The sequence below is a fragment of the Sciurus carolinensis genome, chromosome 10 (genome assembly GCF_902686445.1).
Source record: "Sciurus carolinensis chromosome 10, mSciCar1.2, whole genome shotgun sequence".
NCBI lineage: Eukaryota > Metazoa > Chordata > Mammalia > Rodentia > Sciuridae > Sciurus > Sciurus carolinensis.
This window is the reverse complement of record NC_062222.1, coordinates 81,968,255-82,029,202: the sequence shown is the minus strand read 5'-3', so window position 1 is coordinate 82,029,202 and position 60,948 is coordinate 81,968,255. Positions and strand designations below refer to the sequence as shown.

The window sequence follows — 60,948 nt, the reverse complement described above, 5'->3', positions numbered from 1 at the left end:
ACCCTATATTTTAAATTTTTGTGCATTATAGGTCTAAGGACCTTTTTATTCTTTTAAAACTGAATTGGTCTGAATAATGAGGATAGTAAAATGTTCAAACTGTACTCATTTTCTATAGACAGAATAAGTCACATCTCTGACCACCTGGACCCACAGAACTTTCTCCCATTCCATATGGATAATCTTAGATTACCTATAAGGCAGTCTGGCTAAGCATATATGGTTTTGCCTTGATAGTTAAGTGCTTTTGTGTGCATACCTACAACTGCAATTTTTTTTTTTTTTAAATACCAGGGATTGAAACCAGGGGCGCTTAACGACTTAGCTACACTCTCGGCCCCTTTTTAAAATATTTTATTTAGAGACAGGGTCTTGCTAATTTGCTTAGGAACTCACTAAATTGCTGAGGTTGGCTTTGAACTCACGATCCTTCAGCCTCAGCCTCCCAAGCTGCTGGATTACAGGCACATAGCACTGCGCCCAGCGACAAGTGCTATTTCATTTGAACATTTTTAAGCAAGACCCTCTGCTGGTCCCAGTCTGCTTTCTCTCATAGGACTAATGATAATGTTTGTTTAAATTCACTGAATGTCAACTTGTACACTGCACTGTTGTATTGACATGTATTAACTAATTTAACCGTTATAGTCACCCTATTAATATTATCCCTAATTATCATGAGAGAAAATCAAAGTCCACAGTGTTGAAGTAAATTGTTCAATTCTACACAACTGTCAATAGTGGATTTGGTATTTGAATTTGGGAAGTCTATTTCCAAGTCTGTCCTCTTAACAAATACATAATAATATCTCATGTGGTATCTGGAACAGATACTTGAAATAGTGGAAACTATAGCATGCACTAAACATTTGAATAAACTTGGTGAATAAGCAGAAAAGAAATAAAAATGTGCAGGCACAGCTTTGTGGACTGTATGCATATTATACTCAGAAAACCTCTAGATATGACTGAGGGATGCTCATTCCCGGGAGTACTTTTTTTTTTTTTTGGTTTGCTGCCTTTACCTGGTGTATATTTGTTTCTACTATTCCAGTCATTCTGCTGCTGCTTACCCCAGCAGTGTACCATCTGTCTTCAAACAAATTCCACAGATGTCTCATCTAACCTACTTAGCTTGAAAGGTAATAATTACAACAACTAAAGCAAAAACAAATTCAAACCTAATCTTCCTAGGCAGAGCAAGACGGTGTGGGTTACAGGAATTTAGGTATTAGATTTCTAATGTCTTCTACCAGTTGTGAAGCAATAAATGAAAATAGTGTTAATAAAAATATTATAAAATAAAGTTTTGTATGACTTTTCTTGAAATAGTAAATTAGTATGAAATCTCAGATCTGTTGTGAGAATATCTGAATTTTGAAATTGTTACAGATACTTACAAAAGTTCAAATTAAATTTATTTTTAACTGATAAATAAAACATAAAATTATGCTTACTAATGGGATGTCAAATAACACAGTGATACAGGTATACATGGTGTAATGTTTAAATCTGGTTAAAGACACACACACACACACACACACACACACACACACATATATATATATATCCTCAAATGTTTATAATTTCTTTGAGGTGAAAAATTTTAAAATTCTTTCTTTTGACTTTCTAAAATGCCCAGTACATTATTGTTATCTGAGGTCATCCTATTATGCAATAGCACACCAGAACTTCCTGATCCTATCTAAACACACATTAATCAATCTCTCCCTGCCTCTCACTTCTCTCTACCCTCCCCATCCCCTTATTACTACCATTCTACTCTCATCTTTTATGAGACCAAATTTTTTAGATTCCACACATGAGTGAGATCATGCCTACTTCTGAAGAGAAACACATTCCCCTTACTATATAGATTACTTATTACATTTGTTTTGGTTTAACAAGAAGGGAATCTATGTTAACATCTAACCAAAACAGATTTGTCCTTTTGTATAAAAGAACATCTCCAATATCTCTCCTTCTCTTTTCTTGCAAACACATTTCATATGTGATGTTTCTAAGGATTATTCCCAATTTTAAGTCATAATGACAGTGAGCCAAAGAGTAACCTCTATAAGGACTGAATTAGGTTCATGTGTCTGATATTCTAATTTGGCTATCAAGAACCATTAAGAACCATAGTGAGTGGCTATGAACAAGTTTCTCTATAATGAAGGCCCTTATTTCACAGGATGGTTGAGTTACTGGAAAGATTTTCATATTTCAGTTTCTTTAGCATCCCTTTTGCTTATTAACCTAAACAGAATACAAAAGAATATAAGTGGAATTGCCACTGGGTTGGGACTTAGATTTGGGTGGGGAGAGCAAAGAAGTGCCAGTCATAAGGCATGTTGTAAGTAAGTATTGACTAATATTCTTTGCAATGAGTGTATCTGCTGGGCCAATGGGATCTATCATTAACCTGTTCAAAGAGACCCAGTATGCCTAATGCTAGAGTGTTTGGGCCTCTTCAGTTGACCATGGTGAAAATCAGAAAATCAGAGAGCTTCTGCTAACCTGTTTACCTCCATTTTATCTAACTATGCTAATACTCATTGTGTTCTGATGAGAAAAGAAAAAAGTTGCTAAGGGTCACTTGCCACATGGGCACAGTTGTCTCTTTATCAGTCAAATTAGATTGACAATAAATGAAAGTTTTAAATAGCTCTTGATCCAAGGTATGTGCTGGACTGTTAGATATAGTGAGCATGAGACATGGATTGTGCTTTCAAGGACCTTATGTTGGGGATGTAGGACACAAATTGTAGCATTTCACTTGTAAAGAAACATCAATTGAACAACCTCAGAGAGAGAGAGAGAGAGAGAGAGAGAGAGAGAGAGAGAGAGAGAGAGAGAGAGAGAATTTCTGAACAGACAAATATGCATTCCAAAGTTTATGTTCCAAAATTCAGGCTCTAAGGGATATTTACAAGAGTTAGATAATCTCTAATCTCTATCCCAGTGGGACAGGATCCGTGTAAGATCTGCAGCAGCATGGAACTATTGCTTTACTTTCCTCTCTCCACTTTTTTTTTTTTTTTTTTTTACAGGTATTTGAGTCCCTGCTTTTAGTTCTTTTTTTTTTTTTTTTATTGTAAACAAATGGGATACATGTTGTTTCTCTGTTTGTACATGGCGTAAAGGCATACCATTTGTGTAATCATAAATTTACATAGGGTAATGTTGTTTGATTCATTCTGTTATTTTTTCCCTTCCCCCCCACCCCTCCCGCCCCTCTTTTCCCTCTATACAGTCCTTCCTTCCTCCATTCTTGCTCCCCTCCCTGACCCTAACTCTAACCCTAACACTAACCCCTCCCACCCCCCATTATGTGTCATCATCCACTTACTAGCGATATCATTCTTCCTTTGGTTTTTTGAGATTGGCTTATCTCACTTAGCATGATATTCTCCAGTTTCATCCATTTGCCTGCAAATGCCATAATTTTATCATTCTTTATGGCTGAGTAATATTCCATTGTATATATATACCACATTTTCTTTATCCATTCATCAATTGAAGGACATCTGGGTTGTTTCCACAATCTGGCTATTGTGAACTGAGCAGCTATGAACATTGATGTGGCTGTATCTCTGTAATATGCTGATTTTAAGTCCTTTGGGTAAAGGCCAAGGAGTGGGATAGCTGGGTCAAATGGTGGTTCCATTCCAAGTTTTCTAAGGAGTCTCCACACTGCTTTCCAGAGTGGCTGCACTAATTTGCAGCCCCACCAGCAATGTATGAGTGTACCTTTCTCCCCACATCCTCGCCAACACCTGTTGTTGCTTGTATTCTTGATAATCGCCATTCTAATTGGGGTGAGATGGAATCTTAGGGTGGTTTTGATTTGCATTTCTCTTATTACTAGAAATGTTGAACATTTTTCCATATGTTTGTTGATTGCTTGTAGATCTTCTTCTGTGAAGTGTCTATTCATTTCCTTAGCCCATTTGTCAATTGGATTATTTGCATTCTTGGTGTAGAGTTTTTTGAGTTCTTTATAGATTCTGGAGATTAGTGCTCTATCTGAAGTATGATTGGCAAAGATTTTCTCCCACTCTGTAGGCTCTTTCTTCGCATTGCTGATAGTTTCCTTTGCTGAGAGAAAGCTTTTTAGTTTGAATCTATCCCAGTTATTAATTCTTGCTTTTATTTCTTGTGCTATGGGAGTCCTGTTGAGGAAGTCTGGTCCTAAGCTGACATGTTGAAGCTCTGGACCTACTTTTTCTTCTATAAGATGCAGGGTTTCTGGTCTGATTCCGAGGTCCTTAATCCATTTTGAGTTTAGTTTCATGCATGGTGAGAGATATGGGTTTAGTTTCATTCTGTTGCATATGGATTTCCAATTCTCCCAGCACCATTTGTTGAAGAGGCTATCTTTTCTCCATTGCATATTTTTGGCCCCTTTGTCTAGTATGAGAAAACTGTATTTATTTGGGTTTGTATCCGTGTCCTCTATTCTGTACCATTGATCCACCTTTCTATTTTGGTACCAATACCATGCCGTTTTTGTTACTATTACTTTGTAGTAGAGTTGAAGATCTGGTATTGCGATACCCCTGCTTCACTCTTTCTGCCAAGTATTGCTTTAGCTATTCTGAGTTTTTTATTCTTCCAGATGAATTTCATAATTTCTTGCTCTATTTCTGTAAGGCACATCATTGGGATTTTAATTGGAATTGCATTAAATCTGTATAGAACTTTTGGTAGTATGGCCATTTTGACAATATTAATTCTTCCTATCCAAGAACATGGGAGATCTTTGCATCTTCTAAGGTTTTCTTTAATTTCTTTCTTTAGTGTTCTGTAGTTCTCATTGTAGAGGTCTTTCACCTCTTTTGTGAGATTGATTCCCAAGTATTTTATTTTTTTTGAAGCTATTGTGAATGGGGTAGTTTTCCTAATTTCTCTTTCTGAAGATTCATCGCTTATATATAAAAATGCCTTAGATTTATGTGCATTGATCTTATATCCTGCTACTTTACTGAATTCACTGATGAGATCTAAAAGTTTTCTGGTGGAATTTCCTGGTTCCTCTAAGTATACAATCATATCATCAGCAAATAGGGATAGTTTGAGTTCTTCTTTTCCTATTCGTATCCCTTTAATTTCTAACCCTCTCTCCACTTTGTCACCTCATTGAGATGCCCTCCATTAGGAACTCACAGAGACAGTAGCAGCCCTTTCTAAAATTCCTCTACCTCAGGAAGTTTAGGTGTAGATTTGGAATCGAAATAGTGCTAAGGAAATTGGGAGTATGGTTTTGAATTAGAGAGAGACTGTCAGGTTTTGTGAAGTTTGTTTAATAAATTAATGCTCCTTAACACCTATCTGATTTTCCCCACAAGTTAAGAAATGGGGCAGAATATAGTGGGGAAGGCCATAGAAAGTCTTCTAAGCATTACATTTTAGAAAAGGGACTCTCTTGCTTTGGTAAAAAGCCAGTAGTACTCCTAAATCTCTCTAATATTTTTACTTCTTTCCATTCCTCCACCATCCATGCAATTCAAGATCTCATCCTGTTCCTACATTGTTGCATTAGTTCCCTGTACATACTCTTCCTATACATACTCTGCCCTCTTCAAGCTGTTCCTCACCTGGCAACCAGGATAACCTTTCTGAAGCATAAATGAGATTGTATCATTGAGCTAATGAATTCATTCAATGTCTCATCATTGCTTTTGAAGAAAAACCAAAATACTTATTGTAGCTAAGATGACATACAAAGTCATCTCCTACTCTTCTTCCTTTCCTCATACTATACTTTCCTCCAACTCAGTGTCTAGACTTTCTCAGTTTCTTTCATGCTGGTTTTTTTTCTCCTCAAGCATTTACACATACTGTTTCTTCTGTTTGGAAGGCTATTTTTTTCTCTCATTATTCATGTGCATTTAAAATACTCTTAGCTCAGATTCTCAGGTGCATGCTATTTTTTTTTTTTAATTTTTATTTTTACAGACTGCATTTTGATTCATTGTACACAAATGGGGTATAACTTTTCTATGGTTGCACACAATGTAGATTCACACCATTTGTGTAATCATACATGTACATAGGGTAATAATGTCTGTCTCAGTCCACTATCTTTCCTTCTTTCTCCCCCTCCCTCTTTTTTTCCCCCACCCACTTCCAGGTGCATGCTATTGATAAAAAAAATACTGCTTGAAAGAGGAACACTGTTGCATCCTTAAATATTCAAGTGGTCTAAAGACTTGGTCAGTCATCTTAGATAATCTATTTCCCCATGGAACTTTTGCGGTTTTCTACCAGGATATTATCTTATGGTTGTGATGAGGCTTATAATATCAAAATGACCATATCCTCATACTTAGCTTTGCCTGGAAACCCAAAAATCACAAATTCTGCTTTCTTTTGTGCTTGCCAGACTGCTTCTCTTTCTTTCTTAACATTCCTGCAGGGAATTCCATCAATCTCTAAATTGGAGACTGTTTGCTTTAATCTTTTGTCAAACATACAGAAATGGCATATCTTTGATCCTCCTTACTTCCCTCAGTACTCTGCCGACTCATTCCATTTCTGCAGGCAAAATTCTTTCACAAGTAAAAATGATCTCAGTGTCAAATTTGAAATTCAACAGTCTGTTTAATTGTACAGTTTGCTAAAAGATTAGAGCTCACAAATCTCATTTATGCACAAGATTGCCTTTATCCAAGTCCTAACTTGTATTCTACATGCATAGTAATTTATAATGTTGCACTGTAATTATCTTCCAATGTTTCTTGAACTTTGGGTTCCTTGAAGTCAGGAACTGTGCCTTATTAATCTTTTGTATCCTCAGAATCTAGTAAATGCTTTGCATATAGGGGACACTCAATAAATTTTGGACCTGAATGAGACACTACTTAAAGTATGAAATGTTATTTAGTGCTTGTGCCCTGTGAAAAAGAACACTGTTGTATTTAAGTAAATAGTTACCTAACAGTTTACTTCACATTTCTCAATGATTTACTCTGTAGTTGAATCAGTTCAATGTCAGTTTCTAGCTGCAGATTTGAACCTGTAGACCTGTATATATCTCAGTGTTGTATGAGTCAAGTTGTGTTGAATTACTTTTAATGACATTATCCAAACGAAGTGTTTGCTGTTATGCCAGGGCAATGTTTGCCTTTAAAGACCACCATTCCTGACTTTTTTTCCCCCAGTATTCTGAATAGCTGCAAAAAGAAATTTGAACTAATTAATTCAATCATTTGCTCTTAAGACATTAAATGCAGAAAGGCTAACATATAATTTTAATGCATAAATAAATAAATGGTGAAAATGGAAAATTAAAATGGCATTGAAATAGTAATTATATGTATTTAAACTACTTATTTAAGCTATTAATGCTAAATATAATACTCAAGAGACAACTATAAATCAGAAGCATTTTGAAAGGACAGCACCATTATCAACATCCTATGTCCTATGAAATTAGTTCTTAATTAGCTTTTATTATTATTAAGTGAAATATTTTTGCAAAAAAACTTATAATCAACATATATTATTCTAATAAGAGAATTTTTTCTGTACCATATCTATATAATTAAAAACTAATTTGAACAATTCAATACTTATATATCCTGTAATAATATTTGAAAATCACTTTAAAACATTTACATTAGGTAGTTTTACTATAATTAAGCTAGAGATGAATTTTGCTCCTTATTGAAAAAGAGCACATAGACCATTTTTTATTTGAGATAGTTTTTAAATGTTTCAAGGTTCTTTTTAGGTAAATAATTCATTTTTCAAGTGTTAGCCCATATGTAGCTGCTTGAAAATCTGTGAGAATTCCAGGATTTACATTCCCAGGCTCAGCTGGGTAGCAGGTTGGGAAGACTTTAGCTAAGGACTAGCACTAGAAGATCATAAAACACCTAACAAATTCTAAAACTTTAGAAGATACTGAGGAAGAAAAAGATTTTACCTTTTAATGAAAATATTCTGAATTTGATCCACTAAAATTTAAGGAAAGGAGCATTGTAGCTATCCAACCTTAGTACAAGTTATAAAAATTTATTTTTCTAACTTTAAGCTTCTTTTATTAAGTCTCTTGAATTCTATTTGGAAAAAACATGCAATGCTCACTCTCAGCAGTGCATTCATTTCTGCTTGATTTCCATCTTAGCTATCATTATGCGTAGAGTTACTAATATTAATCTCTGTATCTATGCTTATACATTCTGTTTGTTGATAATTTTTTGAAAAATGTATAAGTACAGATTATAGGCATTAGCTATATTTTTGTATTAGAAAAGTTTGATAAAACCAGGCACAGTGGCACATGCCTGTAATCCCAGTGCCTTGGGAGGCTAAAGCAGGAAGACCACAAGTTCAAGTCCAACCTGGGCAACTTAGTGAGACCCTAAGCAACTTAGTAAGACCCTGTCTTAAAATAAAAAAATAAACAGTGCTGGGAGATGTAGCACAGAGGTAGAGTGGCCCTGGGTACAATCCTCAGCAATGCAAAATAAATGAATTAAAATTAATTTTAAAAAAAAGTTTGGTAAAAAGGTTTGGGAAAGTCTCATCTTATTAATATAGTTTAGAAAGTTTTAATTTTTCATTTCTTAAAAATGTTAAGCCGAGTTGTATAGGAAGTAATACCTTCAAAACAACTGTGCAGCTTAGGAATGGACAAGCTCTCCAACTTGAGTCCCATTTCCCAACTTGTTATATTCTTTCCTAACATTTAGGACCTTTTCTCATTTGATAAGACCATCACATGGGAAGCATGGAATCATGAAATATTCAAGGTAGAAGGATTCTTAAGGATAATTTGATCCAATTTGACTTATATGGCATTGGGATATACATAGATCTACAGGTCCAAGCCTGAAGTTAGAAATTATATAGAATTGAATGAAACTACAGAGTAAATAATCAAGAAATTTGAAGTAAATGGATAGGGAATCTAAGTAGAAATAGATGAAAATTCCAGAGACTCCATCTAAAATGAGAAAAGGGCAGAAAAAGGGATGCTTTCACTAAGGGAGCTTTGGGGGAAAGGAAATTAAGAGAAAGGGACAAGTCAAAGAGGATGATGTGTGTATGCGTGTGTATGTAAATACCTAGGCAGTAGTGCTTTATTGAAAAGATTAGTTTAAGTGAATATAAAATTGTTGTGTAAAATAAGTGTTTTCAAAATACAATTCTATAGGTACAAATTATCTTTTCACAAACGAGCAACTATCAGCAAAAGCATGCATTTAGATTTGGGTAGCAAAACAACAGGGGACTAAGAAGTGTGGCACTGTAAGCCCTCTTACCCATCATAACCATTATTAGGTGGCAGCTCTTTCAACCTGCAGGTTTACTCAAACATACACAGGGTTTTCATCAATCACTTGAATATTTATTTTTCTTTTTTATAGTTTTTTTTTTCCCTAGCAAAGTTAATAAATGGCAAAAAACTCAAATAATTGACTCTGCATGGATGTACCCTGAAGTCACGTAAGACTTTTCTTGGTCAGAACTTCACACAATGAGTGTAAACATACAGTCTTTGACCATTCACAATTACGCAACAATGAAGGGACAAAGTTAGACCAGCAGACTATTTTCTGTAGTACACCTTTGTAAGTAATATTTCTTGATCAACACTGACTTTATTTTATATTTCCTGGTCAAAACAGCAACAACAAAAATTGCTTTCTCATTCTTGAGTGAAGTATTTTCTCCATCTCAACTCTTGCTGTAGCAAAATGATAGTACTGAACTAGCACCTGCCTCCTCTTAGTGAGTTGTCTCCTTTCAGCAGGCCCTCTCGGTGGTCGAGTTTCCTAACACTAATATAAATGATTTAAAAAAAAGTGATCCCTGAAGTGTGTCACAGGGAGACACTGGAAGAAAGGGCAGGAGAGGGGAAGGACAAGGCCACAGTGCACAGCTTACGCTGCAGATTTGAAATGTCTTTCATTCTTCTTCTACACATGGAGAAAATCATGCTCCACAGATGAAGAAAATGACAATGGCTGAAAATAGAGGAGACAGTAGTCTGCACTGTGATTTAAAAATGACCACTGCTGTTTTCCTCCTAACAGAAAAATTACTCCATAAGGGAACAGTTAGAGGAAATCCAAGACAGGGAGAACTGGTAGGCATTTGGGCTTTCTGGAGAGTGGGGCTTTGGGAGCAGGAACTCTGTTCAGGGACAAGTCTAGGTTCAGGAACATGACTACCAAAGACCCCAATTTCCATTGCTGAGGGGGATCTTGTACATCTTTGGATACAGAAAATGCACTAAGAGTGCAGTATGAAATACAAACAGGGTGATTTCTGAACAGGTCAACTGCCAGTTTTCCTTAAAACAGTATTTTCTAATTTAGTTGAGTAAAAATAGTTTGTGGACTTAATTGCAGTATGAAAACTGGAGCTCATAGCTGCTTTGGTTTTCTTCATAGCACAGTAGTATCAGTTTTACTGGAGAATACTAAATAAATTGGCTTGTGGTATATATTCTACAGAGTGGTTTTAAAAATTACCTAGTATAAGAATCCAGAGACTTCTTAAAATTTATCCCTAAAAAGTGTGTTTTTAAAAAGATAATTGTAGGCATTTATCTTATTAGATAATTCTATTTTTTATTTTGCTAACAAATGTACATATGTATATTTGAAGTAATAGTATTGTTATATCAGTAAAACTGGTGTTTAGATATTGTATACAAACATAAGATCAAGGAAGTTAATCATCTCCACATGGCTTGACTTGAAAAGTAAATAGTTTTGTACCAAGTCAGCACAGGTTTTTATATAACTAGATGTATGTCTTTGCCACAAAGGTGCATTCTTGGTAAGGCTGAACATTCTAGATATAAATCAAGAATACTTCTCAATGTAATTATCAGTTAGGCCAGGTATATCAAAGAAATTCAAAATAAATTATACATTCTGAGTGATTATTGGAAATCCGTTCTAACATTGGTGACTAGTTAAGAAAGAAGAAAATGAAAATGAAATTTTACCTCTCAAAATATGAAATGTAACTTAGAAGAGAAATACAAATGTTAAAAGTATTTTATAGCAGAAAAAATCCCACCACATCCAAAGCTAAAAAAAAAATAATAATAAATTTCAGATACAAGAAAATGTGGCTGGGCACCTGTCCAACAATCTCATGAAAACTCAGAGCTGTAATACTCATTTAATGCTTTCTTCTTCCTTAGTGTGTGACATCCGAGGTCCCCACCTGGCCATCCCTGCCCTGCATCTAGAATGCCTACATCATTGTTATCATCTTTTTTGTGGTGGCAGATCTCAGCTTCCTTTCCCAGTAAGACATGGTTTTTATTCAGGTTGTTGTTCTCTATTTTCCTGCCTCTTCTTTTGGGTCTCTCAGAATGGAAGGTCCTGGCTCACTCCCTGGAGATCCAGCATGTGGGTGATGCATATTGTTCTCAGCTCCAGAAAACTGTGTTCTGAGTTCTCTACCTCCGAGGACCCATGCGTGGAGGTGGCCTCTGACTTTCTTGCCCTTGGTTTCTATCAACTGACTGGATCCAACCACCGAGGGTGGAATACTGACTTTAAGTCTAGTCCTCTCCTTAAAATCTTTATCTTCATCTGACTTTGTGTCAGGTGAATGGTGGATCTTGGTGCTGTGTTCTTCAATTTATTCAGAAACCTGTTTTTTTCAACTGCTCCAGTTCCTTTAGAGTGAGAATGGGAACTTTTGCAATGACTGGCACCCTTATTGTGCACTGCCTTCATAAATGTCACTTCTAAGGACTTAACTTCGCAAATGGTGAAATAAAACAAAAGCAACAATACTCTGTGTTATGGATGATGTGCTGTCTACTCAAGCCCCTCTTGTCATGCTGGTGCCCTTTACAGTCTCATCAATGCAGGAGATAACCATCTTAAAATAATTTCTGCTGTTGATGGCATCACCATAGTTGAGTGTGTTCACCAGTGTAAAGGAAATACTGAGTTCCCCTACCCCCTGACCCCCATTCAATCTCAACATTTGAAATTGCAATTTGGACAGTTCTTTCCATTTTCTCTGCAGCCCCAGGTATGATTTTTTTTCTGGGCAGAGGTCAGTAAGAAATAGGTTGTTGAGGGTTGATTTCCTAGACTTGAACACCATCTTTGTGAACTGTATACTTTTTTTTTCACTCATTTTCCATGAACTTGATTTGGAATATTGCAAGTCTTAACACAGTCCTTTTGGGATGCATAAGTTGAGCTGGTTGTTAATTAGACATCTTTCATAATATTTCCTCTCTCCGAGGACCAGTTAAAGAACAGGTGACTATTCACTGTACCATGGACTTGCCCCTCTCTTGATTTTTGTGATGTAAACTTTTCTGTTTCTCATCCCTAATGAAACCTTCAGCAAATTCTACATTTCAAGTGCATATTTTGGAGGCATTGATGGCTTATGGGAGTGATATGGGCAAAATTGATGTTTGGATCACAATTTTTATGTGCATTGGAAAGGTCTGTATAAGTTTATAGATTTTGGGTAATTGTCTTATTTTTTATTGGGAGACATATCTCCATAAGTGAATATGAAATTAAAATTCTTATTATGTTTCCTTGAGTTAGTTTGATTCATAGACCTTTTATTTTTTACCCTTCAGTAATTTTTAGAAAATACTTCAGGCAATTATGATAGGTGGGGTCTGCATATGTTCATTATATCTCAAATGAACGCTAGCAAAAGATTTTCCTTTCTCCCAGCTTCTCTCTAAACAAACTCAAATTCCCTGTTTTTTGGAATTACTCTAAGTTCAATGGTTTTTTAGAAAGTCCCTTAAAATGCTGAGGATGTATTAGACATTGTTGTCATATTTCATGACCATGTTTCACTTTATTTCCAAGAGGAAATCCATAGGTAGTAATCTCTCTCAGAGGGATGTGGCATAAAGGCTGGGCTAAGAAGATTTCGTGGTGGAGGGCAAGCCTGGTTTGAATGACTCTGTGAGAGGCTTGAGGAATCCCAGGGTGGAAGGAGGGTGGAAGATTGAGGTGGGAAGGAAATGGATAATTCATACACTTCCAAAGTTCCCTTTTCCATCTTGTCAAAAGAATGAAAAACAAAGGACAAAAGGAATAAAGGCCTAGGTTTAATTCCCAGGTATATTTGTTTTTCAATTCGGGCATTGTTTTCTCTTCTAAAGTGATTAATATACAATTATACTTTCCAAATAAAGTAGTTTTCTTAACTACTCTCTCTCTCTCTTTTTTTTTTTTTCCAGATCTTCTTACACCAACAAATAACTCCTTTTATTCAATATGTGCTACTGAAGGTTTTGGTTAAGTATAAAACAAATTAACATGGCAAGTCCTCACGACTAATATAGTATTCTCAAACCCCAACTTAAATCTACTGAATTAGAGTCCACATTTTAATATCTACAGGTGATTCAAAGTCATCTTACATTCTAGTTTAAGAGGCACCAACACAATATAAAATTTTATTACCCCTTCAATTCGGGTCTAAATGGCCTACAGTAGTTACCTGCAATATTGATCAACTCATCAGATAAGCTTATCTGCCAGCCTCAATTGGCCTTAAGTGGGTCAAATATTCACTGAGATTCAGGGGCCGGTTTGACATTTAAAATGGAAATGCTTTTATTGATAGTTCAGGGCTAAAACACAGAAATAAGACAAATCCAAGATAACGGAGTGTGAAATTGCAGCAGCAAGGTTAATACTCTTCACCCTCATCTTCTCCCTTAGCACTATCTACTCCAACCTCCTCATAATCTTTCTCTAGGACAGCCATGTCCTCACGGGCCTCAGAAAACTCTCCTTCCTCCATCCCCTCACCCACGTACCAGTGAACAAAGGCATGCTTGGCATACATCAGGTCAAATTTATGATCCAGGCGAGCCCAGGCCTCAGCAAAGGCTGTGGTGTTACTCAACATGCATACAGCACGCTGAACCTTGGCCAGGTCTCCACCAGGTACCACAGTGGGAGGCTGGTAATTAATGCCAACCTTGAAGCCAATGGGGCACCAATCCTCAAACTGGATAGTACACTTGGTCTTGATGGTGGCAATGGCAGTATTGACATCTTTGGGGACCACATGGCCACGGTACAACAGGCAGCAAGCCATGTATTTACCAAGGTGGAGATCACATTTTATCATCTGGTTGGCTGGTTTGAAGCAAGCATTGGTGATCTCTGCTACAGTAAGCTGTTCATGGTAGGCTTTCTCAGCAGAGAAACAGGGGCGTATGTGGCCAGAGGGAAGTGGATACCGGGATAGGGCACCAGGTTGGTCTGGAATTCTGTCAGGTCAACATTCAGGGCTCCATCAAATCTGAGGGAAGCTGTGATAGAAGACACAATCTGGCTAATAAGGCGGTTAAGGTTAGTGTAGGTTGGGTGCTCAATGTCAAGGTTTCTGCGACAGATGTCATAGATGGCCTCATTGTCTACCATGAAGGCACAATCAGAGTGCTCCAGGGTAGTGTGGGTGGTGAGGATGGAATTGTAGGGCTCAACTACAGCTGTGGAAACCTGGGGGACTGGGTAAATGGAGAACTCCAGCTTGGACTTCTTGCTGTAATCAACAGAGAGCCATTCCATCAGCAGAGAGGTGAACCCAGAACTAGTTCCCCCACCAAAGCTCTGGAAAACCAAGAAGTCCTGAAGACCTGTGCACTGGTCAGCCAGCTTGCGAATTTGGTCCAAGACAAGGTCAATGATCTCCTTGCCAATGGTGTAGTGGCCTCGGGCATAGTTATTGGCAGCATCTTCCTTGCCTGTGATGAGCTGCTCAGGGTGGAAGAGCTGACGGTAGGTCCCAGTGCGAACTTCATCAATGACTGTAGGTTCCAGGTCTACAAACACTGCCCTGGGCACATGCTTGCCAGCACCTGTCTCACTGAAAAAGGTGTTGAAGGAGTCATCTCCTCCCCCAGTGGTCTTGTCACTTGGCATCTGGCCATCAGGCTGGATGCCATGTTCCAGGCAGTAGAGCTCCCAGCAGGCGTTGCCTATCTGGACACCAGCCTGGCCAACGTGGATGGAGATGCACTCACGCATGAGGGGTTGTTGTAGGACTGCGCTGCGCGGGATGTGGAGAGGAGATGAGGACCAGGAGCTCCCACTAACAGATTATCAAGGAGTCTGGGGGAGAAGTAATCACTACTCTCTATTTTTAAACCTCTCCAATAAACATGAGAAAATATTCAAAAATCATTGGAGCTATTTTTTTCTACTTAGGTAGAAACTAGACTCTCTAAACCATGTTTAGAACTTTTACCTTAAATGTTAGTATGCCAACATTCTTTGATGATTTACTAACTATAGAGTTTTAAAAGATGAAGAATAGGATATTTAGAAATAACCAATAATGATGTGGCTTTATTCCTCCCAGTACAGAATGTACATGCAGAATTCACACCAGTGTTTTCAGAGAAAAATGCCGGAATTCTTACTTTGAGAATCTACAAAAGGCAAATGTTCAGATGTTTCTTATTAATTAAGATAAATTTTAAGCTTGCAGATAGAGTCAAGATGAATTATTTTAATTTCTCAATTATACAGTAATCATTAATAAGGATATACACATGCAAGCCACCATATTGGTACTGTTAAGGAAAGATTGTTTCAGGTGTTATCATTTTGTATTTTAAAACTTTTGGATCTTCATTAAATATAGGGAAATCAATTCAAAATTTCTATTCTATCATAATGAATCTTTTTAAAAACCTTTTGATGTTTATCATTGTATTGCATAATACCTTATTAAAATACTAAGTAGATAGATATTATTTTTTGTTTGTTAAATGAAAAAAAATGTGTAAAGTATATGTGTGAGTGACAAAGACCTGAAATTGTGAACTAATAATATGAATGTATTCAATGATGAGAATTGCATGCTTACTTATACATCTGGGTTTACATAAGGATAAGTCTAGGTTTGACCACTGACTTCAAATAAATATCACTCATTCCTTATAGCAGTTTAAAAGAAAATTCATAATTTATCAAAGGAAGAATTATTGTGTCTATTTACAAAGTTAGAAGTTTCCTTTTTCTTTTCCAATAGAAGTTTTCTGGCTTTTTAAAAGTATTTTTCTCCAATGGAAGTAATTCCATAAGCAAATATTCTTTAACTTTTGTTCATTTGAGGCCTAAAAGACAAGGCTGATATTCCATTTCAGGACTCCTTTGAGTCACTGAAAATAAAAACAAAATCAAACCAATAAACAAAAACAAAACAACAATAAAAACTCCTCTGTCTTTCTCATCTATTATAGCATCTTCTGTGGGTATTTAAAATAAGTTCATAGAAAATATATTTCTTACATTATAAAAGTTCTGCTAAGTATTTATTTGTTTCTGTACTATATATGCATCATGGGGCATTTTGACTGAATGAGTTATTTAGTTAAGTTAAATAACTGACTTGTTACTAAGGCCATAGCTGTAATGGAAACATGGAAATTGTAAATATCTATTTTAGTCGTTATTGTTGCTATGGTTTTCTCCTAGTTTGTGTTTGAGGCAAAAATCAGACTTTTTTTTCAGACAGAAAGTTTTGAAAGCAATAGAAACCTTATGAAACATCTTTGTGTGTAAATTTTTCATTACCTTTATATAAAAAAGTGAACTTGGAATTAAGAGTAGATGCAATTTGAATCTTAACTCTTATTTAGTATGTCTCATTTCCAAACAGAATCACTGGAGTGGCTGCATTTTTGCAAACATCAAAATCCAAATTTTTCAAATGGTAAGTAGATAAAGAACGTGGTAATGAATAATAGGTAGGAATCGTTTAAACTGTTATGTAAAATTTGGTAAGATATGTTACATAACTTTAATAAATTGACAAAGTCTTATGGAGAAAACAGTTCCAGATGGCAAACATAAGCAAGGGATCTAGTCAAACAATTTTTTTTGGCAAGAATCTTATAATTTTGTAATCATTTGAGAGTCAATGAAATACAAAGATGAGTCTAGTTAATAATCTACAATTATTGGTTAAAGAAGTATATGAGGGCTAATTTTCCTGCATTCATCCTACCTTCTCTATCAACCCCACAAGCGTGTGGCACAATGACGTGGGTAACCTTTATTTCCCTCTCTTTCTTTTCAGCTCCGCTTATTCCAGGGGCATGTTTTGACGAGAAGCACGTAAGAATTCTGTCCTTTCCATTGTTCAACTTCTATTTTCTTAGTAACAGGTTCAGTAAACCTTGCATATTTAAAGAATTAAGTTTTCCTTTAGCATTTATTTCTACAATGTGATGATATTTTGCTTTTGTGAATGTTTATGTAGTTATTTATTTAATATAGTTCAAGTATCTTAAGCAGAAACAAAATGGTGGGAATTAGTGAATGTAATTTCTTTTGTGTCATGAAGGAATGCCAGGTAGAGTGACTTAAACTTCATAGAAGAGATGAAGATGGGATTCACAAAGGTCTTAAAGGCCTATCTACTGCACCTTGATTTATTTAAAATAAAAAAACCCTGTTTTATTAATATTACAAATAGAACTTCCATTTGTATTTACTTTTAGATTGTCTTCTCAGTTGCTGTTCATAGGCACTATAAGGTATTAGATCTTATTCCACGTTTGAATATAAATTTATAAATATTTAATGATTTTTATAATAATATTCTCGGTGATTGAATAATTCTTCTTTAAATGAAGAAGATATAGTTCACCATCCTAAGACTTTCTTCAGGATTCAGAATCCAATATTTTGAAGCAAATGAAAAACCTAAGTTAAATGAAAAGAAATGGTAGAAACTAATTAATTGCTTTCTTCAATATTTAAACACATGTTGTGTCTTTTATTACTCTCCTTTCTTGTAGACAAAAGTGACATTATTAATCGATTTAAAGAATTGGGAGAGCAACATTTCAAAGGCCTGTAAGTTAAAATATGGAAGAGTCAAATTTATTGTTTTCAATTTGCTGTGGGTATTATGCTAAAAGTCTTATATTTTCTGTCATCGGGTTCAGATTCCAGAGCATTGCTGCCCCATAGAATTTTCTGCAAAGATGGAACTATTCTGTAGCTGTCTAATATGGTAGCCACTGGTCACGTGTGGTTATTGAATACCTTAAATATGGCAAGTGCATTGGAGGAATAAAATGTCAAATTGTATTCAAGTTTAGTTAAATTGCATTTAACTATGTAAATTTATATTAATTTAAACTTAAATATAATTTTAATTAAATTTAAATAATTTAAATATATGTATAGTGACATATGGCTAATGGTTACTGAATTAGACAGTAGATTTAATTCTAGAAAAATCTGGAATTCTCATACTACCCAGAAACTCTGGTATAATGATGGAAGGGATTAATATATGGTTCTGTTGGTGGCTCACTTACTAACTTCCCTTTACATAGCAAATTGTTCTGTGATTTTCTTGGGAACATTTTAATATTTTTTTAATCTAGTAAAAATTGGGAAAATAGTCTATTTTTTAAAGGTCATTACCTTCCTACAGCCCAATTAAATGAGGTATGTGTTTTTGTTTTTGTCCTAAATAACTCAAAGGACTTATGCAAAGCCTAGTCTCAACAACTAAATCTATTTAGTATACAGGTTGCTCATTTGCTCTTTGTGTGTATGTCTACTGACATGTACCCATACACATTTGGACATGGTGGAAATACTGTTCTCCCTGCCTAGGAAGCCACATGTGCATGATCAGGCCTTAGGTAATACCTCATATGAATAGACTTTCGGATAATTATAAGAAAAATATAGAAAACATTGACTATGTATACATACGTGATTTGCTCTCTAGCATAGCAAATTGTTTAAGTTAAAATTTTTTTGTGCTACATGTTTCTGTGTTTTCTGTTTCAGGGTGCTGCTTACCTTTTCTCAGTATCTCCAGAAGAGTGCATATGATGATCTTGCAAAATTAACAACTGAAGTGACTGACTTGGCAAAAGCATGTGCTGCTGATGATTCAGGGGCAGAGTGTAACAAACCACTTGTAGGTTCTGATTTTGAGGATTCTTTCTTCTCCTTTAAGTTATTCTGAGTATTCCAAAAGGAAGAGTCTTTTTAAAAAGTTATTATTAAGTGGCTGAATTTGTAAACTACACTCAAAAGTTTCATATGGACTGATAAGTCATTCATTGTTTGTTTGGGGACAGAGATGTTGTTGGTATGACCACAGTTTTAAAACCTTTATTTATTGAGACCACACATGATAGTCACCATGTATTTAAATGGCAATTTGTCATTTGTAACCATCTCTTTTCAAAATTTGAAGTTTGGTTTCCTTTCATAGAGTCAAATAATGATAAACATATTTTTGTGTATTTATTAACTTTGTTTTATTGTGATTAGAACACATGACATGAGATTTATCCTCTTAAAATTTTATGCATGAAATGCATTATTGGTGAGTATAGGTAAATATTGTGCAGTAGATTTTTATAGTTTATTCATCTTGCTGAAGCGAAATTTTATGCCATTTGACTAGTAACTCCCCATTTTCTTCTCTTCCTAGGCTCTGGCAGACATCTTTTTATTCTTTGATTTTGTGAATTTGACTACTTTAGATACCTTGTATTAACAGAATCATCCAGTATTTTTCTTTCTGTGATTGGTTTATTGCACTTAACACAATGTCCTCAAAGACATCTGCATTAGTGCCAATTGCAGAATTTCCTTCTTTTAAAGGATGAATGGTATTCCCATATATATATATATATATATATTCCCATATATATATATATATATATATATATATATATATATACACACACACTACATTTTCTTTATCCATTCATTTGTCGATGGACCCTTCAGTTATTCTATACCTTGACTATTGGAAATAATGCCTGACTGAATATAGGAGTGCTGATATCTCATTGAGGTAGCATGATTGTTATTTTCAGAAAGCACCACCTGATTTCTATGCTAACTTTATTACCTAGGTGAAATAACAGTAATATTTTTTTCATCATTTTAAGGTTATTAATATTTTTAAATACAATGGAAAAGCAAGGTACTCAATTCTTTTAAAGAACTTGAACTTTTGCTATTTCCAAATACATCTTCAAAATAAGAGGTCTGTATTTCTTTCACCACTCAATCTTAATATGCCTTACTGGGGGCTAGACTATTTTTGTCAATGGACCCTTTCCTCTTCTTGTTTCTCTCTGGATGTACCTCTCTTTACTGCAGAATAAGTACTTTAACTTCCCCCAATATTATAATTCTACATATGAATTTTTAAAAGTGCATTTAAAAAAATAATAAATTCTGTCTAGACCAGTGTATTTTCTACAGGGTTACAATGATTTATATAATAAAAATGAATAAGGAAGAAGAGGATTTATTCAATGGGTGACGTACTTTTCTATATTTTAATGCAAAATGGAGTAGATTTATGTTACTCCTCAATTGTTAAATGATATCTACTAAAAAGTTGTATCTTTCAAAAATAATATATGAGAAAGCATCTGAGCACTTTCTCCCCAAGATGAATTCAACTTCTCACTGAAGGCTAACTTTCCTAGTGATGGATAATAAGAAGAGAAAGATAAAATTCCTTAAAGCCATAAACTGTCTTTTTGCTCTTCTGTTTTATTCATCATAAGTAATATTGTGGCAGTTGATTGTAATGAAAATTACACAGCAATAGTCCAATCAAGGAAATTTAATAGGGGAAAGTGAATTTTTATATAATTTTTTTTGATGTGTTTAAAATATTTTAAGATTATTTCCATATTTAAATTCATATTTTAAGTCATACGTGAAAACATAAAATTGAACATATTCTTGGGGTCCCCTGGGATGTTTCAATACATGATATGCCATATATGTGTAACATAGATGATTTCCTCACCAAGCTTTACCAGTAGGTTAAAATTTTATAGTGATCTTTGGCAATAAAGAAAACAAAGTTCTGCCCAGTAATTTTAAGTCTGTCCTCTTCAATTTAGGATACTATCTTTGGACAGAAAGCATGCACAATTGCCAATCTCCGTGAAACCTATGGTGACATGGCTGACTGCTGTGATAAACAAGATCTTGAGAGATACTAATGCCTTGTAAAGCACAAAGATGAGAAGCCCGACCTCCCTCCACTTAATCTACTATATCCTGATGCTGTGTGCACCTCCTTTGAAGAAAATAGCCAGAAAGTTATGGGACAGTAAGTAATCTAGGTTTTAAAATTAAAAATTAAGGATTAAGTGAATACTCGTTATAATAAGTACCATACCACAAAGCATTTCCAACTTTAAGACTTGGAATTATGTTCTCATGATGAACTTTAAAGAAGTAAAAATTCATACCACAAAATTTTACACAACAAAAAATATGATCAAAGTTCTTTGATCTTGAAACAGGATATGATCCAAATGAAAACCTGAAATAGACATGTTTTAAAAGATTCTGAAAAAAATATATATATATAGTTATTCTCAGGATTGATTTCATTTCAGTCAGTAATTTTAGATCACCCCAGTTGAAACATTTTTATGTGATTCACACATATGTACATCACAAATTCAACCATTCTTTTCACTGACCGAAAGAATGACAAAGACAAAGCCATCAGGTGCAAATTGAGCTATAGGGGTAAATTACATTCCTTTGGGTTTTGGAGGCTCTGGGGAGAATGTTGATTGTAATTGTTTCTGTAATATTGTGTGATATGGAAAAATGACTTCCTGTTATCTTTTTTTAAAAAATTAGGTTTATATATGAAGTTTCCAGAAGACATCCTTACTTCAGTGACCCAGAACTCATTTACTTTGTTGTAAAGTATAAAGACTATATGACAGAGTGCTGCCAAGCTGCAGACAAAGGAGAATGCCTAACACCGAAGGTATTCCCCCAAAAAAGAATAAAACAAGTAGTTCATAATGCAACCTCAAATTCTGAACATCTTATGGCTACTTCCCTACATGTTCAAAAGAGCATTCTTTACTCTCATGTCTCCCAAAGAAGTTTTATTCTCTTTGAAGACCTCTCCTATTCTTCCTCCCTCCTTCTGAGATTCACCAGTGCTGATCTGATGGAGGGAATCACTGTGCACGTAGTTAAATGTGCAGCCCCTCTACATGCTGATGATCTCTAGAGCGAAGTATTAGTCAAATTGCACAGCAAGGGGCCACAGATTTTGTGTTCTTTTACATAAGACTTTTGATGGAGAGGGAATTTCAAGTAGAGATAGTACTGCAACTAGAAGCAAGAGCTCATTTATTCCTTCTATAAGTATTTATTGTGTGCCTCATTTTGTTTTGTGGGGAGTTCATGTTGTCAGAGGAGGGATGTAAATGAATGATGCACAAAATTAAGAATTCAGTTAAGTTATATGTTCCTGGGAATTAGTGTACACTTTTTCTTTCAGAAGGTTTTTCTCTGGCAATGTGCCCATGCTGGTTTTAAGTACATAGGGGCCTCTGCTATGACCAGACTAACTTTTCCTTTGACATAGCAAAATAATTATTGCCAAAGGGAAGACTTGGAAATTTAAATTTAATTTTACATAGTCTCATCTGAGTTTATGAGGTGGTGTTTTGTTCATAAGTTTTCTTTTTTATGTTTTGTTCAACTTGCTTTCTTTCTGTAGAGAAAATGAGGAAGACGATACTGCTTTTTTCTGCCAAATATAGATTCAAGTGTAGCGTTATTGAGAAATCTGGAGAAAGAGCTTTCAAAGCATGGTAAATATTTTTTAACAGAATTTGTGTATTTATAAAAATGTAAAAGTGATAATGGTTCCATTGACACAAGTATATTTACTTGTCATTTCTCCCAGTGCTTACAAATGCAGTTTGTTGTCATTGTTGTCTAAAAGATAGAAAACTCATAGAAGTGAATATCCAGAATATAAGTTACAAGTTCACATTATTGTTTGTCTTATTTTTCTAAGTTGCTAAAAAATTTAGAAGACATCATTTTTGTCCTAAAAAGAAATACATATAGATTCTATTTGTTTATGAAGACTAGGAATCTTACACTAATGGTCTATTATTTTTATAGAGCTACAGTCAGGGGCTTTTATTTAATTTTATCCTTTCCCACAACCATCTGAAAGTATCTACTCCTCTTTTATGTCCTGATAATTAAATTCAGTCACCAACTAAGCTGAAGTTACTACTTGTAGTTTTCGCATAGTTCTGACTCTATCAGAATCTCCTGTTTTTGCCTGGGCTTTTGTTTGTTTATTATTTAAATGATTGTTGGAACCTCCTTCAGTATCTGAGCTAAGAAAAACATTACCTACTCTTCCAACCCCTTACCTGTCAGTCAACAATGAATCAATATAACAGGAGATAAAATTAATAGACATACATGCTGTCTAGAAACTGTCAATTGAACTATCTTTGCCATCATCCTTACCATCCAAACCATAAAAAACAATCAAATTGATAAATGAAATACCCCTAACATGAACCAGTACACATTACCCAGGCAGTGACTAGTTCTGGGAAAGAAGTCTCCTTTACTGGTTTTAGAAAGCACTGAAATGATTTTGGAAAGAATGATGACATCAGTCTTTTATATCTTGTCTTAGAGCTTAGAGGCCATGCTGGATCAATTTCTTTTTAAAAGTGTACTTAATAAAAACTCCCTAATTATGTAGAAGTTAGGAAATTAATTTTCTTGAAGAACTTTAGTAGTCAGGAAAGAGGGTGTTTTCATGAAGGAAAAAAGGTAACTGGAGTTTGTGTGATACTTCCCAGATTATAAAATATTTTCACAGGCATTATCTAATTTACTCTCCAAAACAGTGCTTCAATTTAGCATGATGTTGTGACACTGAGAAGGTTAAAGTTCAGAGAAGTTAAGTAACTTGCTTAGGGTCTCACTGCTAAGAAGTTATGAAGTCAGATCTGGAAGTCAGATCTGGGCTCCATAGCTGATGCCCCTCAGACCCTCACCCCTTTCAGCATTCCTGTTTGCTGATTTTATGAATCATCAGGTTTCTATCCGCCATACACTCTTACCATGGGTAATTTTAAGAAAACAGGGAAAAAAATCACCATTCAGTTCAGTTCTAACATTAAATATCTAATGAATTAACAAAATTTCTATGTGTTAGTTTGTCTTGAATTTCTTTGTTATAAATAGCATTTTCATAGGTCTTTCACACTGCCTGATAATAATATATTGATGGGGGGATTTTCTTTTTAGGGAAGTAGCTCATCTAAGTCAGAGATTTTTCCAAGCTGAATTTACAGATATTACCAAGATGGCAACAGATCTTACCAAAATCCACAAGGAATCCTGCTTAGGTGATCAACTTGCATGTCACATGACAGGGTAAAGAGTCATTACTTTTCCTTTAGTAGTTCACATGCTTAAGCTGGTAGAATAGAAGTGCTAAGGCATCATTGGGGACAACTGGCAATTGTTGACATGGTCTTCTGTGCTTTCATTTACTCCATCTCCAAGCTTTCCCTTCTCTGTGGTACTTTTTTATAAACCTAACTATCCAAATTGCTAAATGATCTGAGAAACTCATTCACACATTTTTAACCTCTTTCAGTCATAGTCTGAGAATGTAGGTTGAAGCTGAAGGAGAATAACTGCAAAAGTTCATTGCTAAGATATTTTTCTGGGGAAAGGTGTGGCTGGAGAAGGGCCATTATCTCAAGAGACCTTTGGAAATGATGCATTCTCCACCGCCCCCATGTTCTCTCCTTTCATTAACTGTTTTCCTAAACATGACCTCTTTCCCCAAATTTGTAGTATTTTCTCCCTTTCTTCAAAGATTAAAAATAATGACCTCTATCAGAATCCTGAGCTATCATGACATTTCCTGGAAATTTAAGACAGATATTTTATATTTATAAGCAAGACCCATGACTGTGATTGACTCATTTTTAAAAAAATCTCTCATGCTTTACTCAGTTATTTGGTTTCAAAATGCCTGCATTTATTTTGAGAGCAATATTTGAAACAATAGCATTAACTTTCAATTTAATAAACTTAAATGCCTCAACAGTAGAAATATAAAATTAATAAATAGCTGAGAGTAATTAATTATAGTAAATAAATAAATGATAACTGGTTCCCAACAAGTCTTTTTGATCAAGTGGGTGTGTTTTAGTAGTTCTGAGACTCCAGGCTCAGAAGCACTGATGGAGGATCTGTGTTCATAGAAGACACAAAGGTTGTGAATGAATGACCTTGGAATACAGTGAACATGTTCTACAACATCACAAAGGTCTGGAGAGAAAGAGTAGGTCTGGAGAGAAAGAGTAGCAATGCCAATTTATGTTGAATAATTGTTGATCTCTTCACAGGTAAACCTTTTCAAGTTCATTTGTGATAATCAAGATACAGTTGTGAAGAAAGTGGCTACGTGTTGTGCTAAGCCTGAGTTGGAAAGATCCCACTGCATTGCTGAGCTGGAAGAGGATGACAAGCCTGATAACTTACCTCCAAAAACAGCTGATTTTGCTGAGGATAAGGATGTTTGCAAAAACTATGCTGAGGCAAAAGATATCTTCTTGGGCACGTAAGTTAAATAAGGAATTACCCTTTCATATTCTTGATTTAGGAAGATATGCTAGACTTTCCTTTGGAGTTACTATAGTTTCCATCTTTCCCAGGAGTTACAAAGTTTCCATGTTGGCCTTTTGACTCCTAGTCTTTGAAGCTTAAAAAATTTGATTAATTTCAAACATTGTCATTCAGTATACATTCATGGTAAAAGCTCAATGTTCCTTACTTCTCAGGGACATCTCTAGAATTATCTCTAGAAATACTTCTATGTACACAAATTATTTATCTAACATTTATTAATTCAATCATTCATTAAAAGGCTACTTCTTAAACATCTAAAATATATATGAACATATATTGCCTATGAATCATCTATGTATGCATTTAACTCTATTCACACATCTATCTATATCTATTCATCTATGTGTTGGCAGCAATCATGATAAAAAGAAGCATAGAATTTGACACTAGGTGTTTCACTTCTATGAAAAGAGCAAAACTTCAGCACTATGAAAATGCAGTTAAATAAAAAATGATTTTATATGATCAGTAGGAATGATGACAAGCTGTACAATTTTATTGTTGGATTACAATAGCTTCTTTTGCACTAAATAGTGCTTACAAAATGACATATCCTTTAAGATTTCAGTCATATAAAGAGGAAAAAGAATATTTTAAGAGTATATCTCTATCTAGTAGAATACTTTTGAGATGTAGTCCAAATTGAACTAAGTATACATGAAAATAACAGGTACCATTCATCAAACATTTAAGATGTGCCAGGAAGAATGTGTTTTACACAGATTGTGGCATTTATCTCTCATAACTCAACTTAAGAGATGAATATTATTATCATTCCCATTCTTCAGAGGAGGAAACTAAGGCTCTTTAGTTTTAATAAGTTGCCTAACATAATAGAGTAAAGTAAGTGGCAGAACCAGAAATTGAACCCAGGGAGGGCCCCAAGTCCTGTGCCACTAAGCTTCACTGCATGGGGTTTAGTCAAATTCAGACCTTGGGAATATGACTCACACTTGAAGTGAGTTATGTACATTTTTCTTATTGGTTCAAGTAGATCTATGTTCGTCTTACTTAGGTTTTTGTATGAATATTCGAGAAGGCATCCCGAGTATGGCTCCCTTTTGCTGCTGAGAATCATCAAGGCATATGAAGCCAGACTGGAGAAGTGCTGTGCTGAGGCTGATCCTCCTGCATGCTATGGCAACGTGGTAGGTGTCTCGCAGGAAAAGAAGGACGTAGTGTTTTGTTGATTCCAATAATGAGAAAGAAAATCAATGCAGGACTGAAATGATATACAGTACAGTTTAGATATTTTCTTGAGATGGATTCAATTCTGTGCTCTTAAACCTTTTAGGGAAATCAATCTTAAATAGAATGGTTAATAAATTTTAGAAAGTTGGTCTAGAAAAGAAAGATATTAAGACAGTAATCTCTAATTTCACAAAATTGTGGCCATAATTTCTGTTTTCCATATTCCTAAGAACAAAATAACATGAGGTAAATTTAAATGTCTATTAAAAGACATTTAACTTAGATATAAAGAAAGTTAACCTGACCCATGATTTATCAAGTTGTGGAGTTAATATCTTAAGGGAGGTTATGAAATTAATTTATATTTTATATTTTAAAATCTTTTTGAGAATGTTTAGGAAATGCTTTATAAGATGATAAGTTAGAAGACACCTGTTCTGGAGAATTTTAGAGTTCCTACTAATATATATTAATTGTTTCCAACTATTATAGAATCAGAGAAAGATTTACTTTCCTCTACCAAGAAGCTGCTGTATGCCAGGCACCATACTGCAACTGATGCTGAGGATCTTACTGGAGAGATGGTCTGATAATAATAATAATAATAATAATAATAATAATAATAATACCTGTGACCATCATTTATTGACTTTTTATTATGTATTAGGTGCTATTTTAATATCATTAGCGTAGTTGGTTCCCAGAGCAATTCTGTGTGGTGAACACTATTTTCACCTCTATTGTGAAGATGAGGATTCTGAATCTCAGATATGGTTAGTGAAGCTGCACCACTAGAAAATGAGTCAGGTGTCCTGGCTCAGAAGCCGGACAATGAGCCAGAGTGAAGATTCTTAACTCCTTGCACTATACATTCTGCCAAATAAGAGGAACAATTTGAATGTGATGTGACAGATGTGGCACTGAACATCTACTCATGTGGCTTTGGGCAGAAAGAAGGAAGGGGTAAGAAGTGACCTGCATCTGGTCCTCAGAAGGACCTATAAATACCATTCTTTTATGTTCTAGTTTGAGGAATTTCAACCTCTTGTGGCTGCACCTCAGAACATAGTCAAGCAACACTGTGATCTCTATGAGCAGCTTAGAGAATATAAATTCCAAAATGTGTAAGTAATTTTGTTTATTAGCTGCCTTTTTTCCTTGACAAATTTGCAATTATTTACTACTTCATATATAGGCCACCTAGCATATGACTTTAATAGCAGAAATACACATTTATTCTTAAACCCTTTTAATCAAGAAAGTCTGGAGAGTAGAGATAATATAGTTGATGGGATGGAGAGGCCTCTATTTGTGTACAGTTTTAAAAAAAATGGTCTCTTGAAACTGGGAGTAGATAGGCTGGGAGGGCTAGTGACAAATCTTGGCTTATCAACTGGGGATGATCCTTGAAGAGTAAGGGATAGTTTGTGAGTAAATAAACTACAGCAGCCTTTTACAGAGCAGGAAGTAGTAGGCCTTGAATAGCAGTAGTTCAAGAAGTAATGTAAAAACTGAACACAAAAATATGATAAAATACATTTAGATAATATCTGAAATTGCATTCGTATTGGTCCAGTTGTGGAAAGAGTGGATGTTCAAAAGATATATTATACTCTGATGGTTATGACCTTGTTTTCCTACGGAATTTCCCTCTCTAGAAGAGATAGAGACAATATGACATGCTGAAATAATGTCCCAATTTAATAGGCCCTTATGTAGGGAGGGAAAGGCAAGAAATAAGAAGGGACACACGGTTAGTAGGTATTTATTGTGCAGTTTATATACATAGTTAGCACCCTTTTAACTATAGCTCAGCGATAACAACACTGAATAATACGTAGTTTCTTCCATTAAGTAGATTACAGTCATACATTTCTATGGTGATTGGGATTCTTTTTCAATGATTATTGTATGCTACATAACATGCCTGGTTAATTGCATGTATGATCACTTTTAATTTAATCCTTGCACCATTCCTATTGAGGCAGGTATATTTTTTCCCATTTTTCACTCACATCTTTCAGGTTTATCATAATACTGATTTATATTACACTCTCATAGCATTTAATGAAACAAAGATATAATAATAAATATATTAATGTTACTGGATTATAATAAGGTAGCTAACTTTCCTAGGATTATATGGTACAGGTGGTATTCAAGACCATGTTTAATGAATTGGTCAGGACAAAGTATTTTTATGACCCAAGCCCTCACCCTGATAGATAATTTTTGGTGGTGGGTATTAGGGATTGAATGAGGGGAGCTTTACCACTGAGCTACAAACCTAGTACTTTAAAAATTTTTTTAACATTTGGGACAGTGTCTTGCTAAGTTACTTAGGCTGTCACTAAATTGCTGAGGCTGGTCTCAAAATTGTAATCCTCTTGCCTCAACCTCTTGAGTTGCAGGGATTAGAGGCTTATACCACTGCAGTTGATTTAGACAAACATAATTTGATGAATGGCAAATAAGAATATATTAGTTGATTTTGGCTGAGTTTTTTTCTGCTTAATTACTATATTAGAAAGACAGTTTCTTGTTTGACTAAAAACACATGGACTTTTTTTTTTTAAACAGACTTAATAATTTGTTACACTCAGAAAATACCTCAGGTGTCAACTCCCACTCTTGTGGAGACATCAAATCACTTAGGAAAAGTGGCCACCAAATGCTGTAAGCTTTCTGAAGCACACAAAATGCCCTGTGTTGAAGACTATGTGAGTCTTTTAAAATATAATAAATTTAATGATGTCTTTTCCTCTTAAGACATTTGGGAGTTTCTATTTCATGTGCCAGTATAAGACTACTTCTTCTCCATTCCAACACACAATTCAAGACATGTCACCTCCAATTATTTTCATGAATTATTTTCTCCAGGTACTCTCTTTTTTGAGATTTTACACATTGTACATTTTATTAAATACTGGGATTTAGTACAACAAATTCACTTCTGATAGAAGTTTCATTTTTAAAAAATGTGGCTGTGTTCAAATTCTTACCTGACCCTGCTTTCTGGCTATCCATTCATTTTTACTGGTTCTGCACTTAATTATGAACAGAAAATTAATCTTCTATAACAAAAGAAAGGAATTTCTTATGGAAGACTCAATATGTTTAAGGGGAATACTCCCAAAGAGTAGGCATGACCACAACAGACTGTGACCAGAGAATATATTGCTTTTTATGGCATATTTATAATAGCTACAGATAACAACATCAAGTTATGCACATGAAATCTTCACTACCTACTAAAGGCTTCTACCCTACTTGACATGTAGACTTACTTGTAAAACAGTCAACTTTAAAGAGTTCCTTATGTTTAGTTCCAAAGATAGTCATTTGTTGCCTCAATCAACTTTGCATTCATTGTTACTAGTTTAATATGACACTTCTTTGGGTGCATGGGAAAATGAGTGTTCATGGAATACCTTCAATTGTGCCTCTTTTGAATTTTTACTCTCCTTCCTGTTCTTCAGCTGTCTGCAGTCCTGAACTCATTGTGTGTGAATCATGAGAAGAATCCAGTGAGTGAGTCACCAAATGCTGCTCTGAGTCCTTCGTGAACAAGCTGGGATGCTTTTCCACTCTGCAAGTTGATGACACATATACTCCCAAAGAATTTAATGCTGAAACATTCACCTTCCATGCAGATATATGCACACTTCCAGAGACTGAGCAACAAATCAAGAAACAAATGTGAGCAGTATTTCATTATCATGTTTGTAGTCTTGATAATGAGAACTGTTAATTGAAAGGAGCAAACTGTCTCATGTAATGGTTATATTCCCTAGAGGAAGTACTTAAGTGTTGGCTTTATTAAGTTGATAAAATTATCAACAATAAAATGAAGGACTTCTTTCCCTTAGAGGGGAAAAAACTGTATTAGACTTTTACCTGCTGACTATTCATAGTGATATTGTGGATAAAAACCACAGTAGAATAAGATCATAGGTAGGTCCAGTAGAAAAGACTGAACATTGAACTGATAAATTTGTGCACAGAGCAAATTAGTTGTAGAAATCATAGGTGGATTTATTTCTAGGCATGAATGGTACTTTCAATTTGTTTCAAGTGCCCTCAAAGGTGAGAGAAAACCCTGCCATGTGACTTTTGAGAATGACAATTGAATAGAAAACATCTAGAAATGTGAGTTTTGGGGCTGAACTCCTCAATGCTGTCACAAAGGGTGATAATTGCATGAAACTTAGCAACAAAAAAGTTGTTGCCATCTCTGGTGGCCTGGAATCATGGTCCAGACTTAAAAATAATATTAGAAAACATGTTCCTCCCACACAACATGCATTCTGGCACTGTTGTCTTTTCAGATATTAATGAAGGAGAACCACCACCTCCCATTTGTTTGGATAGTCCTACCTCCTCATAATTAACTCTGAATAGGGCAAATTGCAAAGACCAACTTTAAAGATTCTTAAAGAAGATTTTTAGTGAAGTTCAAGGTCATTAGAAATTTAGGGGTCATTTTAAACCCTTCAATAGCTATAAAAGTCAATGTGGCATGACTTCTAAAATCTGAACAATATCTAATGCCGTGATGTATGCTTTCTGGAGATGTACTGAAACTATGTAAAAAACTATTATCTTATTTGGTCCTCCCACCAACCCTAGTGAAGTGAATTTTATTAATCTCCCATGAGGTTAAATGGCATGCTTAACCTCAAACCCAGAGCTGCCTGGCTCTAAGATGTATAATTTTTTTTTTTTTTTTTTTTTTTGGTACTCAATTGAATCCAGGAGGGTGCTTAACACTAAGCTACATCCCCAGCTTTTTTTTTTATATTTTATGTTTAGACAGGAGCTCGCTGAGTTGCTAAGTGCCTTGCTAAATTGATGAGGCTGGCTTTGACTTCAAGATCCTCCTGCCTCGATCTCCTAAGCAGCTGGGATTACTGGCCTGTGCCACTGCACCTGGAAGATTTATAATCTTAAATGATGGCACTACTGTTCTTATCACCTTAATTTTTCTTTCTGTGACTAACCTTTTCCTTGATGTTTCTTTCATTTCTTGTTCAAATGCAGAGCACTTGCTGAGCTGGTGAAACACAAGCCCACAGCAACAACAGATCAACTGAAAACTGTGATGGGGGATTTCGGAGCTTTTCTAGAAAAGTGCTGCAAGGCTGAGGACAAGGAGTCCTGCTTCTCTGAGGAGGTGCTGGGGCTGCTTTCATTTCACCATATCCAGTTTCAATTTTTGTGCATTTGATCACGTCATGGATTAGGAATTCACGTTTTGAAAGACGTGTGGAGCAGAGATCTTATTCTGTGTACAATTGTCTTACAAAATGACTTAAGTGGTTCTTGGTTTTATCTCCTGCTTCACTGTGGCCTAGTATTAAATGCTTATCCTGTCTCTTCTGTTCCAAATTTGTGATGGTTATGAGTGGATAGGAGTATTTATAAGACCTGAAATGCTTTGGTGGGTAAGTCAAAGCATTAATTTATTTAAACATTTTTCTGAAAAATGCTGGTTTCTCATTTGATTGAATTTTGCAAATTAGTGGGTATGGGAATGGACATGTAAGTATCTAAATCATTTAATAGTTCCCCTATGTCCTGAAAATATATTTATTTTTTATTTTCTTGGGAACAGTGTTTGTTGGTAAGGTTCTTTGTAGAGATCCTGGTAGTAAATGGGAACTAAAGGGGGTAATGCATGTAAAAATCACTTTATAATCACTTATGTTTTGTATCACTGGCTATATTTGTTTTCTAATGGTAATGCCCATATTTTTCCAAAATCTGTCATTTCTTTGTATTCAGGGTCCAAAACTGGTTGCTGCAAGTCAAGCTGCCTTAGCATAAAAACATTGCAATCACAAGGATCTCAGGTAACTATACTTTAGATTTAAAAAAATTATCGGCATTCTTATTAAAAAAGCAAAATGACTGAACATTTGTCAAGAGCTATATAGACAAACACCAACCATTATTCTTAGTTCTTTTTTGTTTTGTTTTGTGTTTTTTAATTTTAATTTATTTTTATTGTAAACAAATGGGATACATATTGTTTCTGTTTGTACATGGAGTAACAGCGTACCATTTGCGTAATCATACATTTACATAGGGTAATGATGTTTGATTCATTGTTATTTTTTCCTTCCCCCCACCCCTCCCACCCCTCTTTTCCCTCTATACAGTCCCTCCTTCCTCCATTCTTGTCCCCCTCCGAACCCCATTATGTGTTATCATTCACTTATCAGTGAGATCATTCGCCTTTTGGATTTTTGATATTGGCTTATCTTACTTAGCATGATATTCTCCAATTTCATCCATTTGCCTGCAAATGCCATAATTTTATTATTCTTTATAGCTGAGTAATATTCCAGTGTATGTGTATATATATACCACAGTTTCTTTATCCATTCATCAATTGAAGGACATCTAGGTTGGTTCCACAGTCTGGCTTTTGTGAATTGAGCAGCTATGAACATTGATGTGGCTGTATCTCTGTAGTATGCTGATTTTAAGTCCTTTGGGTATAGGCCAAGGAGTGGGATAGCTGGGTCAAATGGTGGGTCCATTCCAAGTTTTCTAAGGAATCTCCATACTGCTTTCCAGAGTGGCTGCACTAATTTGCAGCCCCACCAGCAATGTATGAGTGTACCTTTTTCCCCACATCCTCTTCAACACCTATTGTTGCTTGTATTCTTGATAATCGCCGTTCTAATTGGGGGGAGATGGAATCTTAGTGTAGTTTTGATTTGCATTTCTCTTATTACTAAAGATGGTGAACATTTTTTCATATGTTTGTTGATTGCTTGTAGATCTTCTGTGAAGTATCTGTTCATATCCTTAGCCCATTTGTTGATTGGGTTATTTGTATTCTTGGTGTAGAGTTTTTTGAGTTCTTTATATATTCTGGAAATTAGCGCTCTCTCTGAAGTATGCGTGGCAAAGATATTCTCCCATTCTGTAGGCTCTCTCTTCACATTGCTGTTAGTTTCCTTTGCTGTGAGAAAGCTATTTAGTTTGAATCTATCCCGGTTATTGATTCTTGCTTTTATTTCTTGTGCTATGGGAGTCCTGTTAAGGAAGTCTGATCCTAAGCCAACAAGTTGAAGATTTGGACCTACTTTTTCTTCTATGAGATGCAAGGTCTCTGGTCTGATTTTGAGGTCCTTGATCCATTGTGAGCTGATTTTGTGCAGGGTGAGAGATAGGGTTTAGTTTCATTCTGTTGAATATGGATTTCCAGTTTTCTCAGCACCATTTGTTGAAGAGGCTATCTTTTCTCCATTGCATATTTTTGGCAACTTTGTCTAGTATGAGAAAATTGTATTTATTTGGGTTTGTGTCCATGTCCTCTATTCTGTACCATTGATCTACCTGTCTCTTTTGGTGCCAATACCATGCCGTTTTTGTTACTATTGCTTTTTGTAGAGTTGAAGTTCTGGTATTGCGATACCCCCTGCTTCATTCTTCCTGCTAAGGATTGTTTTACCTATTCTGGGTTTCTTATTCTTCCAGATGAATTTCATGATTGCTTGCTCTATTTCTGTAAAGTACATCATTGGGATTTTAATTGGCATTGCATTGAATCTGTATAGCACTTTTGGTAGTATGACCATTTTGACAATATTAATTCTGCCTATCCAAGAACATGGGAGATCTTTCCATCTTCTAAGGTCTTCCTCAATTTCTTTCTTCAATGTTTTGTAGTTTTCATTGTAGAGATCTTTTACCTCTTTGGTTAGATTGATGCTCAAGTGTTTTTTTTTTTTTTGAGGCTATTGCAAATGGAGTTGTTTTCCTCATTTCCCTTTCAGCTGTTTCGTTGCTTGCGTATAAAAATGCTTTAGATTATGCATGTTGATTTTATAGCCTGCTATTTTGCTGAATTCATTGAGGTCTAGAAGTTTTCTGGAGGAGTTTTTTGGATCCTCTAATTATAGAATCATGTCATCAGCAAATAGTGACAGCTTAAGTTCCTCTTTTCTTATTCGTATCCCTTTAATTTCTTTAGTCTGCCTAATTGCTCTGGCTAGAGTTTTGAGGACAATGTTGAATAGAAGTGGTGAAAGAGGACATTCCTGTCTTGTTCCCATTTTTAAAGGGAATGGTTTCGGTTTCTCTCCATTAAGAATGATGTTGGCCATGGGCTTAGCATAAATAGCCTTTACAATGTTCAGGTATGTTCCTACTATCCCTATTTTTTCCAGTGTTTTGAGCATGAAGGGGTGTTGTATTTTGTCGAACGCTTTTTCTGCGTCAATTGAAATAACCATATGATTTTTATCCTTAAGTCTATTGACTTGATGGATTATGTTTATTGATTTACGGATGTTAAACCATCCCTGCATTCTAGGGGTGAAACCCACTTGATTGTGGTGCATGATTTTCTTAATATGCTTTTGGATATGGTTTGCCAATATTTTGTTAAGGATCTTTGCATCTATATTCATCAAGGATATTGGTCTAAAATTTTCTTTCCTTGATGTGTCTTTGCCTGGTTTGGGTATGAGGGTGATATTAGCTTCATAGAATGAGTTTGGTAGGGTACCCTCTTTTTCTATTTCCTGGAATACTTTGAGAAGTATTGGAATGAGATCTTCTTTGAAGGTCTTGTAGAACTCGGCTGAGAATCCGTCTGGTCCTGGGCTTTTCTTGGATGGTAGGTTTTTAATGGCTTCTTCTATGTCATTGCTTGATATTGATCTGTTTAAATTGTGTATGTCCTCCTGGTTCAGTTTGGGAGGAGCATATGTCTCTAGAAATTTGTCAATGTCTTTGGTAGATTCTATTTTGTTGGAATACAGATTTTCAAAGTAGCTTCTAATTATGTTATGTTTCTCGGTGGTATCTGTCATGATATTTCCTTTTCATCATGAATTTTAGTAATTTGAGTTTTCTCTCTCCTTCTCTTTGTTAGTGTGGCTAAGGGTTTGTCTATTTTGTTTACTTTCTCAAAGAACCAACTTTTTGTTTTGTCAATTTTTTGAATTGTTTCTTTTGTTTCAATTTCATTGATTTCAGCTCTGATTTTAATTATTTCCTGTCTTCTACTACTTTTGGTGTTATTCTGTTCTTCTTTTTCTAGGGCTTTGAGCTGTAATATTAGGTCATTTAGTTGTTGACTTTTCATTCTTTTCTGGAATGCGCTCCATGCAATGAATTTTCCTCTTAATACTGCTTTCATAGTGTCCCACAGATTTTGATATGTTGTATCGTCATTCTCACTGACCTCTAAGAATTTTTTTATCCCCTCCCTGATGTTTTCTGTTATTCATGTTTCATTCAATAGCATATTATTTAGTCTCCAGGTATTGGAATGATTTCTGTTTTTTATTTTGTCATTGATTTCTACTCTCAGTCCATTATTATCTGACAGAATACAAGGCAGTATCTCTATTTTTTTGCATTTCCTAAGGGCTGCTTTGTGGCATAACATATGGTCTATTTCCCAGAAGGTTCCATGTGCTGCTGAGAAGAAAGTGAATTCGCTCGTTGATGGATGGAATATTCTATATATGTCTATTAAGTCTAGGTTATTGATTGTGTTATTGAGTTCTATGGTTTCTTTGGTTGGATTTTGTTTGGAAGATCTATCTAGTGGTGACAGCATTGTGTTAAAGTCACCCAGAATTATTGTGTTGTGGTCTATGTGATTCCTGAAATTGAGAAGGATTTGTTAGATGTACAGGGATGCACCATTGTTTGGGGCATAAATATTTATTATCGTTATGTCTTCCTGATTTATGTTTCCCTTAAACAGTATGAAATGTCCTTCTTTATCCCTTCTGACTAACTTTGGCTTAAAGTCCACTTTATCTGATATAAGGATGGAACCCCCGCTTTTTTACTGAGTCCATGTGTGTGGTAGTTTTTTTCCCATCCTTTCACCTTTAGTCTGTGGATGTCTTTTTCTATGAGATGAGTCTCTTGCAGGCAGCATATTGTTGGGTCTTTCTTTTTAATCCGTTGTGCCAGTCTATGTCATTTGATTCATGAGTTTAGACCATTAACATTCAGGGTTATTATTGAGATATGATTTGTATTCCCAGTCATTTGACTTATTTTTGGTTTTTAAGTTGGCTTGGTTTCTCCTTTGAGTGGTTTTTCTCTAAGGTAGTTCCTCCCCTTGCTGACCTACATTGTTGTTTTTCATTTCCTCCTCAAGGAATATTTTGTTGAGAATATTCTGTAGTGCAGGCTTTCTATTTGTAAATTCTTTTAACTTTTGTTTTTATGGAAGGATTTTATTTCATCTTCAAATCTGAAGGGTAGTTTTGCTAGGTATAGGATTCTTGGTTGGCAACCATGTTCTTTCAGAGCTTGAAATATGTTGGTCCAGGCCCGTCTAGCTTTTAGAGTCTGGTTTGAGAAGTCGGCTGCTATCCGTATTGGTCTCCCCCTATATGTAATCTGATGCTTTTCTCTCACGGCCTTCAAAATCCTATCTTTATTTTGAATGTTAGGCATTTTCATTATAATGTGCCTTGGTGTGGATCTGTTGTGATTTTGTGCATTTGGTGTTCTGTAGGCCTCTTGTATTTTATTTTCCATTTCATTCTTCAGGCTTGGGAAATTTTCTGATATTATTTCATTGAATAGGTTGTTCATTCCTTTGGTTTGTATCTCTGTGCCTTCCTCAATCCCAATAATTCTTAAATTTGGTCTTTTCATGATGTCCCATAATTCTTGGAGATTCTATTCATGATTTCTTACCATCTTCTCTGTTTGGCCAACTTTAATTTCAAGATTCAATATTTTGTCTTCATTGTCTGAGGTTCTGTCTTCCAAGTGGTCTAGTCTTTCGGTGATGCTTTCCATTGAGTTTTTTATTTGGTTTTTTGTTTCCTTCATTTCAAGGATTTCCATTTGGTTTTTTTTTGAGAATCTCTATCTCTTTGTTGAAATGATCTTTTGCTACCTTCAGGTGCTCTTTCAGCTTATTGGTATTATCATTCATTACCTGCATTTGCTCTCTTATCTCATCCTTTGCTTCGCGAATCATCTTAATCATGTATAATCTGAAGTCCTTTTCTGACATTTCTTCTGACATACTGTCATTGGATTCTGTTAATATGGAATCTAGATTTGTTTGGATCATTTTCTTCCCTTGTTTTTTCATGTTGTTCATGTATCTTCCCCTCTAGCAGTGCAGATCTGGGGTACTGCAGATTTCCCCCTGTAGGCTTATAGTGGCCCCATAGGTTTCCAAAACCCTTTCTTTAAGGGGAGATTAATATTAGTATTGCCCAATTCAGACACTATGCAATCCTAAACCAAATAGCCCCTATGAGGACAATAACAAAATTGTCATAATAAACAGAATGAGTTCAAATATTATCTTTGGTAAAACAAACAGATTTGCAATAAGGTCTTCAGTTTCTAATGGAGGACAAAGAGGATGCAGAGGGATGTAGAATGTGGCTGTTAATGGGATAAGAAAAGATCATACAGAAGTTCTAGATAATAGAAAGGGTGAGAGTGTAATCAAAAGAAATTGGATGTTAGCATGCAAAAAAGGGAGAAAGAGACTCTGAGGGAACAGGTAAACAAAAGGAAAAGAGAGCAAGAAAAGTAAAGAAATAAAACCTTAAATTTTTTCAATATGGAGAAAAAAGAAAATCTACAGTTTAACAGTCATATAGTAATGAAACCTCCCAGTGTTCAGTAGCCTGATGCATGAGAGGTACCTGACAATGAGCTTCAAGCCTCCAGCAGGCATCTCAGGATGGGATTTGCCCCACCTAAATATCGGAGCTACAGCTTCCAGGATTATCCAAGATGGCCACTCTGGCTTCAAAATGTGTTGGCAAATGGGGAACTGCAGTTCAGGGTGTGGACGCGGGGAATTTTAGCTCAGGGTGTGGATGTGGTCAGCTGGAGGTCCTGGAGGTGGAATGCGGTTGGTCAGGCAGGGGTCCTGGAGTTCGGATGTGTTTGGTGTGGTTGTGGGATCCTGGAGGCCGGGTGCAATCAGTCGGTCTGGGGTCCCAGTGATAGGGCACAGTCAGTTGGTCTGGGGGTCCTGGCGATGGGAGCAGTCAGTCAATGTGAGGGCCCCAGAAGCAGGGAGTGATCGGTAGGGCTGAGGGATCCTGGAGACGGGGCTCAGTCAATCCGGCCAGGGGTCCTACGGGGCCTGCCTGTTGTCTCAAAATGGCGGCAGCCACGTGTAATCAAACCTGCAGGTACTGTAACAGTGAACTTCCAGGCAACAGCAGGCAGCTGATGCTCCACTGGCGGTCGGCGATCAGTTTGCTGACTGTTGTCAGATGATCGGGAGGTGAACCTCGTGCGTTGGGTGATGGATAGGTGTAAGGCAGGCGATGGACCAGTCAGAGGCAGGCAAATGGCGGATGATAGGTACCTGACAGTGAGCAATCTGCACTCAAAAAAGGCGTCGATATGCTGGCAGACTGCAAGTCATCACAGCAGACAAATGGGGTAAACAGCAGGGGATCGATAAGCAGCAAAAATTGCCTCACCAAGAAACAGATATCCTCTGCTCAAACCGGAGTTTTGGAGTGACAAGGAATGCAGCCTTCCTCTAGTCCACCATCATGGATCCCATCCTTAATTCTTTATATATATTAACTTAATTATCAAAATAATGTCTGTGTTGGGTCCTCTTGTGATTCCCATTTTGTAGATGAATAAATGGATCCATAGATAAAGGCTTAGGTTACATAATTTATCTATCTAAGAGGCAACCAAGCTAGTAAGAGGTGGAGTCAAAATTTGAAATTCCAGTCAGAGCTTAAGAGTTAACCATTGTCCTCCTCTGACATATGTTCCTGTGTCATCTCAGGGATACCTTACCAGCAGAGACTGTAGGTAATAGAACCATATGAAAGAATATTTCTGCAGGCTAAAAATGTCAATGAATATCAATGATTTCACATGGTTCAAACTAATGATTCAATAAGAATCTATTTTATATGCACTTGCACTGTAGAATGCACTTTGATACATGATATATATGGAGTATGATTCCTCATTTTTCTGGTTATACATGATATAGAATCCCACTGGTCATATAGTTACATATGTACACAGGGTAATAATGTCTGATCCATTCTACTATCCTTTGCATCCCCATATCCCCTCCCCTCCCTTCATTCACCTCTACATAATCTAAAGTAACTCTGTTGTTCCCTGCCTCCTCCACCACATTGCAAATTAGCATCTACATGTGGGAGAAAACATTCTGCTTTTGCTTTTTTGGGATTGGCTTATTTCACTTAGCATGATATTCTACAGTTCCATCCATTTACCACCAAATCCCATCATTTCATTGCACTGTAGAATGAATAATGTGCTACAAAATTTCCAATGTGTCAACATACTAAAGTGTAATAAAATTTCTCTTCTTATGACAAATACCCACTTTAAAACATATATATTTGAGCATAAATATGTTTGAGCATCTTTTGGTAATATTTTGGAGAGAAATTAAAAATATAGAATAGCAAGGAAACAAAGTATTGTTAAAACCAAGTATTTTACCTAAATCACAATATCTACTTATGTATTCAAGCAAAGAATAACAACTTTGTGTCTCCACAAATGTCATTCCCAAATGTGATGTGTTTCAGTTCTAAGTGGAAAAAATTTCTCCCTAGAGGTTCCAATTTTGAGCAGAAACTTTTGGTTTAGGTATAACTTAGGTAAGAGTAGGTGCTAAATAGCCCCGAGGAGGGGTGACCAGAGGCCTCTGACTTGAATCTGGTGGAACCAGTAAGGAAGAGGTACTTCACTACATTTGGTGTGTCCTCTGACCTTGCCCAACAGAAGGGGAATTTGGCTTAGCCTAGGACAGGTTTAAATTGTTTCTGCTGGTGGAAATTGAAGAAAGGCAATCAAAGCAATGTAGCATAATTTATAAAAGATTGGAAAAATATATGACATCTGACAAACAGCCCTTGTATTTTCTCCTTTTGTTTTTCAGCCTGCCCAGAGAAAAGGAGAAAGAGACTAAGATTTTATTCATCTGTTTGTATTTTCTGTGGGTATAAAACAAACCCTCTAAGAAACACAACTTTCTTCAAACATTTGACCAATTTGCTCTCTGCTGGAATTAATAAAAAATGAAAAGAATCTAATATTATGGTCCAGGACTGTTATTTTCCAAAAGTGTGTTTCCATCCTGAAAATTTTGTGGTTCTGTGGAAGGTTCAATTTTCTCTCTCTCACCCCACTTCAGCAGAGGACTAGTTCCTTACAGGCTACTTCATGAAAAGAAATATTAATGCTCATCTGAGTTATGAATTATGAACATTCAAGGTAGCATTTTAACATCATGAAGGAATAACAGCTGTGGCAGGGGTAGGGCATACACAGCCTGGCTCTTCCTCACCACCAGGACTGAGAACTAGTGAGGAACAAAAGAGATGGACATGGCTTTAAAGGTGGCTAATTAAATTTAAAAATCAAGTCATTATTGGAGAAATTGAAGACAGTTTAGGATGACAATACATGAAATGTGTAAGAATTTGGAGAATTCCATTATGGTTGTGGATCTAGAGGAACATATAGCCAGGAGTGATTAAAGTGCATTGAACTGATGAAGTACAAGAGTCCTTACAAATTTCTTATAAAGAAGTTGAGATGTTATACCCAATACTGGGCCTCTTTTCACTGTTCTTGGAGGTAATTACTCATATCACACTTTTGTCTAGAAGTTTACATACTTAGTCATTTATAGTCATATTGATTTGTATTTTTTATTTTTATAGACTTGATTTCATACTGTGAATACTAAATCACAACTTGATATTAATAAATAGTGCTTTATAGTTTCATTTTAAGTCTGATGTTTACCCAATTAAAAAAATTCCTTCTCTTCCTGTTATGTTCTGCAGTCCCACCATCCCATGACCCTATTCCTTTGTAAACCCTACTTAGACCTCAGGTCACATGAATCAAACACTTACCCTATATATTGCAATCATCCCCAAAGCAGCAGAGAGCTCAGAGGGGAGAATGAAGACAGGTCTCTAACTGAAGGCCTGAGAAGCTTACCTGAAAATTCTAAGTAAGCTATTGCCCCCCACCCCACCCCACCAGCTGTATTAATATGATACCAGTCTAGGTAGCTTGTTTGCTTGGCACTGCCAGCACTTCTAGTCACAAGCACCCAAGGAGGACTTAAGACTTTTGGGAAAAGATGCTCTAAATGCAGTATACCCTGAACCCCAATTTTTCCTACTTCCCTTGGGGTTAACCAGATTCCCAGAGGAAATCAGACAGTCTGAGCCCAAGGAACCTGGGGTCTGGCTTTGGTTCAAAAGCGTGGCCTGGAAGGTGAATGACTCCCTCATCTGTCTGTCCCAGTATTTATTCTGCTCTATGATGCAGTATGCTCGACCTGCCAATATGGTACAGGCCCATCAATTGTGTGGGCCCGTGTGTGAAAACTATTCTTCTATCAGGGGACAAGTGATATGATATCAGTATGTTCTATCCCTAGGGATGTTAAATTGATCACTTTCCCATGTTTCTCCATTGTAATATTGATTTCCTCCATTCTGTACATTCTGAGTAATTAAATTCAGTTCATACTCAAAATGAGGGAGAGCAGGGGATTAAATTTCTGGAATTCTACATAAATTATTTAAAATTTTTCTCTAAGAAATATTTGTATTTTTATTTATTCAGTTGTTTATATCAATGTAAACATCTATATTTGTTTTATACTTTGGACTATGATTCATTGATACATTTCTATCTTATTGCTCAAATTATTCTAGCTTTTGCTATTGGGACTACTTTCAGGCTGGCTTCTATATCCCTCTGACATGCTCCCATACTTTTTTTTTTTTGAGTACCTTTTTCTTCCCAGCATTACAATATATTGAAAGTTCATTTTGTATTTTACCTTCCTTCATTCCTGAAATAACCATTTCTTCAAAAGAGGTCTGATTCTTTTTATTAGAGAGTAGTATTACAAAGATTTGAGCACTGGTTGAATTCACTGCTAATGATGTATCACTGCTTCTAGAGGTAAGAAATATTGATATGTGGGGCTGGAGAGACAGCTCAGTTGGTATAGTGCTTGCCTTGCAAGTACAAGGCCCTGGGTTTGATTCCCAGTACTGCAAAAAAAAAAAAAAAAAAAAAAAAAAAAAAAAAAAATATATATATATATATATATATATAGAGAGAGAGAGAGAGAGAGAGAGAGAGAGAGAGAGAGAAAGAGAGAGAGAGACATATACTAACCCTTATATAAATATATATTTATCAGTAATTGCATCTCTGTATATATCTATCTATCTATGTAGGTAAATATGAGTTCATACAGGTGTCTCTGGCTGTAATTCAGAATCACAAATTTATTCTAGCCCTTGTCCTTACCCATCTGTAATATCCTCCTTTGATAGGGAGAACTAGACTCTATCTACCTCTATTTACTTATCTGTTCAAATCTAGGGTACTTGAGAAGGAGTTTCAGAATTATTGATTCACACCTCCATGAGAAGCAAATTGACCACATGTAGTATTTATGTACAGTTCCTTTTGTCTTTAGCCTTAGAGTTTTCAGTCAAAACATTGCTTTTCAAAGTTACTTAGCTCCATTTTTGCCTTACCGTCTTCAGAGAGATTAGGGCAGGTAATTTGGGGACTTACACACATTGAACAAAAGATGAATTTAGGGTTCTGGCTTTTGACTGATTCTTGTACTTAAGTTGCATGTGTGGGTCTATTCAGCACCTCTTTCCTGTATTTCAGCAGAACAGCATCTGTGGACAGTACATGTCAGTGGCATGTGTCCTTTGCCCAGTGCAATCTAATAATTACACCCAAAGTCACTTCAATCTCTCCACAAGCTCCACATCAAGTGTCTTGAAGTTTTTAGGGGTGGACTTGACCATTTCTTTCAAGGACTTTGGAGACCATTGATCTGTCATGTCAGTGGAACCTTCTAGTTTATGTCATCTCTTGGCTTCATTAACATTGTTACATTGTACTTCCCTGGGTTGATCTTAAGCCCCACAGAATATCTTTTACAGTTAAGTGTCTGTTTTCTCACTTTACCATAAGCTCTTCGTCTATCCTCTTTTTGACAGCTATATAAGGTAGGGGTGCAATGATCACTGAGAGGGATCACATTCTACAAATGTGGTGATTGTGACTCTTAGGATTAAGAGTTTAGAGGAAAACCTGGTTGTAAACTGTGTTGTTGTTTGTTTTTGCTAAGAAAATCTGAAAGGTAAGTTTACTATGATTAGAGACTTGCACTTGTAGTTATCATCAGAGAAGCACAGTAATAACATCTAAGAGAGTGATTGAAAGCCAGAATTCATGGTAACATAAGCAATGATAATAGTCATAAATAATGATGTAAATTAAATAAATAATAGTAGAGAACTGTAGGGACAAGAAGATTTATTTGTGTCAATACAAACAGATTCCAAAAACCATTAAGATATTGCTACCTTTTTCTTGAGATAGGAGATTCAAAATTAGCCAAGAATGTAATGGATTTCACAATAAAGAAGAAAGTACAGTCATGCATTGCACTGCAATGTTTAAAGATGGTATACATATACAGTGGTGGTTCCATAAGATTATAATGAAGTTGAAAAATGTGTATTGTCTGGTGATGTTGTAGTAGTCATAGCATTGTAGTGCAATCACACAAACTATAAACCACAGAATCATAACTTACTCTTGGACTTCCAAAGTAGCAAATATAGCAAATTGAATTTCATACATTTTGGATCATGAAAAATTTATGATTTAAGATAATAATAGTAATGAGTTCATTTAAATATATGAAATAATGAAAATTATTCCTAAATTAAATTTATCATGAACTGAATATTCAAACCTGTCAGACCTAGTAAGGTACCATATGGTGGTTTCACTTTTGCATCACTCTAATTGATCTAGGATTATTCAAATTATCTCTCTTGTGTGAGCAACTGATGAATAAATAGATGAATACTTGCCTGGCACCAAAGAAAGTCCTTTAGCATTTTGAAATATATCTTGGGAAAGGAAAAATCTTCTGACTAATGAAAGATTTGTTGCACTTAAAAGAACGCTGCTTATGATAATTGATGGATAGGTGGAATAATAGTTATTTTGTCCATTTTATTGAATTCATGTGAACTGGCTGTTATTTCTTCAACACTAGACAATGGAGCAGTTACTGATCAATAACTTAAAAATGTTGCATGCAAGTGATAGGTCACTTTTCCATTACTCTTTATCTCCACTCAGGTTACACAGTTCTGTTTTTTCCAAATTTCTTTATTCATTTATTCAGGCAAATAATACCAATTTCCTAGAGATTAATTCCTTAAAAATCTGGTCTTAGGAATCTTAAAGGAAGATTTGAGTTAAGGAGCCAGTATCACTGGTGGGTAAGGAGTTGAAAGACTGAAGTGTTAGAAATAAGAGAGAGGGAGCCCATCCTGTTTGGGTGTGGAAAGGCCTTCATTGTCCTCAAGTGGAATAATTTGGTTGGTGATTTGAAGAGCTACACGATGGAATATCAGGAGTTACATCCTCTCCCAATAATCAAAAGGGACAACAGCAAGGCAGATACACTCAAGTTTCCATAACCTTAGTCCAAGTTTTGGGGCTTGACACTAGAGCACTGAAGCAAAGGCTAAAAATGAATGGAGTACAGAATTTAGCTCTAATGGCTGTTAAGAATAACATATATACAAACTAAGATGCCGCTGCATTATGGGAAAGACAATCCCCTAAGTTTTAAAATTGTAATAAGTAAAAAATTATAGAGCACCACTAACACTAGGTCAATATCAACTCCTCTACTTCTTCCCACTGCCTGAACAATTGACTCTTCTATACTTAGAACAGTATGGATGAGAGAGCTGGTCTTGCTAACTTTGTCTTAAGGTGAACTACAGGTGCATTATTTGAAATAAAACTGTCTCAATACAAGGATGACCACAAAATATTGAGGATGGGTATGGAGATGCATTCTGAACCTCTTTATTATTTCTCTCATGGCAGAACTTGTGAGGTCACAGGTAAATGCTACAAATTTCTTAATTACTAGCACATATGTTATTATGTTTTCTATGTTATCTCATAAGTATGAACAAAGAGGACTTTTTTAGAAATACAATGTCTATTTTCTGGGAAATGACATAATTTGCTTAATAATGATAGATAATCTAGCTTTTAACTCATGTATTTCCCATGAGAATATATATTTATAGGTGTGTGTGTGTGTGTGTGTGTGTGTGTGTATGTGTGTGTCTTAGTCTGCTAAGTCTGCCCTAATAAAAAACTGCAGCATAGGTGACAGACAACAGAAATTTATTTTCTCAGTTTTATAGACTAGAAATTTTAAGATTAAGATTCTGGAAAAGTTTAATTTCTGTGAGGGTTTTCTTCCTACTTTATATATGGCCTTCTTCTTGCTATTACCTCACACTTCAGAGAAAGCAAGGTATCTTTCTGTACTCTCTTGTTAGGAAGGCACTAATCTTACCACAAAACCCCAACCATAATTATTCCCCAAGGTGCCACCACAATGGGAATAAGACTTTAACAAATGAGTTCTGGAGGTACACAAATAAGTAGTCCAAAACAGAGTGTGAACTTTCTGAACTATGGAGGGGATTTTTCTGAATCAACTGTAACAATGGGCTGTCACTTAACTTTGTTAAGTTCTATGATTTGAATATTTGTGTCCCTCCAAAATTAATATGTTGGGATCTAATATACAATATGATACACAGAACATTTTTGGATGTGATTAAGTCACAAGGGCAGAACTTTTATGAATGGATTAAGTACTTCTATAAAAGAGGTTGAAGGACATGTACTAGCTCCTTTTGCCTTTCCATCCCTTCTGCCATGTGGGGACACCTAGCTGGCACCATCTATAGAGAATACACCTTTACCATAAACTGAATCTGCTCACAACTTGACCTTGGACTTCCCAGAATGCCAAACAGAGAAATACATTTTATTTTGTTATGGTGGTACAGACAAAGATACTTGGGAAAAGGAGGTATCCAGTGGTTATGCTGATGATGGCAGAAGGCCAGTAATTACTTTTGTTATTTCTTGTACTGTGTCATAGCCATAGAAGTAGGGAAGAGAGGGTGTCCCTATGAAAAAGTCATTACAAGTATTTAGGAAGGACTTTTCTGTGCAAGTTCTTGTTCTAGGATTTTAGGAGATGCTTTCAAAATATGGTGTTTCTCTCAAGTAGTTATAATTTGATTATGCAAACCAGTTCTGCTCTAAAAGGACCCATGCCTAGCCTATCATAAGCAGTCAACCCAGATAAAAAAAATGCTGTTAATAGAAGTTACTTTTTTGGTGAAATTTATTTCCTATTGGCCCTTCATTTACTTTTCTGTATCTCTGCTTGACCAATATTGATGGATTGGTTCACTTTATTGAACTTCAGATACTTTATCCTTTTAAGTTTGACAGGCAGATTGGTTGCCTAATATGACTCTGACCCCTCTCACTTTGTCCCTGGTGTAGTGGGAGGAAAAAAAAAAAGCACTCCCCCCTAAAAATCAAAGGTAAAGCACTTTGATGAAGGAAAACAGTCTTTTTGTGTGTGTAAGCAAAATACTTTGACAACAAATGTGAAAGGTGAAATCTCCTCCAGAGCATGATATAGATGGGATTAAATTAAACAGAGGGGAGGATTGTTTGTTCTGCTTAAAATCAAGGAGGAGAGGGAGTGTGAAAACCAGGTCTAGATGGGAAGAAATTAAGGAAAAAGAGACCAGGTGAAAGTTCTATGTGAAGAGCTGATATACAGCTGAAAAGATCTTTTCATGCTTGATTTCTAGTTCTTTGATGCAAATTTGTGTTGAGAGAGCTTTGAGAAAGTGATTGAGGGGGTATGCAATATGGAGTTCAGGAGAGAAAAGAGATAGCATGTAAAAGACAGGTAAAGAGAATTTAACAGCACTGGAGGGTAAGTGCTACAGAAGTCAAGGATAAATGCAGACAGTCCCTCTTACCCTGGAGTTCTTGGAAATACAGAAGCTGTAGTGGTGGTAATTCTGTCTTTTCCCCATAGGTGGGATGAAACATTACATTTGTATCAGGATAAACATAAATAAATCTTAAGGGACAAGAAGGTCCTAGTGGGTTGAAGATTTGGGGTCAACCATCCTGTTGACCTTTGGGTTATATCTATTCTACAGAGTTAATTTTAAGCTCTGTAACTGGCAACCAAGCTCACTGACTTTACCTCAAGACCCTAGGTATCATCCCCTTCTCAGATCTGTGCTGATGTGAACCCTGAATATTATAGAAAATGTGAATATAAACATTTTAGGAATGTTTTATAGCAAGAAGAATATGAGAGAGATCATTTGTGTCAATGAATAAGAACAATTAGTGCATAAATTTTAACAACAATATTATTCAGTGCCATTCAATTTATATGTATAAAGATTATGGCCTGTGCCAGATGTGGTAAGCACCATAAGAATCACAAAGATGAGTCACTGAATCCAAGCAGTTAATTATTCAGGAAAAATGAAATAGCTCATAAATAACTATGAATCAAGGACAAGTAAGAAGTTGTATGAGAAGGCAACCTAAACAATGCTGAAAGTTGAGAAAGGTGAGAGGGCCCTTCTCTAGTTAGGGAGTAATCAGAAATACACTGTGGAGTCTTGGTTACAGGCCTTAGAGAGTAGGTGCAGTTTTTACAAGCATTGAAGGGAAAGGGGAGTAGAAATTAAAAAAAAAATACACTTTCAAACAATAACAAACCAGTCACACCAGTACACATGAAAATAAAATGGACCCCTGAAAGCATGAAGGAAGAGAACACATTTTCTAACAAACCACACATTCAACTACACTGTTTAGATAAAGAATGTAGCTAATAGATAATATTTAACATCCATTCCAATGCTAATAATGATAGTAGTTATTGTTACTTTTTTAAAAAAATGCCTGTGGGTGTCAGCATGTAAAATACATTATTTTATCTATATATCAAAACAAATTGGAGGGAAAACATTATTTTTATGATTTATTTGAGGAAATACAGAATCAAACAGATATATTATTTTTTTAATGTCATATGGCTAATAAGGGACACAGCCAAGATTAGAATCTTTCTGATATCAAAGTCCAGTTTACTGTGCCATGTTGTTACTGAGCAGTTTCAGGGATTTATGAAAAAGCAAACAGAATCAGAATTAGAGCAATGGAAGGTATTTGATGTGAACTCTGTACTTTGGACAAAACTTTGGGCAATGACACATATGGATTGAGGATTGTTTGCAGTTGGTATACAAACTCTGGTTCAAAGCTCTTCTTTATCTCTTGTAACACTGGTGTTTCTCAGGGTTCCTCTCTTCAGTATAATCTCTCTCATCTACCCACATGGCTACAACAACTCTCTGGAAGCCATGACTCTGAAACCTCCATCTTTTCAATCTTATTCCAGGGATAGGAAACACTATCTAAAAGATCATCATCCTCTCCCTTAGAACTCCTAAAGACATCATGAAAACCAGGGTACATTTCTGTAGTGAAAAGGGAGACTGGTCAATAATTATACCAAGTCAACAGGCACCCACCAGGACTGTTTAGGTAAACTGCTCCTTCTATCTTAACCTACCTTAAAACTTGATATACTCTTTCTTAAACTCAGCATACACAAAAATAGACACATAGTCTGTTATTTGGTCACTTTGATTTTATCTCATTCATAATACTTAACTTTAGCTACCCCTCTCATTTCCCATTATCACCATTCTCATCCATGCTACATACTGGACCACATTATTGGAAGTTTCCTAACTGGTCTCCTTATCACAGCCTTTCCCCCCTTTGTAACAATAGAGACAGTTTCAAAATACAAATGTGATCTTTATTAGCTTCCTTTTATAGTCCCCTATTGCCCTAGGATAAGCTGTAAACTCAACTTAAAGGGTCTTTGAGATGTGGCCCCTGCCAACCATGTCTGAAATTCCCTCTATTTAGTGAGTTCCCTCATCTCTGAGCTTTGTACTTTGAAGATGCACTTCTTCCCATTCCTTAAATACTCCTTGCTCTTCCTTACCGGTGGGCCTTTCCATTGCCTTTTCATACCTGGAGCTCTCTTTCTCCCTCTTATTTAGCCTACCTCCAACTTTTTCAAGTCTTCCCTAAAAAGCTGCTTTCTCCAGGAAGCCTTACCTGACCCCTCCAAAGATACCAGATGTCTTCTTTTCACTCGGCTCATCACAGCATCCTTCAGACCATGTGGTGATGGCTAACCTGGGATTTGCCAAATGGGAACCTCTTCCTGTACCTTAAACTCTTGTCTTTGAACATACGTTCATCATTCATTCAGCAAATATTATTGAGTCCCGACTATGAACCAGGCTCTGGGAAAGGTTTTGAGATATTTGCCTGTGCTTAGCAAAGCTGTACATAGTTTGCTTCATAAACTATATTTCAGTACTTCATAAGTAGTGCTTCATGACTAATGCCTTTCTGTTATTTCTTCATAGCTAATGCTGTTGTTATTATGTTCTTGAGTAAAATCCCCCTCAGGGACAGGAGGATCAGGAGGATTATACCTCATCTATCCTGTTCTGGAATCAAATGGGTCAGCATTTGAACAAGGTCAGTGATAGTGTTTACTGGAGGGTATATGATGCGGCCTGTTCCTGTTAGCACATTCCTAAAGAAACAGAATGTCAGGGGCAAGGGGACACAGAGAAGAAAATGAGTAAAAACCAACAAATGAGTGGGAACTCTACTTGACTAGCACTGAAGACCTTGTTCACACTGTAATAACTGTTTTTCATCTATTAGAAGTGCCATTGATGAAAAACTTGTTTAAATGTGTTCCCTAATTACTTATAGTATCATATATATTTTAAAAATGCACTATTTATTTATTCTATTTTTTTTTATTGTAGATGGACACAATACCTTTATTTTAAAAAATTTTATGTGATCCTGAGGATTGAACCCAGTGCCTCACATGTGCTAGGCAAACACCCTACCACTGAGATACAACCCCAGACCCAAAGTGAACTATTTATTTTTTAAAAAACTGTAAATTACATATCACTCTTTCATTGAATAATAAAAGGAGGGACAGGGGAAGTACAAATGTGGGATTATTCTGTGCATATTTTTTTCCTGTTTTATACTTAATAATATTAATTACATGTTCTTCTACAAAATTATTTTGATGGCTACATATTACTCCATTTTTTTGAGTGTACTGTACTTATTTTCTAGTGTAGATCCTTTGATTTTTATAATCTTGCCTTAAGTACCATAAAGCAGTTGTGAAACTTTAGAAACTACTGGTGTCTATGTCCCAACTGATTTAATTGGTTTAGGTTATAGTTTAGGTATTGGGAATTTTAAGTTTCCCTAATAATTCTAATGTGTGGCCAAAATTGAGAGCTGACATACAGAGGAAAGGTTTGAAATCAAGAGTGTGTAAGTGACCCTTATTTAGTATTAATATAATCATCTGGCATTGCTAAATGAACAGGGTGACTGGTTCACTTCCCAGTGACATACATGCAAAATTATTTTATAGCCAAAAAAAAAAATCAGTGTATCACCTGGTCCATTAGTTTGTGCTATAAATTTTCTGTTAAGCCATATATAATAGACTGACCACTTTCAAATATCCTTATTGACAGGTATATCAGGTGAAAAGTGTTTTTGAGCTAACCAATAACAATATAATAATCAAGCAATGTACTCTTTAATGGAGAGATTGAATTGGTCCAACAACGTTTTTGTTTCTGGCAAACAAACTTTTAATTAGTATTTTTAAAGAATTAATGTATTTAGTTGAGTTGCATACCAATTTTTTGAGCTTTTTCTTTATGACATTAACATTTTTAATTTGAAAGGGATTAATTATTCTGCAATTTAGTGAAAAATCATCTGTTTGAATACTTGGTCATTTGAGAAGAATATTTGTTATATTTTCAAAAGAGAATGAATTTGCAAAATTTTTTTTCCCTTTTTTCCATTCTGAAGAGGACTGCGTCCTTGAACGTAAAATACAAATAACCCCTGTGCTGTTAATTATTGGCAAAATGTCCCATTTCCAACCTAAGGAAATAGAGTAATGGATATACCAACAAAAGGTTACTAGTTAACAGGCATTGCTTGTGGAGAATATAAAGGAGTTTCAATATTCTTCTCTTGCCACTGCCAACAATGGAACAAGTAGCAACCATGAAGTGGGTGGTATCAATTTTTTTAATCTTCCTACTGAATTTTACTGAATCCAGAACACTGCATAGAAATGCATATGGAATAGGTGAGATGTTTGATGTCATTCTGTTTTGCCTTTTATTAAAATTCTTAAATTTGCATTTATTCATTTGCCTTGACTTATGTATCATATTTATTGTTTCACAGAGAGAAAAAAGATTTAGCTGGTAAATATATTCAAATGAAAGATAAGCTTATTACTTTACAAGAGATTTGTAAAATCATATAGCCTTACTTAATATGATCAGTTAAGGCCTTGTATGTTCCATGTTGCTTTATTTTTTGCACATAATTTATTTAATTGGTATATATATTTCCTTTGAAAAAAATATGTATGTACACCAAGCCATAATCCGGGCTTCTTCACCTATATAATTTCCTCACAATGGTAAAGTAAGTAACATTGTTATTCTTAATTCATAAAAATTGTCCTTATTTGACTTTCTAAAGAGGTAATACTGTGACTGGTATACAAATGAACAAACTGTGGCATATGTTCAAATATGACTGAAATATGTTTTTAACTATTTGATTCTCAAGCCAATTAGGGCCTGGTACAGTGGCATGCACCTGTAATCCCAGCAACTCAGGAGACACAGGCAGGAGGATCACAAGTTCAAGACCAGCTTTGACAAGTTGGAAGATAGCTCTGGCAACTTAGCAAGGCCATGTCTCAAAATAAAAAATAAAAGAAGAATTGGGATGTAGCTCAGTGGTCAGAGCCCCTGAATTCAATCCCAAGTTAAAAAAAAAATCAAGCTAATTAGAGCATTAAAATATAGGGGGAAACCAAACAATAGGAAAACAAGGTCAGAATTTTAGTGTTACATCTACTGTAAACTCTTTCGTTCTTTCCTTAATTTCCTAGTTTTCTCAAGTATAAAATTAAGGTGTTTAGATGGGTGATGTCTAATGACTTCTTAGTTCTAAAATTATATAGTTGCAACTTAAATGCAAACATTTATGTACGAGGATTGCTTTCTTGGGTGCAGTTGAAAACACCACTTTTCATGAGTTTCTTTTGTTTTCCAGCTTCTACACTGGATTCTTCCCAATGTTCTGCAGAGATAAATTTAGTTGACCTGTAAGTTTTTCTTGTAGAAAATGCCCTTTAGATATGCAAAGCAAAGATAATTTTAGTTAGGTAATGAAATAAAATTGGATAGCCCTATGAATTTTTAAATCAAAAAAGCAAATTAAACAATTTCAGTTATCTGTACTATCAAATTGATACTCAAGAGGTGGAACTTTGATCAATGCCTTATATATTAACCTCGATTATTTGGAATTCCACAGAGCCAACCAAATCAGATCTTAGAAACAGAAGATTAGTTTCTGATCAATGACAACTATGTATAAATTTAGGAACTTTTCTTATCAATACCAATACATATATTATAATGTTCTCTTTTCTGCATTCTATTTAAATCTTAGTAGCAAATCATAGGAGGTAGTACACTCCATTTTTTGTTATTTGTGGAGAGCATGTTGTTCCTTGAATGCTCTTCTTTATTCCACATTTCTAAAATTTCTAATAAAGTATTTAAAGGCAGGTCTTGCTGCCCCTGCATGCTTACAGAAAACTGTACACACATTGCTTTGAATCAGTCCATGAGCACCAACTTCTTGGATCAGGCCTTGATCATGAGGGGAGTGAACACAAGTAGAGGTCTAATGACTAAGTCTTTGCTTAAACTAAAAGCATAAAATTTTAAATATAGATACCCTCAATTACAAGTGAATTTCAGTGAGTGGGCAACTGTAAAAGGAGAAATCCACTTTTAGGAAATCCACTCTTTTTGACTTTTAAAAGCCATATGTATATTTCTGGAGAAATATGAAAAAGGAAAAAGAAAAAAGACTGACCATTTCTTCTGGATGACTAGATATTTTTAATGAAAGGTCACCCTCTAAAGAAGTCAGACAATAAACAGAAAATAAAACAAATATACTTGAGAAAAGTGTTTGATATGGATCTGCTCCTTAAGCATTCACATGCATTTTTGTTTCAGAGTCACCATATTTTTTGCCCAATTTGTTCAAGAAGCCACTTACACGGAAGTAAGCAAAATGACCAATGATGTATTGGCTGTGATTAAGAAACCCACCGATGGGGAGCAATCTGCAGGATGTTTAGAAAACCAGGTGAGTGAATAATAAAAAAAAAAAAGCACCATGATATTGAACCAAGATCTAGCATACAGAAGAGAAGATATGGGAAGGCATGCATTTAAATATTTAAAGAGTTTAGTAAAGAAGGATTAGATAAATTGTGATTTGCTGAAGAGTACAGATGAAAAAATTAGTGGTTATTGCAGACAATAAAAGCATGGTGACTAGGAGCTCAGGTTATGGAGATTCTCTCTGTGACTGTGGGCATATTACTTAACTTCTTTGTGGGGGGCTTTGGTTTTCTTATCTATAACACAAGGGACAACATTAGGTCTAGTTCAGAGCTGTCATGGAGGTTGATACAATAATAGTAAGAGAAGTTAATTTTTACTGAATATATAATGTGCTTGACATTATTCTAGGGAGTTCTACAAACACACTGATAATCAAAATATGATATAGCAGATAACACTGATGAACCAGAACGGTGGTACAGTGAGTCAAGAGACCCTGGCTAAGAGTCTATTGGCACAATATCAACTTCACTTACAAATACAAATTTATTAAATTTTTATAATAATCCTAGGAGATTGATGTAATTTTCCAGCTGAGGAAGTTGAAGCACAAGAGAGGTTAAATCACATCCTTAAGGGAACCACAAAAATCAGAATTCAGATTAGACACATGGGTCCATAATTAGCATCTTTAGTAGCTTCATTACACTATGCCCTAGACTCTAGTAAATGTGAGGTGCACAGCACATAACCAGGGTTGCCAACTTTAGCAAACAAACAATAGCATTGAAACATAGAAGCCAGTTAAATTAAGCTTTAGATAAGGAATGAATGCTTTTTAGTACAAAATTGTCCCAATGTAGATGCTCAATAAATAGTAGTTATTTATTATTTTATTTCAGTATGGAAATGAACTTTATATTGATTAGAGATATCTTATTGTGGAACAAAAGTCCAAAAAATCTGTGCATGGTAGGGTTGAAGTGGACCCAAGACAGTGTGTCTGGAACACTGTCAGGGCCCTTTTAAGATATAAAGTGTTTTCCAACTCTGAAACTTAGGCATTAATAAAATCTTTGTTTTACATCTCTATTTTTGACTTGTCCTGATAATATTTTAAAAGTATGTGTATAAATTTTATAAAATATACTTTCTATTCAATTATCTAATTAGACATTCAAGGTAATGTTACAGTTTGGTAATTTATCATAGTAAAGTTAAAGGTTTCTTTTTTTAAAATATGGATTGGAAATTAAAATTCTTAATTAAAATTTCCAGTATTCTCTAAATATTAACAGTTTAAAAGCTAAATAACAGGTTTTCTGAGATGTATTAAACACATGTATTCTTCATAGACTTTCTTTGAGATATTGGAGTCATCATCCTATTTGGGTAAAATTAAGGCACCAAATAAGGATGCATGTGCATTTTTAAACATTTAAGCTAAATCTGTACTTGTGACCAATGAAAAGTGTTTCAATTTTTATTTCATTTTTATTTTTAACTGGAAATAAAATCCAATTTTAGATCAATGTCATAAAAAGGCTGCAAGAAATGATTATCTATTTCTGAAACATGTTTTATATATAAAAATGAAAGGCTTATATATCTTGGGGCCAAATTATTGATAACATAAAAGAGAAAATTAAAAATAATTTAAAATTAAGTGGGGAAAGAAAAAAATATTTCATAGTTCTTTGTCCTTTAAAATAAAATAGTTCTGTCTAATAGTCATGTGTATAACTCAAAGATGGAAATTACAAATCCCAAAGGCAGCAAACAAAGCTATCTTACCAGATTGAAACTGAAGTGTTGAAGTTTTTCTTTCTTTTTTTTTTTTCTAATATTTTCATTTGTAGATGGACACAATACCTGCATTTACTTATTTATTTTTCAATGTAGTGCTGAGAACTGAATCCAGTGCCTCACACATGCTAGGCAAGCACTCCACCACTGAGCCACAACAACCCCAGCCCCAGGATTTTTCTTAATCTATAGTTAAAGCTTTAGTTATTAGAAAAAATTTTATATGCTTTGGAGAACTTTTAAGTAAAATAGTTGCCCTTCATTAAAAGAAAAGCTTTCTTACAGCTCTCTGCCTTTCTGGAAGAAATTTGCCATGAGAAGGAAATATCTGAAAAATATGGACTTTCAGACTGCTGCAGCCGAAGTGGAGAGGAAAGACATAGTTGCTTACGTGCTCATAAGAAGGCTGCTCCAGCCATTCCACCCTTCCAAATTCCAGAACCTGCTACGAGTTGTAAAGCATATGAAGAAGACAGGGAGACATTCATGAACAGGTAAGGAAAACTTCCTATTACCAGACAATTTAGTATTTCTGCAATTTACTGATACACTCCAAAGTATGGATAAGTCGGAACAATGCTTTGTGTTGTATCTGCTGAGGCCTACTTCAGGTAATTACAGAACAATTTTAAGTGCAATTTTTAAAGCACAGCATGCTGCATGCAGTAGAGACTACAAAACAGACCCAGCAGCTGTTCCATTAGTCTCTGGAGATACATCTGCTTTTTTCCCTTTAATCTCAAATTTTACTAGCCCAGGAATATATTAGTACTATACAAAGTGACTTCTTTCAGGGACAAATATTGGTATATTATGTTCATCAAATTGCCTGGAAATTTTTTTAAAAATTAGAGATCCAGGCATAGTTAAGATACATAAACAGAGCTAAGGTTTATTGAGCACCTAGGATGCTGAGGATGACATGTGCTTGGCATAAAGGATGGTTTAAGGCTCACAAAAACCCTTCGATGCTGCTTTTTACTCTTCCTCTTTATTCTTCTTCCTTTTCCCAGTTTGTTGATGAAGAAATTAAAGCTTAGGAGGTGAAGGTAATGGACTGGTATATTTGAACTCAGGTGGAAATCTGGGAAGTTCATATCTACCTCTTCAATATGTCCATTTTCCAGATTACTGCTTGGATCAGAGACAGAACTTGCCCTTACCTGTGCTATGGAGGGTGCCAAGGTGGATGATTCCATTTTGGGCTGACAAGGGGAAAAAAAAAAGGGTCCAACTTTCAGTTTTGCTTAGCAGAGGCCTGGCCTTGTTGCTTCCTCAAACCTGAGTAGACATAGTGAAAAAGACATTTTAATAACAACTACAGTCAGCATTTCTGCCTCTTGGTTTTCATAACAGAATCTAGTATTATCTATCAGATATCTTCCCCCCACTGCCCCCAAGTATCTCTACGGAGGATTTTGACAGCATTTAGAAAAAATATGACTAATTTCCCCTTCAGAACAGAGCAAAGAAAAAGTCCTCTGCATTTTTTCCCATTGTTGTTACCTGAATCTTTAAACACATTCCAGAGTCCAGTTCCAAGCAGAAGTGCTTTATTTTCATGACTTTGTGAAATTTTTACCTTCTACTCCTTTCACAGATGCATCTATGAGATATCAAGAAGACACCCCTTCCTGTATGCACCCACAGTTCTTTCTCTGGCTGCTGGCTATGACAAAATGATTCCACTTTGCTGCAAAACTGAAAATGCTGCTGAATGCTTCCAAACAAAGGTATCTCATTTGTGTGGACATCTGAGCCAATATGTAGTCTGGCTATGATTCACTGGAACCAACATTAAAAATGAAGACAGGTTTTCAGTGAAGAGCTTATTTATTTTTCAGAATACAGCGTTTCCAGAAATCCGATATTCTTTGTGAGAAAAAAAAATGGATTTGTTGTTTTCATTCATTCACTCAGTCAACAATTATTATTAAGGAAGTGAGTTTGGTGGGATCTAGAAGGAAAGTCAGAGAAAGAGAAGATAATTCAAGAGAGAAGTGAAAGAGGTGGAAGAAAATGGAGAAAGGAAGGAGCAGGAGAAGAGAGAAAAAAGTGAGAGAGAACTGTGATACTTTATATTCATTATTTTTAGTCCTTAGAATAAAGTTGAGGTGTATTATTGTTATTAATCAAACAGGGAAACTTAGGTTTAGAGAAGCAGATAGCTTCCCCAGTTTCACAAAACTAGAATAAAATCCACAATTAGCAGCTTGAGACCAGAAGTCCTATAAAAATTTCCTAAGGATTGTGACTATTCTCAATGTCAGGTTGTGATGCAAACTTACTTTTTGTAACTGAGCAGAAATTAACAGGCTTCAATCTATCTTAAAGCTGCATGTAAATATGTCTTAAAGCTATATTCACTCATGATCCCCCCAATTGTAATCTTTTTGTTTGAGATATTTTTAATAAATCTGTCTGGCATAGATACGTATAAATTAATCTAAAAGAAAGAATGAATAATCTAAAAGAATGACTGAGTAATGTTTTGCAAAATTGTATGGCATTTATAGTTTATAGCAAAAAAAATTTTTTTTGTGGAGTTTTGTGTTTTACCTATATCTGCTGTTTTCCTAATTGTTAGAACTTGCAAAAGAAAATACATACTTTCTTACAACCTTATTTATATTTCTCTATACTAGGCAGCATCAATTACAAAAGAATTAAAAGAAAGCAGCTTGTTAAATCAACATGTGTGCGCAATAAAGAGAACTTTTGAACCCCTTATCTTCCAAGCCATGTAAGTTTAAGCTGTAGCTGGGGATGCAGGAGAGACTGTAGAATTATGAGTTTGCAATTCAGGTCCATTTTTCTTAGTGTTGCTGTGGTAAAGAGTGATATCTCCTTTGATGAGGGCCACTGTGATCAGACTCCTGGAATCTTAAGACTGCGAGAAAGCTAACAGGCAAGCCTGCTAATGTAACACTTACTAAAAGCCTTGCTGAGATAACACCGAGTAGAAACTGAAGGTTTACATTATTTGCCTATTTTAGATACTCTTAAGTTACTGTCTGCAATCAAATCGTACCTCCTCATTAGACCATGTCTTCCTAACTCCTCTGCAAAGGACACTAGCCTTCACTGAGAATTACCTAAAGCTTGTGGCTTAACAGGATATTCTTTACATTAGTTATGCTTCCTAATCTGCTATAAGGTCTCTTAGGTCAATTGTTACTTCAAAGAGTAGTAGATATGTTCATTCAGAGTTTGTTTGTTAAATAACACATTAGAAAATATTATACACAGTGGAGACCTAAATGCAAATTTATATTCACACCATTAGTTCTAAAGACTGACTAATATCTCTTCTTGGAAGAGATCAGATTTATCCTTTAACTACCTTCCAATTCTATTTGAAACTTAAAAATAGATTTATTAACTACTTTATTTAAATTTATCTTAGTAATTAAGTATAAATTCAGATATGATTGTAGTGACTTTGTAATTTATCTCTAGTAATTAAAGTTTATTGCTCCAAATTATATAAAGAAAATCTATCTTCATCAGTAGAAACAGTGGCTTCACCCAGGCATCTCTTAAAATTTAATGAAACAAGCATAAGGACCCAGAGTCTTTATTTTTTACTTCCTTTCTGGCCATGCTACATGTGTTGGCAGGATGACACCTCTGTAATGTTCAGTCTGCTCCCCTTTTTTCTTCCATTTCTTTGATTTGCACATATGCACACCTCCCTGAAAAAAATTCTCCTAAGTATTTTTTTACTTCAAAGTGAAAAATGATTATCATTGTCATAGAATTTTCCATTTCTTAGTTGTTTAGCCTTTTTAATATTTCCATTCACTCACCACAATGATCCCAGATGCTACTGCGTGAAAGATTGAGGAGTACTCCACAGACAAGCCCTGCTTCCTTCTCTTTTGAAACAACATGTGTCTGTTCTTCCTCTGAGTTTTAACAGTGCTGATACTCTCTGAATGCTATATCATTTTTATAGCTAACCAGAATTGATTTTTAAAACTTTTCTGCTCCCCCTAGAACTGTTGCTAAACTGAGTCAAAAGTTTCCCAGAGCGAATTTTACTGAAATTCAGAAACTGGTCTTGGACGTGGCCCACATACACGAGGAGTGTTGCAGAGGAAATGTACTGGAGTGTCTGCAGGATGGGGTGAGGAGTCTTATTCCCTGAAAAAATATATTTTTGCTCCCTTTTCTTTCTTTCTTTTTTTTTTTTCTGGTTCATAAAGAGAGGAGGCTGTCTGGGTTGAGCTGGTCACAGGGTGCGGTAATTAGGGACCAAGTGAAGTTACTCACTTCTTGCTAATAAAGCTTAAACCATCTTTTCTGATCCTGGATTTCACTTTGGGGATGTCCCCTTTCAGACGAGGATCCATCTGTTTCTTATGCCTAAAGAAGATCTCCATGTAGGGGTCTCGAGGGGCAAGCTCTTTACTTTTAATGTATTGGTTTTTCCTTCCATTTATTTCTTTATTTGACTGATACATATTGAATACTTCCTATGGGTTAGCCACAATGAGGAGCACTTGTTAGGAAAGCATAAGTTGACCTCCAAGAATTTCTAGTCTGATAGGAGAGATAAGATAGTGACCTCCTCAAAGTCAGGGACTGCCTTTTGTTTACTGTTCTCTTTGCAGGACAATGCCTAGTATGTGGAAGGTATTCTATTACAGTTTGTTGAATGATTGAATACAACTAAAAGAAAGCAAGAAATTGTTCCACAAGGTCAAAAGCTAGTCACTTGCCTATGAGAGGTGTGAATAAAGGGTTCTAGGAGAATTAAATGAAACCAAAAGCCCAACCAGCAGATTCCTTGTGTGTGCCATATCAATGGTGATCAAAGCAGTATGACTATTTGGATCAACTCTAGACCCCCTAGATGTATGAAAGACCTATCTTCTCCCAGTTTTCTTCCTCTCTGGTCTTCTGTGACACACCCTCCTCTCAGAGGAAACTTAAAATCACTGCTCTCAGATGCTCAAAGGACCTGAAATTCAGGTTGGAACCTGGATTCTAGGAAGCTGGCCATGCAGCGTAATGCTCATTTCAGCCCACTCCTGTGGCTGCTAGTCTTGGAAGTCTGCAAGAAACCAAGGGTCAGGTGAGCCCTCAGAGTGACAGTCCTTGAGCACAGCAGAGTCCTGGTG

General features: G+C 35.5%; 1 protein-coding gene and 3 pseudogenes across 1 annotated transcript in view; 2 read left to right on the top strand and 2 right to left on the bottom strand.

The window, feature by feature from the left end:
- Window positions 1-11,122: 11,122 nt before the first annotated feature.
- LOC124994256 (septin-2-like) lies at window positions 11,123-13,029 on the bottom strand (annotated as a pseudogene).
- Window positions 13,030-13,564: 535 nt separating this feature from the next.
- On the bottom strand, window positions 13,565-15,016 carry LOC124994820 (tubulin alpha-1C chain-like; annotated as a pseudogene).
- A 2,017-nt stretch (window positions 15,017-17,033) lies between these two features.
- On the top strand, window positions 17,034-32,551 carry LOC124994255 (albumin-like; annotated as a pseudogene).
- Window positions 32,552-51,833: 19,282 nt separating this feature from the next.
- LOC124994819 (alpha-fetoprotein-like) overlaps window positions 51,834-60,948 on the top strand; it is a 17,818-nt gene continuing 8,703 nt past the window's right edge. The window contains exons 1-7 of the mRNA XM_047567079.1: window positions 51,834-51,936; window positions 52,923-52,974; window positions 53,903-54,035; window positions 56,108-56,316; window positions 57,423-57,555; window positions 58,468-58,565; window positions 59,822-59,951. Coding sequence (XP_047423035.1) covers window positions 51,834-51,936; window positions 52,923-52,974; window positions 53,903-54,035; window positions 56,108-56,316; window positions 57,423-57,555; window positions 58,468-58,565; window positions 59,822-59,951 — 858 coding nt within the window. The remainder of the gene's footprint in view (window positions 51,937-52,922; window positions 52,975-53,902; window positions 54,036-56,107; window positions 56,317-57,422; window positions 57,556-58,467; window positions 58,566-59,821; window positions 59,952-60,948) is intronic.